We start from the raw sequence: 72,089 nt of genomic DNA, 5'->3' as shown, positions 1-72,089 counted from the left end.
CGGGGATCAGTCCCTGCCTCAGCCCCCTGTCTGGCCTCCCCTGTTGCCAGCTTTACCGGTGCCTTCAAAAGCTCAGGCTAAAGCCACACCTTCAATTATGTACAGCGATTAGCTCCAGGGAGGCTGTTTCCGGCCCTATAAACCAAACAGGGGCTACTTTAGTTAGCCTCTCAAAGCGCATTCAAATAGCCTCCCCCTTTTCCCTCTGCCCACCTGCCGTGGTAACAATCCACTTCCATGCATGCACTGCCTCTAATTACCCTTTGGATGTCACCCACTTGATGAACTTGAGCGTCCTCAGTCAGTGACTCAGAGTTAATCTACAGCTCCTAAAACCCTTCTCGTTTTTTATTTTGGCAGGCCTCGAGAATCTTCTCTTCATCTTCAAAATGGCACCAACATTGGCCGCGGCGGAGCATGCATGAAGCTCCACGAACAAAGTCAAGACTTTTCACAGATACCAGTGGTGGATCTGACCTGGAATTTGCCTGAGGAGCTCCCTATCCCTTTTCTAGATGAAAATTATGGCTTCTACTTTAGTGTGCTCAAAACCGCAAACAAAGTGTGCTTCTAGAGAAACTCTGCAGCTTCCCGCTACCACTACCCTTTACCTACTGGTCACTTTTCACGCAGCCTATTGCCAACTCTGTCCTTGCCCAGTTCCCCTTCTGCACCTCCTCAACAGGATTTCCCATAAGATTCTCTGTGGCCTCAATCACATTCTTGTATTGTGAAGGCATCAGGCTTGCTAAATGTAAGCCTAACAGAGCTCTCTAAAAGGGGACTCTGCGCTCAGTGTGCAGGCTCGTCAAAGGAGCTGAAGGCACTTTATGACCAAGCAAATACTTACACCTCGGACCTATTGTTGGGAAAAATGCCTGTGGGTGAGGCCTTGCTTCCTTCCGGCCCTCTCCCTGGAAGTCATTCCTAAACTAGTGCCTTCAACTCATTGTCAAACTGAAGGGCCCCCACCTTCACCAAGTTTGTCTTGCCTTGTACCGGGGGCAGCTTCATTAGTGCCGGACCAAATAGCTAGAGGATGCTGCCTCCAGCGCCTGTGTGACGCAGCAACCAGCTTCTTTGAAAACTTCCCTGTTTGTGCAATCTTCCCCCGTAGAGGCTGAGGTCCTCTGTGTAGCAGAAAAGATAATGGCAGAGGGTAGGTGCGACCAACTCTCTAGCTCACAAATGCCAGAGGAAAAATCCAAATCAGTTGGAGCTTTCCCAATCTTTGATCTGCCAGGGCCAAAGATCGAAGCCAAACTGCAATGAATTGGATCCAAGACAAAAGGAAAGAAAACAACCCAAAATACGTCTTCTGAACTGCCCAAGAAGCCAGCAAACAAAAAAGGAACTTCTAAAAACGCAGGGAGAAGTTCTAAACAATTTTTGTGAAAAAAATCTAATTTCATGGCTCTGTACCAACCTCAAATAATCGGCCTGCACCAATCAAACTCTACAAAGGGAAAAGAGATTAAATCAGTGTGTTTTCAATTACCTGCTTCTGTCAACCCAGTGAATGAGTCTATGCCAGGTTCAGGTCAAGAGAGTGCCCCTGATGTGGTTTGTGTGTCTCTTTCTCTGGAAGCCCCTGCTGGCTGGGCCTGGCACTGAGGCTCTGGTGATCCAGTTGCAGGCTATGGGAGTGCTCACCCCAGGTCATTCAACCGAGAGAAGTGGTGGTGCCCAGGCCTCTCGAGCTGGTCCTTCTTCCCTTCAGGCTGCCTCCTTAGTTCTAACAACTCTGTCCACCCACCCCCTGGCACAGGAGTTTGAGGCAATGCCTTCCACTTGTTCAACTAGATTGCCTCACAGGGCAGGCCACAAGGAAGCAGAAGGTTTTATTACAATAGATGACAGGCACAGTCAAAGCCTTGTGAATGTGCAGCCTGCTGCATTACTTCCTAAAGAGTTGCCCTTACCTCTGTCACTGGTCGTTGAATGGCCCCTGGGGGACAGTGTCTAGCTAACCTTAAACATATCCCGAGTAATGAAGCTGTTGACTAGAATACCATCCTTAGAGCACTTACCATCAGCAGACATCGTCCAAGTGGAGTTTTGGAACAACATCAGACGGGACAAGGTCATTTAGCACTTTGGATCCCGCTTGATATTAAACCCGGTTTTGTTGGCTTCTGAAGAGCTGAATGCTTGGGGTTTCTCGGTTGCTGCTTCTGTTTCTTCAAAAAGTGTTTTGAATCACGAGGCTCACAAAAACTCTCCCTTCAGTACGTCCTCAGACTGTAATTTCTCACTGATTTTGTCTGTAAAATGCTCAACTAGTGGGAATGAGGGTTGATTGGTAACTAATCACCTAGGTGCTGACATTGATTTATGTGGAGGGTCTGAGTGGGCTTGGGTAGCTGCTTGTTTAAATGAACGTAAACAATAGCTGACCTCTTACACAGACAGGGCTCTCGGCACGACATAACATGCGTATCATGGAATTCTAGGGGCTTTGTTCATTTGTTTACACCAGCAGGCTCACTAAATATCGTAAAAGACATGTTCTGTTTGCAAGAAATGTGTCTTAGAATGCCTCCCTCGGGTGACATCTATGAGTGTTTGCTAAATCCTGCCTACAGGGGTGAGAAGGGGAGGCCGGCCTCGTCTGCTCTTTGATATCCGGAATGACGAGAAGATCTCAGCATCCGACTATGAAACACGAAACGCCTTTGTACAGGCTGTCGAGTTGGAGTGGGATAGTGTGATCGACCCGGATAATGGGCTTTAATGCTGTCGGCCCAGGCAGCTGCAATAAACAGAAAGTGTTGTTACTTTTCTTTAACACCTGTCCTGGAATATTACAAACTGAAGGTCATTCCCCCCTGCTATATGGCCGGGGAAATCAGGGGCTTCCAGTAGCGATGTGCTGGGTGGTGCTTGAGGGCATCTTTTGAGGAAAGGCCTGATTTTCCCAAATGGTGTCCCTGTGGTGGTGATTGACTATGAATTAGGCCTGCCCTCTAATAAGTATCATCTCCTGTCAAAAAATCTTGCAGTAATGAAAAATATCTTGTGAGCTGAGCAGGGTTCTATTTGGTGGGAATTGAGGTTGCTCCTAGACTCCAAAACCTGGTCCTGTTTCAATAAATGGGAACAGAAATGTTGCCACTTTCCTCTAAGATTTGGTATCTCAATGGACATGTTCCTGTATTACCCTTTGAAAACTAAGATAAAATTAAAAGAAAGAGATTGATCCTGACGATTGGAACAGTAAGATCATACAAGCGATTTAAGGACCTGCTTATTGATGTCAGACCTGTGGAGACGCCACTGATCTATATATCCACATCCCAGAGCCCATCATGGCATCGAACGGCTATGAGGCTGAGACTCAATTTATTACCAACTAAAGAAATTGAGGGTGCTAAAGCTGGGTTTTTGTGGGAGTCAAGGTCTTGTCGCTACTGCCTGGAGCAGGTTCAGGTTGAGTCACTGCAGCGTTTGCTGTTAATTGTGGGGCTCCAGATGACAGGTGTCATCACTACTTTGATCACTTGGTGGAAAAATTGTCTATCAGAGGAGTAGGTATGGTTTGGCAGCGAGTTCTCAAAGTACAAATCACTGGTTGATTGCAGCAACTATTTCTAACTGTTTCTGGTACTAATGTAACTAGATGTGTTTTAAATTGATTGTGCTTTTTTTATTTAAAGAGGTTATGTATGATTTTGGGTAAATGTAAATGGATTGGAATGTTTTTATTTGAATTGATTCAGTACGTGTTTTAAGTGTATTCATAAGAAATGGGGAAAACATGAATTGCTATGTTATTAAGATGATGTGTTTTTAAGGAAGGTTGTTAAAGGTTATTTTATAACCATATAACAATAATTAAAAAAATGTTGTTCAAGATGCAACTTCTCAACTTGATTGTGCTATAACATCAAACCACTCACCACTCCTGCTGTTGACGTTGACTGGCTTACATAATTCAACCACCTGCAATTGCATAGACCCTGTTAGGCATGATTGCACCCTCTACATCGAGGATCACAAGCATAGGCCAAAAATAGAAGGATGTGAAATGGTGCAACATTATGAGCCATACGTTTTTGTACAGCTGCATAGAACGGCCTATCCACCCAGCCCAGAGGATCTATTGATCAAGCTTCAAAATAACTTAAACCGCAAACTAGGCTTTCCATGCTTTTCTGCCATTGACCACGCACCCAAGCCCCCTCTTTCATGGGGAAATGTGTCGGATAAATTGAGTGATCGGTATCCCTCTTTGGTGCACAAGCAAATATGTTGGGAAACTGAGTGGATGAGACATGTATTTTGCATCTTTTTGCTGGTGTCCACGTTGACGTATTGAAACACAGGTATAAATCAAACGGGATAGCTTGTCATAGATAAAACAGTTCACTTTAGAGGATAGTCTGTGCCAAAAGCTCTTGTTTAGATTAAAACATATTGGGCCTCATTACGACCCTGGCGGAGAACCATGGTGCAATTTGCACAATGGTCCATGGCGCAAAGCTGCCAACTCCGCCATGGGGGTTGGCGGACTTACCGCCCCATTCCGACCTTGGCGGGGCGGTAAGTCCCCAATCCCCATTTACCCTTCCCCATTCTTGCCCCATGGGGTATAATGGGAGTGGGGAAGGCGTTAATTACACCACCGTAAATACGGTGGCGTAATTAACGACAAGTCCCGTAGCGCCATGGATTTTTCCGCCTGCAAAAAGCAGGCGTAAAAATCACCATGGCGCTACGGGAACTCGTAGTCGGGCGGAAAGGTACGCCATGGGTTACGCCGGCGTAAACCCCTTTCCGCCAGGGTCGTAATGAGGGCCATTGCCTTGTGAAATCGAACCTATGCCAAAACAGGAACCACACACCAGCCAGCAGCGGGATAGGCCTAGATAGGCCTACACACCAAAAACGCTTCAGCCCTTTTAGAATTTTGTCAAGAGTGATAAGCAGTGATTTTCACACAATTAAACAACTTAATTTTCTGTTAAATGTAATATATTGGGGGCGGAAAAGACAGTGGACATCTTAGAAATGCGTTTTAACATGGTACCTATTGCTGTTAGTAGAAAAGTATGTAAATATTAATAACTAAACAATATTCACTAATATTATTTTTAACTACTTAATATCAAATCATACAATATGATAATGGGATTATTTCCCTAATCTATACGCCATTCATTGCATATTTCATGACAACTGTCTCGATTAGTTTCATATTTGCAATTGCTTATCTAATACTAATTCATGCTAGTAAAATTCTTTAGTTGTATATATTTGGGGGCAATTCAAAATTCCATTTCTCATTACATGAGTGTTAAAATTCTCTACAAGAAAATTACAAAGTCAAAAAGCAATAAAAACAAATCCCATCGAACATTTTTGTTTTATACATTATTGTTTTGGTTTATAAAAACCCTTACAAATATATCTTTAACAATTTTACAAACAACAATTTTTTGATGATATTACAAACAAGTGATTTCCTTTACAGTACTAAAAAAGCATATCTTATTACTCAAACATTTGATTAATCTTAGACATACAAATCTGAAAAGGCTGTTATCTTATTATTGCAACACAAAACTAATCTATTACCTAAAATAACTTACAGCCATTTAAATAAAAAAATAAGAGTTGCTAGCTTCAAAGACACAGATTTGCCATGCATAATATTCAGCCACAGCAAAACCAAGAACACCTTTTCTGCGTTCGGAATATAGCCAATACAATATTTCATTCTTTGGGTCAATAAGGCTGGACAATAGGGGGCGTGGCCAGCGCGCGGACGATGCGGACGTGAGCCGAGTGAGCTCCCGCAAGCGCCAAAATAATCCTGCATTTTCATCCTGATTCCTGGGGATTTCGTGTGAAATAAACACTGCGACCGAGCCCATAAAGCTGCGGGCTCGGATTGACGGAGGTGGTGTCACCTGCCTGCCCAGACGATGGAGATAAATCCACATTTTTGCTGAGGCCCGGCAGCGGAGCTACGCGACCAAGATGGCCGCCGGTGTCTGGGGACGGACTTCCTCCGCCTGATCGAGAGGCCCGAGACGACCTGACAGGCGGGGCACCGGACAGAACGTGAGGCGGACGCCCAGGACCTCTCTTCCTCCACCGCCGAACCTGAGATTATTCACCGGCTGAACCCCGCTGACACCCGGAAGACGCCCGAACGGATCCGATCCGCGAGAGAAGTGCGGGGGAAAATGGCGGCCCTCCTGAGGTCCCGGTGGTGTGCGACTCCTGCCTCCTGACTCATATCCACTTTGGGACACAACGCCGCGACTGCAACCGTGTTAGAAGTAAGTGATCGAGCCCTGCCCACTGAAGACTGTACCGTACCAGCGAAGGGGGGATCGCCACCCGCTTGGGTGAACAGCTAGAAGCGCCGGAGGTCAACGCGTATTGTGGAGGCCCACTAAAGGGCGCTGGGCCTCAAAGTACTCTCGTCATATAAGCCCCAGGCCCTGGTGGAGGAGGCTTTTGGAACTCATACCCCCTCACTTGACTCGCTGCACGGCCACCATCCCATATACCGGGGGGTACGACCACTCCAATGGCGTACATACAATAATTCCAGCCCCGTCATAGAAGACACCCCACTACTCCCGAGAACATGGGGAAGGACAGGCAGAAGAAACCATCTACACAGAGCAGCATGGACCAGTTTGCCGTCGCTACCACCGTGGCCCCGGCGGACCCTGCAACACGACCAAACTCCCCCACGGGAGATGAATCCCTCTCCTTATGGGACGTAATGGCGGCCATCGCCAACTCTCGCTCCTCCATGGAGACCAAAATAGACAGCATGGTGGCGGATGTCTCCTTCCTACGCCACGATCTGCAGAAGCTGACTTCCAGAACAGGAGTCATGGAACACCGCATCTCCGAAGCGGAGGACAGCATCGGCGGGATCAACTGTCAGCTGTCCCAAGCCTTAAACCGCCTGAAAGCCTTGGAGGCGAGAGTGGATGATGGAGAGGGAAGGTCCCGCCGCAACAACGTTCGCATCCTGGGCCTGCCGGAGGGGGAAGAGGGACAATGCACGGAATTGTTCCTGGAGCAGTGGCTCGTGGACATCTTCGAACCCCAATCCTTCTCAAAATTCTTTTCGGTGGAGAGGGCTCATAGAATACCTTCGGGCAAACCGCTCCCGGCCGCTCCGCCCCAGACTATCATCGCTCGCTTGCTCAACTACCGCGACAGGGATGCCCTTCTGCAATTGTCACGCTCGCAGGGGACGATCACCCATAACGGCTCCCGAATCAACTTCTTCCCGGACTATACCCGAGAAGTGCAGAGGGCACGACAATCCTTTGAACCACTCAAGAAACAACTTGCTCAGATGAACGTGAAATACGGCCTGCTCTTCCCGGCCCAACTTAAGATCTATCATAAAGGCACTATTGTCCACTTCACCGACCCACAAGACGCCTGGAAGTGGGCAGAGGCTCACATAGAGAGCGATTGGACTGCAAGACCAAGGAGACCGAGAGGACGACCCCGAGCCGGCCCCAGGCGGGCCTCCCCGAGGAGACACCCAGAACAGGGGGGATAGGAGATCCCGGAGCCACCGGCACAACAAGAAGAGGAACGAACTAACTATAGTCCCCTACGAGGACCTTAGAACACTGCTGGGACACACAAGGGTGTACCGACCGCGCCTCAGATACCGACGCGCAATCTACCCACCATGGAAGAGGTCGACGATGGGCGCAAGGTGGGAACTCTGGGGAAAGGTCTGAACTCTCCCCTGGTTAGACCTCTCTTTCCCCCCCCCTTCTCTTTTTTCTTGCTGGTTTCGACCCTATCTGCGGGTCTGGTTTTTGAGCTGACACCTTAAGTTGAAGGATCAGCATGTTTGGGCGACAGGTACTTCGTGTTGGGGTGGAGTATGGGGTGGGGGTGTGTTGGGAAAGTTTTTAAATTTTTTTGTTGGTTACTTCAGGACTGCCACTTGCTCATGGGCCGAACTACTCACTGTCCCCTGTTAGGGGCGACTTGCACTGTTCCACGAGGCAACCCTGCTTCCTTAGTACAGGAGAAGAATACACCGCCATCTCTTATGAATCGCTATACCCTGAATATCCCCATCATACGTAGTAAATACCCTCTACACAAACTCACACATCCCTCATGCAGCACACTAAGTCCTTGAAACTCCTTACTTGGAATGTGAATGGGATGGGGTCAGGAATTAAACGGCGCCTTATCATGCAATTTCTAAATAGACATTCCCCTGATGTGGCCCTCCTTACGGAAACCCACTTGGCTGGGGTAAACTGTGCCTTTTTCCAAAGAACTAACTATCGCCTTGCCTTTCATGCGGGATACACAATGGGCTCCAGGGGCACCCTTATTCTGATACATAAACGTATACCATTTATTCAGCATACCGTAGAACAAGATCCCAGGGGCCGATACGTGTTCATCCTGGGAGCGATCTGGGGTCAAAAGGTGGCAATTGTCTCGATCTATTCTCCACCGGGACTGGGACAGGAATTACTGGATGACCTCACCACCCTTATAGGTAAACATCACCCTGACATATAGATCCTAGGGGGGGATTTCAATGACACCATGAATAAAAACACTGACCGCTCCCACCTCCGAAATCGTAACCCAGATACCCCTACCAAATTAGCCAACTTTACATCTGCCCTTGGGTTCCGGGATGTATGGAGGGAGCTACACCCCGATGTTAGGGAATACTCATTCCACTCTGGTGCCCATGGTTCTATGTCCAGACTGGATTATTTTCTTCTATCGCACACTGACCTTTATAGGGCAATGTCCGCAGAACTGCTCCCTCGGGGCATCTCGGACCATTCACCGCTTTCGATAGAAATATGTATGCAGGGCGCCCTCCCCCCCAGAACGTGGAGACTTAATAGCTATTACCTGGGGTTTCCGGAGCTGATAGATCTCCGAGAGGAAATATCCGCCGAATACTTCGACATTAATGAAGATTCGGTAGATAACCCCGTGACAGTATGAGAGGCATACAAAGCTGTGCTTAGGGGCGAAATCCTCTCCTGGACGACACATAAAAGGAACACCCGGCTCCAAAAGATACTATGGCCGAGAAGGAAGTGAGCGACAGGGAGGCTAAACATATTTCCGACCCCACGCCTGACACCCAATCGTTCCCTCCAACGCACCCAAGAGCGTCTTCGGAACAGAGCGATGGATGACGCTAAGCAGGCCCACTGGCAGGCTAAAGCGAGAATATACGAACTAGGGGACAAAGCGGGAAAAATGCTCGCCTGGCTGCAGAAGAGAGATGAAGGACAACGCCATGTCCGGGAAATAGTCACACCACACGGCGACAGCTATCACTCTGACGCTGAGATTGCTGAGGCCTTCTCGATGTTCTACGCAGACTTGTACCGAGCCCCAGCCTCTCCACTAGACCCATCCCTCTTAGCTGAGCTATCGTTGCCGACGCTCTCCATGCAGCAGAGGGAGCATCTGGACTCCGCCGTATCAGAGGCCGAGATTTCAGAGGCACTATCTCCGCTCCAGTCGGGGAAAACACCGGGCCCGAACGGATTCCCCGTTGAAACCTGGCAAAAGCTAGGAGCAGACAAAATGGCGGCCCCCTGCACAGAATGTTTCTTGCCGCCCGGGAACAAGGGACTCTCCCACCACACTTATGTAAAGCGACCATCGTGGTCATACCCAAACCTGACAAACCTCCGCACAAATGTGCTTCCTACAGACCTATATCATTGATTAATGGAGAGGCCAAGATCCTCGCAAAACTCCTGGCGAACCGGTTACAACTGGTTACATCCACCCTGATTCACCCGGACCAATGCGGATTTCTGCCCCACAAATCGACCCAGATGAATCTACGCCGTCTCCATTTGGCAATGGAGAGATCTCCGATTATAATCGGACCTTTGGCCCTGCTGGCAATCGATTTTGAAAAAGCATTCGATTCGATGGGATAGCCTTTGGGAGATTATGCGCCGCATGGGATTCGGGGAAGTCTTTATAGGATGGGTACAATTACTCTATACTAACATCCAAGCGGAGGCAAGGGTAAATGGATGGTCCTCTCGATCCCCTTGGGCCGAGGTACGCGGCAAGGATGCCCGCTCTCCCCCCTTTTGTTTGCCCTTGCAATCGAACCACTCGCTATTTGGCTTCGCTAAAACACAGCCTGGACGGGGTTTAGTTGGCCAGAGGGCTATGAGGACTGTACATCTCTTTACGCAGACGACCTCCTTATATACCTGGGAGACCCGCCTCGATCCTGTCCCATCGTAACACAGTTGCTCATCCGCTTTGGTAAATTTTGCAGACTCAGAATCAATTGGGATACATCAGTTTTCTTCCCTGTGAAGGGTGGAGAGCAGGCCATCCCCCAGGAGTGCCCGTACCGAGTTGAACGACAAGGCTTTCGATACCTGGGAATCTGGATATCCGGGGACCTGACAAGCTATGTAGAACACAATCTCCGACCGATCACAGACCGGTTCATTATCGATGTCCAACACTGGAAACTTCTCCCCCTGACCCTTATGGGTAGAGTGGCACTCTTTAAAATGAAGACCCTTCCCAGATACCTCTATGTCCTTCAAAATGCCCCACACAGAATTCCAGACTCAGAGTTTTACCTAGCAGAGAAACTTCTTAGGGACCTTATATGGGGGGGAGGTCAACCACGAATAGCGTTAACCACCCTTCAGAGATCGATCTGGGAGGGGAGAGTGGGAGTCCCCCGTCTCCAAACCTACTATTGGGCATCACAATTGGCTGTGGTTAACGATCTGCTTCACGGGAATAGGGACCTACCTAACATACGTGCTGAGATGGCCACTATACAGAATGCAGACCCGCTGACCATCCTTTATCAACCCCTCCCGAGAACCCCCCACCCACAACTACAACGCACCTCACTATGATCTGGAGACAGGCACACCGGTTCGTTGGGTGGGATAATAAAGTTACCATCGCACAACCTCTCTGGCAAAATAATAATCTAGCTGCGTCCCGTGAACTAGAGCCATGGCCCAACTGGATGAAAGCAGGGGTCACGCGCGTGGGGGATATGCTCACAAATGGGAAACTGGCCTCATTTGAAGATCTACAGTCACACTTCCAGATCCCAAATACGGAACGGTATCACTACATACAACTAGCCCACGCTTTAAGAACCCACTTAACAGCTGACACAAGGCTACCGGACTACACCTATATATACAACTATAGAGCGCAACATCCTACCAGCGTATATCCCCACCAAATGCACTTCCATCTTATATAACGCCATATCCTCCTTTGCTACCCCCGAACTGAATGAGCTCAAGGTGAAATGGGAAGCGGATGTGGGAGAAATAGATCCGGAGGACTGGATACAAGTCCTCATGCACCCTCGAGAAATTGCTATCTTCTCTAAGCTCCGACTGGTGCAGTTGAAGATACTGCACCTGGTATACTACCCTAGGACGCGACTATACGTCTGGAAAAGGGCCCCTAACCCAAACTGTCTCCACTGCGGGGAGGAGGAGGGAACCTTCTTTCACATCTTGTGGGCATGTCCCCGGATACAAGCCTTTTGGAATGCATGCTTTGGGGAGCTCTCCAGGGTCCTGGGTCGGCCATACCACTGGACCCAAAAGCCCTACTCCTGGGAATACCTAATGAAATCGAAGCTAACAAGTGGGAGAGATTGCTCTTACACATGGCAGCAGGGCTGATCAAGCGAAATATAGCACAGAAATGGGGAGCCCCTGACCCCCCCGACAATGGAGCAATGGAAACTGGATATGGACGTGTGCGCCATGATGGAGCATAGGATCTATTTGGCAAGGGGTTGTCCCAACAAAGCCTCGAAAATTTGGGATAGGTGGGAAGAAGAAGCGATCTAAGACTCCCTCCTGCATGCTGGGGAGCGTGCAATGGGTATTATGTACTACACGCCGATTTATGTACTAAGAAAGACTCTTGACCACAGCTGATATGTGTTCTGCCTTTGTTGATTGAGACTGACCATGATAGTCCTTATGTTGATTTGTTTTTGTGATTGTTGTAATACTATGATAATAATAAAATACTTTATTAAAAAAAAAATAAGGCTGGACAATAGAGAAATAAATGTGGTAACGTTTCGATTACCGTCATATTTAAGCAATGTCTGCATGAAATGTCTCCATTTCTCAATTTTAGACACACGCCAAGTATTTCATTTGTAGGTAAGACATTCAACCTAAAACACATAAAGTTATTTCTTACTTTTTTACATGGTAATCTTATTAAGTAGGATTCCAGCTTCCCCGTCGCTTTTTGAGTAGATACCACCATTGCATAAAGTTGATGCCCTAGTATTTCTTTTATTGTTCCTGCCCAATCTTGGCCTTTAATAATTTGTTTGACCTTATTTGGATTATTTGTTAATGTCTCAATAAAAGAGCCCATAATAAAAATGCTACTGATAACTTCCTCATACATTTCTTGAATAAAATGTCCCTTTTTCAGCCAATTTCTCAATATCTTACCCAACATTTTGTAACAATTACAGTCTGTGTTTAACATACATTTCCTCAACAGATTTAGTCTTTTCTGTAATGTTATACTTTTGATGGATTAAAATCCCAAATTCTAACATATTACCACAAGTAGGACACATTTTGGTATACAATAAAATACAGCACGCCATATTATAGCTTCAAAATATTTCAGTTTCGGGAATACACACATGGGGAAAAAACTCTAAGCTAAACAGTCTTGGAATAACTTTAATTTTGTAAAATTTAAGAGTTAGGAGAATAGAACATTTTCAATACTTCCTATAAACGACTTTCATTTGTGATACAATTTTCAAGCACTTCTCTTTGATGTAATTTCTGGAGAAAACAAATGTGTATATCTTGCCAGGTTAGGGAGACCCAAGTATAACATATTTGTTTTCTCCCTCAATTCGCTCTTATCAAGCCACCAAGAAAAACAAATTTTGGTCTTCATACGTCGTTCAGGTGCCTTTACAAATGTTATTATTCCTATTTTTTCTGGATTTATAACAAGTGTTTGAGCACTCATTGTCATGGCCATTACCTTTATGTCCTACAGGGTCCAGATGGACCCAGTCCTGGCGCCTTTAGCACCAGGCTCATTTGAAAGTGTGCTCTGCACACAGTGTGCCTAAGGCACGTGAATCCAGGCTGGGCGTAGCCCTACAAAAGCATTGGAAGCACATGCATAAGTCTGAGGGAGTGGTAAGGTGAGGCCACAAGGCGGGGTTTAAGGGGAGTGGCTGGGGCCAGGCTATATAAGCCTGCGCCACCCGCATTCTGGCACTTCACGTTAGTCTGCAGTGTGCAGCGTAATGCTTACCGCCGTCTACAGCTTCTTACCTGTTTCCAGCTCTGCACGCTTCTCTTCAGTCTCTGGAATTCCATCTTCAGGGCGCACCTACCTGAGTCCAGCCACGCCATCGCTCGAAGCACAGCTAACGTGATCTCCACTCTGCAGCTACTGCGCGCATCTTACCTGAGTTCAGCCATGCCATTGCTCCAAGCGCAGTTTACCTAATTCCAACTCTGCAGCTACAGCACGCATCTTACCTGAGTTCAGCCACGCCATCGCTCGAAGTGCAGCTTACCTGATTCCAACTCTGCAGCTTTCACATGCATCTTACCTGACCTGTCTCTGCAAATCTGACACCTGCAGCGCCTCGCATCCTTACCTGCTCCGAACGCCCAACAGCACGGGAGACATCCTCCGGCTCAGCATCCTCACAGATCCATCCATTGGGCAGCCGACAGGCCCTCAGATAACCGCTCGCATTCAAGCACCGCCAGGCTGAACCTGCAAGGGAGACAGAACGCACAAGGTTAGCAACTGCATAAACTTTAAACGCTTGGCCAAGCAATACGCTAACCTTGCGCACCATCCGGAAATCCCCTCTGGCACCGCTAGAACTTGCTTCCATCATCGTGACTCTGCGTGGCCATCTTCACATCTAAAGGGGAGAGAAAGGACATTACAGCATTACGAACAATAATCATTGAGGAACAGTCAATACAAAAGGACACGGACAATAATCACTGCTACAAAAACTTACCTTCAAGGTGGATTGGTCACAGCCGGACTGGGCCACCATGCACACGGAACAGTGACGCAACTTGGTCCAGCAATGGCGCCCCTGCTGAGGGAAAGCAGGACGGAGAGCTCATCCTTACAAAACAACAGGTGAGATCATATGGGAAAACGCATGCTCATCTCACTCTGGAACGGAGGGTTCGAGGGGGATCGCAATTCAACCGCAGCATTTTCATTGCCTCTTACCTTGGTATTGCCAGCAACCAAATCAGTCCACACTATCGCAGCTGGGGGTGAACCTTGAACCAGAGGAGTCCAGTCCAGGGAGGGCTCCAACCGTGCCTCAATGCCCCCGCAGAGACCAGGTGAGCGTAACACTCATATACCAATTTTAGGGGGAATGAACTGAGATTTGTTTAATGATGTGCCAACATCCGCCGCATAAAGATTCAATAGGATAGGAGCTAACATACATCCTTGGTTTAAACCGTTTGTAGTACAGATGTGTTTAGATAGTGAGCCTGCAGAGTTCAATCTGATCTGGATGTGTGTGTTTTTATGAAGATTTACCTGAATATTCAGTAGGCCCTTATCAATTCCATAAGAATCCAACTTAGTCCACAGAATTTGGCGATCAACCAAGTTGAACGCAATAAATATATCCATTCAGGCCACGTAGAGATGCTGTCTTTGGTCTGCCCAAGCTTGTCTTTCAAGGGTACATATTAAGAGACCCCCACAATCTGTACCAATGCCCTTTCTAAAACCAATATTTCTGAGGTCCAAGATGTCCTTTTCTCTACAATATACCTCAAGATGTTCTCTGACTATTGTAGCAAATACTTTTGAGTACACATTCATGATCGCTATGGGCCTATAGTTTAATGGAGATAAATGCAAGCCTTTCTTAAAAATGGATATTAGATGGTAAATGTCCCAACTTGAAGGAGTCTTCTTACTACTTAGTATGTCTCTGAACAGAAAGTATTTGATTTTGGCCCCTGGAGTATAATTCGGTTTCAGACAGTATTAGATTAATTAGTTAATTCGGACCTCCAGCTCTGGATGGACCAGAGTTCTTAGTCAGTCTTTTAATATGATCCACCGAAAAATCCATTACCCATTTACAATGTAGGAATTCATCCCATTCCTCTATTTTGTATCTTTCTTATACAGGTTCATGAAATAATTTTCCCAGATCTGTTCAGATATGGGGTTAGTATGGATTAGAACCTGTTTTATTTATGTTTGTTTAATTAACGCCCAAAACCTGCTAGAGTTTGTGTCTTTGAGAGAGTCAAGTACACTTTCGCCATCTCTCTGGTACAAAGTAGCTCGGTAGAATTTCATCTTATTTCTTAATTGTTGTTTTCGTTAAGTATGCTTTCGTTATTTATAGAAGAAGAAATCTTTCTGTCCTGTGGGCTGGGGCTCGCATAGATTAGATTCTCTAGGCTGTTTTCCCTTACGAAAGAAACTAGGTCAATCCTAGTCGCAAGAAGTTGGCTGCCTCATTTAATAACATATCTCGTACTAGTACAGATGGAATTACTAGTCTGACAAAGTCATAGCGCTATGGATGGATAAAATCAACCACTTTGATGTCCCTTGATGTGATTAAGCGACGGGATGGTATTTCGCACAAGAAGTCCAAAATTCAGGTCCTACACAATGACTCTGGGCCTCCCTTCTTAAACATATAATTAAGCACTAGACTTGGATCTTCTGGGATGGCTGGTTCTCTTAGTTGCGTTTGATATCAATCTACTTCTTTAGGTAAAGTTCCATTCCCATAAAGTGTGATCGGACATCCCCTTGGGTTATTTACACTCACATCCCTCGCTTCCATTTGATTTACAGGGTGGCCCTTTAGACCTCTCTCTCCTGAATCGTCTACATTAGTGGATGTAGCCAGACCAAAGATATGTTTGCTACTCTCACCCCCTTGGGCATCCTTAGATGTATTTCTTTCGTCTCCATTGTTCCTCAGTGTGTATTCCAAAGGGTTAACTTTTTTCTATTGAGATTATCTTGTTACCCCATGAATGTTTATGGTATAGAGAAGTTGTAACCTGAATTTCATCCTTACTCCTAACTAAACTGGAGTCTCCCATCAAACTCTATTCCTCCAACCATGAGGGGTAGGCAAAACAAGAGGAAGGGCAAACAGATAATGCCATACAATGTGTAAACATGGAAGCATAGACGTTAATTGGACAGCGCACACATGAGGAGATGAAGAAAGTAGCCAATATACAACAACACTTTCTTCACCAATTGAGATAGAAAAAGGTAAAAGTAAAATAAAATAATATGATGGGTCTTATTCTTGTTCTTGTATGTTTTCCTTTTGTATATTTATGAGTAGGCCTGGAATAAATGAGGACTCTCACTAAAAGGTTGGAAAATGGATAACTACCCATGCCTCCATTTCTCCCAGACGTTGTTCTGTATTTCCTCCTCTTTTTACTTTTAACTCACAGTGTGCCAAAGTATTTCAGGGAAACCATATGACTATCATGTAATTCTGCATTGTGTGCTGCCAATGTGTACTTATGGTAGTTTTTCTTCAAGTCCTGTATCAGGGATGTAATTTCACCAAAATGCCAGGGGTAGCAGAAGTGATGTCACATGGCCCTTAACCTCCAATTACATAACAGGAAGTGGTGTCATTTGACCCCACCCCCAAGTGACATTACAGGAAGTGATGGAACATGACAGTCAGATGTGTCTAACACCCGTGTTTGCAGGCGCTCTCATTTCAGCAGATATAAGTACCGGGGCACAGAGGGAGGTGAGATTTATCCACGGTCACACATTTGAGAATCTATTTTTCCAGATTCGACTTGGAGCCTATATGTAAAACTTATATAATGCAGTACTTGTAACAGGGTAACCTAAATCTCTAGCGCAGGTTACAGCTAGTGTATGAAACATCCATAGATCAATGGACACAGAAGTACTTGTTATCTGTGGCATTGATGTGTTAAACAAGCCAAAAAAGCACAGACCTAGGGAGGCGTGAGCTGTCTGTTTAGCAAGGATGAAAATGCTGCCACTACGATAGAAGAAACCTGTTGTGCGGTTGTAACCTGAGGCCAGCTATCTCTGTGTTCATTTATCTTTAAGTTATCTTACAAACAATCACATGTTGTCACCCACATCCCAGAGCCAAATATAACAGCTTACTGTCCTAGGCTTTGATACATGGCTCTTCTTCATTCTTTTTAACAGGGTGAATTGTGGGAAAAGGGGGGACTGCACTGTCATAAAGAATGGAGCTGAATGCATCTAGGAATTTCAGTGCACTATGTGCGAGGAGCATTATTCAATGACCCCCCAGGACTGGCCTGTAAATAAAGCTTCCACAAAGCCCTTTCAAGAAGGAGTTTGATTGAGGAGGGGTGGGTCACTTTTGAGACTCTTTGTCCAACACTTATTTTCTTAAACAGTGTTGCACCAGAGCAGTGTCCTGGTCGAGTTGCAGCCCCTCTCAACCATTCACATCACACTTGAATGCGTTCAAGGTAAGCAGAGCTCCTTAACAAAGTACAGGGCACCCCACACCCCGGTCCAGCCTGGACCACCATGGGCACTCAATGGCCATTAAGATTATGCCGCTGCAGGGGAATGCACTACTCAAGTGAAAGTAATAAATTCATTTTTTTGTATCAAAGCTTAAATGCTTCACCTAGCATAGAAAGAAGGGGGCGGTGCATGGTCTCAAAATATAGTGGTGGCTGGTGAGTTATTTTATTGGAGAGTGTAAATATTTGCCACAAATATGCAATTGCGACTCAGCATAGTGAGGGGGCCAGAACTAATGAAAATAGATTTGGGGAGAGGCTGAGGGGGATTCTTACCCCTCCCATGAGAACATTTTTTGAATAGTGGTTTAAAATGGTACATTACACAGCACACCTTCTATGAAAATCTGGGTGGAAGGTCAATAGGTTTTTATGGTGTAGGGTAATTCATGGAAACATGTACAATAGATGCAAGTCACATTTCCCAATGCATTGTCACGCCCGCCCCTTTCAATATATGCCAGTATAAAAACATTTTTATGTAGGCTGTGCCCAAACATTTCCATGCTGGCTCCGCCAAAAGATGCAAGTATTCCCATATAAAAACATACTCATGTTCGCTTTTAGATATTTTATAGTATCATTACTGGCACTAGGCACAAACATGGCTCTGCCAATATATGCCATTACCCTTTTGTAAAAAATACTCCCGTTGGTTTGGTAATTAAAAGTGACTTGTCACAATAAGAAAACATGTCCAAACTGGTTCCAATATAAGCCAGCCTAGATCCATAAAAACATTTATCATCCTTGCTTCATCATAGATGCTCAGTAAATACAAAGTCAGGCTACAGTAATGAAATGAAATGATATGAAGTGATTTTTTATTTATATCACGCTCATACACAAGTGTTTCAGAGCGCGACCAGGCAAAGGGAGGGAACAGGGGAGAAACAAAAACAATGATCTTACTAGGCCCAGTGACATTAAGAGCATGCAAGTTCATGGGAAAGGGAAAAGGGGGAAAGAGCATGGCGGGGGGGGAGTTGAACGTGCGGAGTAGAGGAAAGAACAGAATTAATAATAAGTACAAAAAAAGGTCAGTCTAGCGAGGTAATACTACTTATCATGCTATGCTTGCTTTATCAAAGATGCTAAGTAATACATGTTATGCCACAGTAAGCAATGGCTAGATTGGCTGTGCCAAATGCCAGTCTAGCCAGGTAATGATACACATGAGCTTGGCTTTGCCCGTGAATACAATTAAAACATGATATGAGGAATCAATGTCCGGGGCTCCGGGGCGCCAGTGGACCAGGGATGAGTATCGGTTTCTAAACCATCAATCAGCACTACACCTCTTGTACACCAGAAGAGATCCGAACAGATTGGAAACACAGGTCAATTATAAACCTCTTTGTCCAATTTTGGTAACATGGACATAACTGCAGGCCTATCTCTGCAAGGTTGTACATCATTGGTTAGTTGCAACACAGTGAAAATACAATTATTACCCACTGATAAAAGGGACTGTCCAGTCAAGGTTGTATAAACATATCTACTTTATTATTATTCCATCAGACAATTCTAGCACACTACAAAATACAACCCATCCTGTAAAGGAATGCAGAGGACAGACAGTTTCTAGAAGGAAAAGGGATGAACTCTACTGACATGAGGGAAGTTAGTAAAATAATTAATCAGAATTGTTCAAGGATACTTAGTTTCAGCACACAGGGAGCAATGGGTCATCCAATTTCACTAGGGGCCTTCGGGGAAGGATGAGGGGGATAGTACCTTGTGCTTGTAGAAGTCCTTGCTGCTTGACAGCATTGAGTTTCAGGGTGCTTTGCAGCTTCTACAACAGAGTTGAAGGTGGGAGAAAGCTACGGGCATCAGGCAGATTGGCAAGAGAGTCTAGATGGACAGCTGCAGGCTGGGCTACATTGTGGCTCAGGGTCAAGAATCATTGTCTCTGTGCTGGTTAGCGGATCTGGAACGCTCTTAGAGGCACCTCCGATGGCTTTAGTGACTGCAGCCTGACAACAGTCTGTGGTGCAGCCAGTCGCGGTTCGAGGGTTCGACTGCCTCGAACATGTCCTTAAAAGATGAACTCAGGTTGATGCTTGCCATGGCACTCTTCCTAGCTTCTTCGCTGGGCTTGTGTTGTCCTTTAAGGCTGATGACCCAAAGCTGAGGAGAGTGTTTGCAGGCAGTGGCCTTGTCCTTTCTTCAGAGACTCTCTGGCACTTCCCATCTAGGAAGCTTGCTGGCAGAACCCCGCACGGCACGCTGAGTGCTGGCTGGGTACCAGTTCTGGAGCTGCTGGATGGGTCATCTGAACTTGTTATCTCCCTCTGTTCTCTGGGAAATGTTTAGGGGAGGGATCCTGCTTCCCTCTTGGAAATCCTGGCCTTCCTTCACTGGCGTAAGCTGTAAGACAGACTGCATCTTCAACCTGGGTCCAAATGAGTCCTTCTTACTCATTTCAAAGTCATCAGATGATCTGCAAAAAGTGGGTCTCAACTCTCTTTTATAGCCAAATGGGTTTCAGTGATTGGTGCAGGCTAAGCCTACCCTAATTATCCAATCCTGTGTCCCCACCAACAATCTTCTGTTATGCGTGAGGTCATAACCAGAGTGCTTTGCAACAGGAAAGGTAAAGGGGTGACAAAATGTACTACTAAGTCCCACCCATCTTTAATCCATCTGTTGTGGATTAAAGTGTCTCTCTGTGGTTCCTGATTAAAAGTGGCAGGTCTCCCTTGAAGCGGCGGTCAGACGAGTTTTATGGTTGCCACCAAACCACATACTTGTACCTTCCTGAATGGGGTCCCTCTGAGGGGATGACCACTGTAAACAGTTGTGCCAGACATGGCATTTCACTGCCCTTGCTACTAAGAGGCAGGAGTTGACTTCTGGTTGACACAGAGGCATATCAAAAGTTTGTTGGGTATCCTGTCCTTGGTCAGTCCTGCGACCAGGCCTCTCGCAAGCCTGCTTCAATTAACTTCTTATCAGTATGCGCTGCCACCAGCAGTGCGAAAAAAGGATAGGGCAGATCCATGGATCCTTTGCTAGTTAATGAGGCTAGCAATAGCAGGAAGAAGGTTTTGCCTTCTCCATTCTTGCAATGCTTTGATGTACCTGTGGCTGTCACATTTCAGCTGAACATGACAGGGGGACTGCCCCTGTAGGCTGTGTCCACCCAGCGTATACTTGACTATGTGTTTATTGTGCGGTGAGCAGAGGACAATGTACGAGGCATAGCCCCACATATTTTCCAGAGGTTGATCTCACATTATTCAATTTCATTACAATTTCTTTTTTAAAAAGCCCCATTGAGTGCCCACTCCAGGTGCAGATACACACACACACACACTCACACACTCACACACTCACACACTCACACACTCACACATTCATATCCATTCACTCACCCATATACCTTCTCTTGCGAACACTTACACTGGCACCCACCAACAACATGTACACAGACACACACACACTCACATTTGTACTCACCCACCCATCATTCACTCACCCATAAACCTCTCATGTCCACCTGTACTGCATTCTCCACACAGCAATGCACCCACCCAGAACATTCAAACACGCACTGTCACATTCCTACTCATTCACTGACCACTCACTGACTCATACACCTTCTCTCGCGTCTAATCACACATCATTTTCCACACAGACGCGTACCCATCCAGATCATTGAAACACATTATCACATTCATACTCATTCATCTACCAGTCACTCACTCATACACCTTCTCTAACATCCACTTACTCTGCATTCTCTACACAGGCACACACACCCACCCACCCAGGCTATTCAAACACACACTACCACATTTCTTCTCATTCACCCACCAGTCACTCACTCATAAACCTTCTCTTACATTCACCCTCACTGCATTATCTGCATAGGCACACACAGACCCACCTAGACAATTCAAACACGCACACTATCGCATGTATCTTATTCACCCACCAATCACTAACCCATAGCACATACACAAATCTGTTACACACTTCACACATGCAACATACACATCACATTAAAAAAGTAAGCCTTCTTACATTTTGTTCCTACTTTGGTCCGTCACTTCAGGCCACCCTCAGCTCCTCAGCAGAGGGTGCGGGGGCCCTGCTACTCCAGGAGCTTCAGTTTTCAATAATACATATTCATATATATATATATATATATTTATATATATATTACACATCCGTAGTAGTGGCCGTGTAGTTGTGATTAAGTTGCTCAAACCATAGAAAGAGCACTTTTTGGGCAGCTTGTAACTTTGCCCCTCTTTGAGAAATCCTCAAGAAACTTTGGGAAATATTTATAGGGTCCAGTCCAACCGATACTCTGCAGTTTGGTGAGGTTTTGTATAGGGGGGGGCAAAGTTATAGGGGGTCCCAAAATGTGTTTTTTTCCCATAGACACGATGGAAAGAAAATGTTGCTCACGCCTACAGCCCAAACTGATGGACAGATTTTCACAAAATGTGCTCGTGGAGCGGCGGCTTGGTCCCGAAAGCATGCTTTTGTAAATGTGGTGTAAATCCGTCCAAAAGATTGTTTAAAAATGGCTAAAAAGTAGAAGACACAAAAATGTGTGATATCTGGGTTCGATCCGCGGACTTACTTACCTGTTAGGTCCTCGGACGGGCCTCGGATTGGATGGTAAAAAGCGCGATGTGCGTCATATTTGTAGGAAATGCCTAGCATGTTAAATTCACGGACTACGGCCATTGTCCGTGAACATCACGGTAAAACAATATTAAAAAACTCAACATTGCACTTGTCAAACTATTGAAACATTCTCTGGGGAGGTGGGAGGTGATGAGGATGCGATGGGATATGCCCATTAAAATCCAAAAAACTGCTGGTTTTTCATCCCCAATGTCTGCAAACAGTTTGGGGACAGCCCTGTAATGTTTGTGAACATCTCAGATGTTCTGAGGCGTTCATAAATATTTTTGCATTACAGGATTGGGGAACAGCAGTTTTTGGATGGCATATAACTTTTGTGGCATTCAATGAAACTGTATGAAATGTTGTGATATTATTCTAGGCGTGACCTTGAATGGTTCTACAATGCTTGGTGTTGTTTTGCCAAGAGCGAACAAAATTAGGGGGTTCCGAAAATATTTGAAAGACATAAATTTGGTGCCGTTTCAAAACAGATTTAAGACTCAGATTTTAATGTTTTTGCAAAGTTTGGTGGGATTTTGTGGAGAGGGGGCAAAATTAGAGGGGGGATTTAATATTTTTAGATCACTTATAACTTTGTTGCCATTTGACGAATGTGCACAAGAGATTCTGGAAAGATTATAGAACCAACCTTACATTTTTCTGCAAAGTCTGATGGTTTTTGTCAACTGTGAACTAAGGTATATGACTATTTTATGTACATATATTTTACCACTTTTAAAAAAATAAAACATGGATGGATTTGCAGGAAAGTTGCGCAAGGAGCATTGGCAAGGACTTGAAAGCATGGTTTTGCAAATGTGTCTGTCTTATTTTTTGAAAAGTGTCATCATGTAGGTACAAAGAATAGTGATATACCATTGGTGACTGTGGCATAGCCGGTGGCCATGGGCAGGACCAGATTGTCAGAGTCATGGCCTGTGGCCATGGGTAGTGAGCAGATTGTCAGAGTCATGGCTGAAGGCACAACTCAGATAATCTGTCTACTGGCCATGACAACGAGAGACAGGCAATGGGGTTAAGTGGGCATGGCCACCAGCGACCAGCTATGTGGTGAAGTTTTTGAAAATCAGGATAGGTTTGAATAGGAAAATAAATTCTGCCTGTGGCTAAATTTCTTTCCATTGCTACAGCCCGAAGTGCTGCACAGGATTGCATCAACTGGTCGCCGTGACTATCGATGCATATACTCTGAGACAATACTAATCAGCAGATAGTTGCCAATCACGGTGAACCAGGTGCCCAGGTGGTCACCAGGCCACTCCTTGAAATCATTGCCCACCCATATTTGGGACCATAGTGGGACAAGATATTGTAATTGGATGCTGGACTCCTTTCCACAACCTCGCGGCAATGACTGGCCCACAATCCATATGCCGTAAGAAAGACTCTAGAGACTCTTTCTTAAGTCGAATTATATGTCGGTTGAGTTATGACGATAAATATAGCATCAAGAATGGTTTTGGGGACTGCTTCATCATGACAACAGTTACTTATTGAATAACCGAGTGTTGAGGTGAACAGGGCTCACTCTCCTATCCGCAATCTAACTCTTGAAGAAGGAAGGGAACCTTCATAAAAGAACCCGATCACTAGCAGCAGGGTAATCTGTTCAATAAAGCGCAATGATCTACTCATTTTAGCGCCCTGCAATTACTTGATAATTGTGTACTCTGATTTCATTATTGGGGCATGCAGCCTGAACAAACCCTAGGTTTGAATGGGAAGAAATATTTTGCTTGCGACTGCAGCCTGAAGTGCTGTACTGAATGACAACAAACCTGCGCGAGGAGCATGAGCAAGAACCTGAAAACATGGTTTTGCAAATCTGTTTTGTGTTTTATTTTTCCAAAGTGTCCAAATGTAAGCACAAAAATAGTGATTTATGTTTAGTGCATGGGCAAGGGGCCTGGCCCTCTGCAAGGACAAATGCCTACTCTTATTTACTTTTTGGGGAATGCAGCTTGGCTGAAGCTCTAGGTTGAAATGGGAAAAGAAATTCTGATTGTGGCTGCAGTCTGGGGTGCTGGACAGCTGTCTTGTTTTTTATTTTAAGTGTAGACACGCAAGTACAAAAAATGGTGATATAACTTTTCTGCCGAGGACAGTGGCACAAACAAAAGTGATGTAAGTTTGGTGCATGGACAAGGGCCTGGCCCTCAGCAAGGACGAATGTCTACTTTTATTTACTTATTGGGGCATGCGGCATGCAGCATTGCTGAAAGTTGCAGGTTGCTGAATGACTGAGTTGCACTCAGTGGATTTCACTTTGGTAGCTTTAGCCTTTGGTACATTTCCAACAGTGGCAAAGAACTGCCACACGCATGATTCTCTCTGATTGTTAGAGGTAGGCACTTCTTCTACTTCATCTTCCTGGTTTTCTTGATTGTCTTTTGAAGTATTGCACTTCTTTCATTGTATAGGTCCTCAGTTGGTGGTGGTGGAGGCTCTTGGGGAGGACGGATGGCAAAAGCGGATGCCCTTTTTAAGATGAATAGCAGTTTTGCTAATATCCTTCCAAGTATGCGCTGTGTGCTAGAGTGTTAATGGATAATGAGTAAGAATAGGTGTAGGAGCTGTACAGGGGTACATTTTGAGCTTCAAATTTCCTAGATCATCAGAAAATGCAGTACCGAACTGTTTGCGAATCACAGAGCCATTTGTGTAGGGCGAATGGCTTTGCGAACACGTCATCATGCTGCACGCGAGCATGTGGTCATGTGACACTGTCTGAAAAGTTGCAAAAAGTGTATAGAAGTGTTAAAAATGATGCTAGAAGGTGTGGGGCGGTTGGCAGAGTTTTAAGGTGAAACTTTCTAAATTGGAGCAAAATATTTTGATATTGGGGTAAATATGATGTAAGTAAGTTGTAGCAAATTTAGGTGCACTGGTAAAAACCCATGAAATACACTGAAAAAACAATGTTAAAGGGACATTATGGTTAAGTTGCACTAATAAAAACCCATGAAATTCAATGAAAAACATTGTTAAAGGGACGCTATGGTCAAGTTACACAAATAAAAACCCATGAAATGCAATGAAAAAACGTTGTTTAAGGGATGTTATGATTAAGTTTCACTAATAAAAAGCTATGAAATTAAATTTGAAAACGTTTTTAATGGGACGTTATGGTAAAACTGAAAAACCCCAGAAATTCGCCAGTTATGGTAAGCTAAGCAACTGTAACTCAAACCACCACTGGGCACTGCTAAGACAAACACCCAGTACATGAAAGATGACATCACAAATGTGTTAGTCTTTATTTGCCCATTTGAAGGTTGATTTGCAGTGTGTGTGTGTGATAGTTGTAGTGACCATTGTTATCAGATGATGTTTATTATTATTTTCTTTTGCTGTTATTGTACTTTTAAGTATTTTGAAGTATGCAGTACTTGTAGGTGTTTGGAGTGTTTTTTGAGGTAGTTCAATTGGTGGTGTTGTATGTAGGAGGTTTTGCCTTTGGGCTATTACCTAACTTGGTGGTGTTTTAGTATTGTGGTATTTTTGCGGTAAATTGGCATTACCTCATTTTGGTGGTAATTTAGTGGTGATCATACCTTTCATAACACTGCCCTATGTGATAAGACAAACCTTTCCCGTTTATAACTATGTCCTGTACTTTGGGCTGACTGTAAGCATGTACCCAGGCTTAGCACATTTAGAAGAGAACACAGTTTGTCAAGAAAATCACATATATATTATGCCAATGACTAATCTACATCAGCGGCCTATACCCTTGAAGGACCCCAATCAGCCCCACCATGCATGGCTGAATGTATTCATACAACACACCTGCTTTCTAGCTTGTATATATATATTTTTTCTATTTTACCTCTGGCAGTAAATAATTTATCACAGTGGGGTAGGCACTAAAGCACCTTCTATGTATCTCCCCTTAGTTAGATAATCAGCATTGGAGACGTAATAAAATTCATACACCAAGTCAGCTTTCATCTACTTTATGACTCTGTTAAACATCATGTCATTTACAATAAAACCATAATTCAATTGACCACAATGCATTTACCAATTCTTACACACGTATGAACACTCCCATGGTTACTTAAGAGTAGAAATATAAACAGGCATTGCAGTACATGGAAAATATTTGTAACATGGCATTCTGTCCTTTTGTCATTTAGCAGGTGTAAAAGAAAACATTGAACATTTTGTTTTTAAATATCCTCCTGTGCAAACTCATAAGAACCATATTCAACCGTCCACACTCCTCATGTTTTAACTTCACTTACAATGAGTTACGAGAACTCTGCGCTTTGTCTGGAACACTCCCTTTCTGCCATAGATTATCTCTGAATTGTTTCAACTCCTATGCTGCCCATTTGCGCCCCCGAAGTCAGCTTTAGAATCGAGCCAGCTTCAATTGCAGGGCAGGCAGCCTTCTCTCTGAACTCCCATCAGCAGACTGCAGCGCCTGGAGAACAAAAAGCCTCCTCCTTTTCTCAGCACCCTTATTTATTTAATTTGCCTGTCAATCACCACAAAACTGCCTCCCTTTCTGATGTATCTGAACACCTCCTATGCTCCTTATCCCACTGACCAATCCTCTCACGAGAGCATGTATCTATCAACTTATTTCCTGCACAGACAAATGGGCTTCAGAATGCACAAAAAAGACAGTCATTCATTTCTCATTGTGATTTTTTTTTTTGTGTGAAAATGTCTCTTCCATGGAGAAACACTAAGACAGAATTTCCATCCGTGTTCACTGACCTTGCATTGCAATGTTAATCAGGAGAACTAATTAGTTACTGGGGTATTATTAATGGGTAAGTCAGTTAATGATATGGGTTATTTCTTTCAATGCAACTTTACACAGATAGGAATGCTCAGAATTTGTATAATGCACTTTGAATGCACTTTTTTTTTGCATTCTGCTTTGTCATGGAAAGCCTAATTCACTGTTATAATGAACCAATGTGGCATTTCACCTGCTTCATATAATTTCCTGTCCCATTTCTTCATTTACACTACCCATTTGACTGGCTGCTTTTAAAATGACTTTCATCTGCACACATTTTGCTGGCTGCTCTTAAAATTACACTGAATCAATGCCACATATCTCTACATATATTAAATATATGTAGGGATATATGGCATTGATTCAGTGTAATTTTGAAACAAAACCTCCTACATTACCTTTAAGTATTTTGAGGTATGCAGTGCTGTTAAGTGTTTGGAGTGTTTTTTGAGGTAGTTCAATTGGTGGTGTTGTACAAGTTCATTTATTGTAATGTGCTTATTTTAATATTTTCTTGTAGCTGCATCATCCCAGTGGCTTTGCACTGGATGTTGTACAGTTAATTCCCGTGAAAGGTCAACCTATATTCAAAAGATAGTGGTACTACTACAGATGGAAGGAGGAGATGTATGGAAATATTTCTTACTGACCTTTGCAGCATTCATCATGATTGTTCACATGGAGTGGAATGTCTCCCATTCCTTAACTGTGGCATCTCCCTTGACTACTTATTTGAGGCATCATCCACACAGGACTTTTATCACTCGCTAGCCGGTCAAGTGCCACAGCGAGTACAGCGCTCACTTTGACATCCGTGCAGAGCTTGCTAACGCAGGTTCAAATACCGGCAGGGCCAAACTCAGGGCCGCATTACGACCTTCATAGAACTGGTTAACCGGCTCTGCTAATGGAGGCGGACCCGTTAAATGCGTTATGCAAAATTATGAGGCCCCCTTGCGGGACCCGCTAAGGATGCCTGGTAAAACCAGGCGTCATTACCAGGGCCCGCGAGGGGAAGAGGGAGCTAACAAGGGGCCGGTCGTAATCGGCCCGTTGTTACCTCCCTCTCCCATTCCCATTGTGCCCTATGGGGGCTCAGATGGGAATGGGGAAGGTCCGGGCCCGGGTTCCTAGAGGGAGGAATTACCGGGCCCTCCGAACTCGGAATGGCCCGGTAATTCCCCATTCTGGGAACCCGGTAAAGGAGCACGGTTTGGCGGCAGCCATGGAGCTAATAAACTCGTAATGAGGCCCTCAGCCTTTCATCCTTCGAGGTCGATAAATGAGCACCACACACCATGGGAAATAATAAGCAGCGCTCAGATAACTGAGGGTTCGTAGCGCTATATAAATGCTAAATTATTATTATTATTAGTATTATTAATAATAATAATATTATTATTATCAATGAATCTGGTAATAGTTATGAGGCAGTGCACCTGGTAAAAGTGCACTTGGTTATGATACTGCTGTTGAAGTTTAGAAAAAAAAGGGGAGGAAATACATTGACACTTAAAAAAAAAAACTAAGTATGCCTGGTAATCTGGTGTGTGGCATCTTCCTTAACCACCCAGTATCAGCATTTTGTACGCATGACTTTCATCATGGTTAGATTGTGTCAGTAAGAGAGGAGTTTGTGTACTGGATACCACTGCTGATATAGAGGCTTCATTTGCAGTTGAAGTTTTTGATGCACTGGTGGATGGAGGTTACGAAGGTGGTGCTCATCAACTTCTATGCAAGGAATGGGACCCATGCATTTTTCTTTTGTGATGTTCATGTGCTTTGCAATAGTCATCATCAGCCTCATTCGAATGGATTTGCACTAGATGGGTAATCATAATAGATGGGGCCCAGGCTTTGAACTGGAACATCTGAAGGTCCACAGCATAGAGATTTATTGCAGAAGGTGCACTGTACCTAATGTGGCTTTTTTCTGGAGCAGTGTTCTTTCACTTTGAAGCGCCAACTGTCAGCTGTTTATTTATTCTTTTGTACTTCTTCCTTGGTGGTGAAGGATTGTGGACCCAAATGATAATGTTGTCACTACTCGAGTTCTCATGTCCAGACATGTTGGCATGTCTTAGTAGTGAAAAAAGACAATGCTGCAAAAAATTGAAAAGTTTAAAAACAAAAAGCAAAAGCAGTTTGGATCTGTTTGGCGACTTGTGCTCCAAGTTTAATTATGCTACCATATTTTCTCTTGTTCTGCAAGTTTACTTGACCTTCCCATCCTTTGTCAATTAGTATATTCTTCTTTGTTTAATTTCACCCAGTTTATATATCCCTGTTTGTTTTTTGTAGTGATATTTTGTTACAGTTTTTTTATATTGTTATTTACTTTTTTTAATCCAGGTTGGATTTCTTTTCCCAATGAACCAATGATTAGTATGTGGAAAGAGAACAACAGTGTACTATGCACTAATGTTGTATCTTTTATATATTGCATGTGATGCTCTGCATATACAATATGAGGTTAATAAAATGTGTGCATCAAATTGTGGTTATTAAAGTGTGTTTGTCATTGAACTGATTCTGTTTTCTTTTTTCAGATAGAAGATATTATATATATTTTTTTAAAGGTAGAGGTATAGCCGCAGCTACGATCAAGCCCACTGAGCTATTGGTATCTGGATACGTGGGTAACTGCAGCAACGACCCAGATGTGTCCTAGGCACCATTTCGAGGACATATACCCGCAGCTACAACTGTATTGTGTGTAAAGTACATTCTTCATGTACCCCCTTTTTACTGTATCTATTATTATTAATATTTTGCATTACATTTATGGAAAGAAAGGCATGCAATCACATAGCCGTGGTTATGAGATCTTGGGCGTAATTATTTTTTTTGCTACCACGCCTAAACATATTTTTGGGGGTAAAAAAAATCAATGTGCAACATTTTTTAAATATGTATTGAGTGTAGTGTTTGCAAACAGTGTAACTTTGTAATCAATAATAATGCATATAGGTGTACATACTTGAAAAGGGTAAATACATTTTCAAACACAGTTTGTTCAAAACAGGTTTATTTGGGAGGTGGTGTGGTTGTGTGTTTTCTTTCAGTTCTTGTTAGAATACCGGATAGATCTTGTTCTGTAGCCACATTTTCTGGATTTGTACTCTCCATGATTAGTTTTAAATGTTCAATGTCCTTTTCCATTGATTGAATTTCTTTTTGAATATTCATCATTATTTCCTTTAATTTATCAAAGGAATACATATTCAGATTTGTGGGTCCTTGCGGTGCTTCTGTTTTGAATCTTCTCGAGACTTGAATCACTTCTTCATATGTTTGAAATTTTTGAAATATGTTTAAAAAATTGAAAGTATAATACACTTTCAAAATATGTGTTTTGGTTGCATACACATTTGATCGTTTGATAATAGGTAGATACAATAAATATGTTTGGTGACTGAAAATTGTTACTTTAAATGTATTGTTAGTCTAATTTTACATAAATACATAGCACGTACTTACAAAATCCTGATGGTGGTATATTTTCTTCTGGAGCATTGTTTTGAGTATCTTCTTTTCTAATCTCTAACGCTGTAGGCTAATTCTCATCCAGCCATTCCATGTATTGTTCCATTGTTGTAGTGGTACAGACAATTAGTTCTTGTCAGTTCAGAGTTAGAATTTGGAATGGCCAAAGATTAATGAGGAGAGAAAGTGGAATGTTTGTTTTTGCTTTGTGATTGGTTGTTCATCGTTTGTGTGTTGGGTGGCTGCCAAAAGGATTTCAAGAAACACAGATTTGCAGAGTCAAGTGGCGGGTAAGTGGTCTGTTGTGGTCACTACCTACTTGCTATCAGGCACAGTGTATTTTTTTTGCTGTCCATTGGGAGGAGGAGCCAGCAGCAGTATGGAAACAGAGCCCATAAAGACTCAGTTGCAGTGTGGAGCGTGCACGGAGTCAAGTGGGGGCTAAGTGGTCTGTTGTGGTCACTACCTACTTGCTATCAGGCACAGAGTATTTTTTTGCTGTCCATTGGGAGGAGGAGCCAGCAGCAGCAGTGTGGAGACAGAGCCCATAAAGACTCAGTTGCAGCGCGGAGTCAAGTGGGGGCTAATTGGTCTGTTGTGGTCCATGGCGGGCCGGAAGGAAGGGAGAAATACTATCATCAGCCCTCCGTCGATGAAAACAGCAACGTGGGCAAATGAGTATTCCAAGAAAACAAAAGTTATCCAGCAAGTTTCAGCTGTAAACAACAAGCGGTAAGCAATTCATATTCAAACTCGTTGGTTCTGGCTGACACAGGGGGCAGACTGACATAGTAAAAACGGGAGACTGTCGCGGATAATCCCCTTTGATCCTAAGAAAATAACCTGTGTCCGGCCCTTTTAACTGCTATATCTTTGCCACTAACCGAGAGGGCCGGTTAGAGAAGCTATTTATCCAGTGAAGCAGCACTGATAAGAACTTTGCCTGCCCCCTCTAATTTTCATTAGTATTGAGGAAATAATAAGATAAAAATGAGCAAGACTTTTTAAAGGCACATTGGCAATAAAATATATGCATCCCCGGCTGCCTATAAGCTCGAACAAGATGTTCTCATGAAAATGAAACAACTTGGGACTCGAATGAAAAAAAAATCTTGGTGAGATATTGTAGGTTCTCTTTGTGCCCACTTATACAATTCTATTAGGTCAAAGTCATCCCAATTCTGCTCTATGGTCTAGAAGCAAGACTGTTTATTTGGGAGGGGAATTGGCAAAGATGTGAGGGTCTGCTGTGGAAGGCTATCCTTGGGCTGCCAATGAGTCTTCCCGTCGCAAACATCAGGTTTGAACTGGACCTAAAATCCCTGAAAGCCCAGGCTGGATGGAAATTGGTCTCCCTTTTCCGGTTGATATCATTGGCACAAGAAGGATCACTATATCCAGATATAAGAGCCCATCTTGGGAATAACAAATCAAAAATGTTAATGGATCTTGATTGTCAAGTAAAAGAATGGATGGATAAAGTGGACATTGATATCAAAACATTTATTGAGAATCCGGTAAAAGCAAAAAAACAATAGTAGAAGATGGACTGGATAAATACTATTGATGAAATAAGATCTGTGAAAAACCTGTACCAATTGCAAAAGAGTACACAAAATTAGGACACCTCAACAAATATTTGATAAAGTTCCCGGACTGGAGGATTAGAAAAAAATTCTTGAGATTGCGGCTGAATGTAGTACATACTGGGGAGGTCCTCGCAAAAAGAGGGTAAGGGGATTTGGCAATCCAACTATGTTAAATTTTCAAAAACCCAGAGGAACAAACTATTAAACATTTATAACTGGTATGTGAAGGAAGGTGGCCTGCAAGGCGTATCTGGTTTGGAAAATTCGGGATTGAAGCACCCCCTACATATCAGAAATGTTTTTGGATAGGATGATCTCCGGATATTCACCGGGTCGGACAATAGAAGTGATTCGGATGTTAGAAAGCTGCAATATTATTTTTTAAGATCTTAAGTGTTTAATTGGTTTGTAAATGGGGAAAAAGAGTGCTTCTGCTCACTTATTCTGGTTTAATAAATACTGAAGATGGATATGGAAACGAAGGATGAATAGTTACACCTGTTATAAGCTGAATGGGAAACATTTTAGGGGCCGATTCATGGAATTATTTGCGCCGAAAATAGGGATTTGTGCACCATTCTGCCCACAAATCCCAATTTGTTAAACAGGGATTTGCGGGCAGAATGGCGCACAAATCCCAGTTATACGGCGCAAATAATTCCATGAATCAGCCCCTTAATTTGTTAGTTTGCCTTTCCGATACTCCCTTTAAGTTTTTTTGAGGAAGATGGAAAAATGTGAATTGTATAATTATATGTATTTTAGCTCTGTCCTTCTCATTCGAATGCTAGTTGTATATATTCTGCTCTTTTCTTTCTTTTCCTTTCTCTAATTTACTTGGAAATATTAGAAAAAATGTAGACTATATTTAGCATGGCATTATCCTTTTTGTATTTTCTTTTAAGTCTTTTGTAAAAGATTTTGTAAACCAAATACAAATAAAACAATTTAAAAAAGAAACTCAGATGCTGTTGAATTGTACAGAGTCTTTGCGACAATGTATGTTTTTTGAGTGATGTTTATATATGCCAATACAATTGTACATGGGTGAGGAGCACCCTTAGGAAACAGTGCTGTTTTTGGGGTATAGTTATTGTTATATTTGATATTTGAAATATGGAGCCAATTTAACAAGGAGAGGAATCGCTTTGTTCAGAAGAATGTGGACATTATTTTGAGAATGTTGTTAATAGTGAGGTTGAGGACATAGGTGATGAGTTCTGAATGCATTGGTTTACAAGGTTTTTTTGGTTTTATAATATGATTTTAGATGGAGTGTTTGAAAAGAGAGGTAATGTTGCGATTGTGGAGAAATATTCTTGACAACATGCTCTGTTTTTTTTCTCTTTGGAAAAAGAAAATTAATCATCTACAGAAAGAACACCGACAAGTTTCTCAAAATGTTTTGAATCATCATAGAGGTGAAGAGCATTTGTCTGATTGAACATTTTGGCAATACGTTTGTAAAAGAACCTAAGGGCTTTTTTAAAAGCCACATAGAGACCCTTTTAAGTATATTGGAAAAGGAAAATACATTTGATGTTTTTTTTTTTAAATAGTCACACTTACGAAAGCATCCAATGAAATGTCAAGTCCTGTCAGGTGTGTTATAGCCATGAGCACGAACCACAGGTAGGTCATAGCCATGGGTATGAGCAAGCAAATGGTGGGTGTAGCTGTGGCTATCACCATCACGCTTTAGCCGCGGTTATAACCATTCCCATTTCTATGCATTGATCATGTTGTTCCATTGGTTGTACACCACACGATTTCACATGTGTTTCTGATACCATGTCCTCATATGTACCTTTGTGTTGTTTGAATCATTACAGCCAATATGACTTTTTGAATCTGTAAAAATGGTACTGGTAGCCATAACTACTGGTGGTTGACACAGTTCGCAGCTATGAAAGGGCCAATCGGACATTGTGATTTTTGGCTGTCTTTGATAGCTGCGGGTATGGATCATCACTATACCCGCGACTATAGCTTGTTGTATTTTGGTACAGTGATCATATTATATTATGGATGTTTTAGCTCAGATTTGTACATTTGTTTCTGTTTGAATTTTCTCACCTGAAGGCTAATGTGAATTGATTTTGAAATCTTTGTAACATGTGTTTTTGGGCACATTAGAACAATGTTTGTGTAGCCATGCCTATAGGTGAATTTCCGTCTTGTAACCGGGGATATAGCCACGGTTATGTTATTGGGAAAAATTAGGAAGAAAAAAATAGTTGTTTTACCATAGTGTGTAAATATTGTATAACTTATTCTTTGAAGGATTGTGTTGGGGTTTACTGATTGATATAGCTTGTAATTGAAATGTTTTTTTTTTTTATCAATTTACTTGTTTGCTTTCTACAGACCTCTTTTTGTGCTATTCATTTGTGAAAGCTATGAAAGTGACATTTGTGTGAACTTTTAACAGCATGATTCGAAAACTCAGCGTGCACATGTTCTATGTTTGGCTCTGGTGAAGATCTATTCATTATTTGGAGCAGCTGAAGGTGAGCGATAGTGTGTTTTTATTACGTGGCCATGTAGTTATGGTTAAGTTGCTGTTTCCATAGGAAGAGCACTTTTTGGGTGGCTTATAACTTCGCTCTCCCTGGACGGATCCTCACCAAACTTTACAAAGAAAGTATTTGGGTCACTCTGATTACTTTTGCAAAGTGTGGTGAGGATTCGTCCAGGGGGGGCAAAGTTATAGGGGGGGTCCCAAAACTTTTTTTTCCCATAGACTTAATGGGAAAAAAATTTTGCTCGAGCCTACAGCCCAAACCGCTGGACGGATTTCCACCAAATTTGGACCAGGAGCAGCGGCTTGGTCCCGGAAGCGTGCTTTTGCAAATTTGGTGAAAATCCGTCCAGTAGTTTTTTTTTAAAATGACCAAAAAGTAGGTAAAAAAAATAGTGATATCTGTGTTCGGTTCGCGGACACACTTCCCTGTTCGCTCCGCGGACAGTGTCCTGATTGGCCAATCGTCTTGCGTGATGTTCGCGGACATGCAATGTGTTCGCTGATTGGACGGCGTGGAGTGTGAAGCGCGTCAGATTTTTCGGTAGCACCCGCCATCTTGGATTCGCGGACGTCTGCGGACAGCGCGGTGAAACTTTGTTCAAAATGTGTATTTTGTAGAGTGTGTTGGTGTGTAGGAGTGTTTGGGGAGGGTGGGAGTGTATGGGATAGGATGAAAGTTGTGTTTTTTATGTGTTAGACGTTCTTTTTGTGTTCGATTTGTTTGCGGACATCACAGGTGTTCTGAAATGTTCTAAATAAACTGACTGGGGTGTTCTAAGGACTCAATATGTGTCCGTTTTGTTCGCAAGCAAAGTGAAACTGTTCTAAGAACACTCGCGGTGTCCGGTGAGTGTTCGTAGGGGATGTCCTGAGGACACTGTCCGTATTGTTCTCTGTCAAATTGAATGTGTTCTAAGAAAACCCGCGGTGTCCTGAAATGTTCGCAAATAAACAAAATGGGGGTGTTCTGAAGACGTTTTTGAGAACACTCCCGGTGTCCTGAAATGTTCGTAGGGGGTGTCCTGAGGACGCTGTCCGTATTGTTCTCTGTCAAGTTGAATGTGTTCTAAGAACACCCGCGGTGTCCTGAAATGTTCGCAAATAAACAAAATGGGGGTGTTCTGAAGACGTTTTTGAGAACACTCCCAGTGTCCTGAAATGTTCGTAGGGGGTGTCCTGAGGACCCTGCCGTATTGTTCTCTGTCAAGTTGAATGTGTTCTAAGAACACCCACGGTGTCCTGAAATGTTCGCAAATAAACAAAATGGGGGTGTTCTGAAGACGCTGTCCGTATTGTTCTCTGTCAAGTTGAATATGTCCTAAGAACACTCGTGGTGTCCTGAAATGTTCACAAATAAACAAGATGGTGGTGTTCTGAAGACGCTTCTAAGAACACTCCTGGTGTCCTGGAATGTTCGTAGGGGGTGTCCTGAGGACGCTGTCCGTATTGTTCTCTGTCAAGTTGAATGTGTCCTAAGAACACTCGCGGTGTCCTGAAATGTTCGCAAATAAACAAGATGTTGGTGTTCTGAAGACGCTTCTAAGAACACTCCTGGTGTCCTAGAATGTTCGTAGGGGGTGTCCTGAGGACGCTGTCCGTATTGTTCTCTGTCAATTTGAATGTGTTCTAAGAACACCCGCGGTGTCCTGAAATGTTCGCAAATAAACAAAATGGGGTGTTCTGAAGACGCTGTCCGTATTGTTCTCTGTCAAGTTGAATGTGTTCTAAGAACACCCGCGGTGTCCTGAAATGTTCGCAAATAAACAAAATGGGGGTGTTCTGAAGACGCTTCTAAGAACACTCGCGGTGTCCGGGGAGTGTTCGTAGGGGGTGTCCTGAGGACGCTGTCCGTATTGTTCTCTGTCAAGTTGAATGTGTCCTAAGAACACTCGCGGTGTCCTGAAATGTTCGCAAATAAACAAAATGGGGGTGTTCTGAAGACGCTTCTAAGAACACTTGCGGTGTCCGGGGAGTGTTCGTAGGGGGTGTCCTGAGGACGCTGTCCGTATTGTTCTCTGTCAAGTTGAATGTGTCCTAAGAACACTCGTGGTGTCCTGAAATGTTTGCAAATAAACAAGATGGTGGTGTTCTGAAGACGCTTCAAAGAACACTTGCGGTGTCCGGGGAGTGTTCGTAGGGGGTGTCCTGAGGACGCTGTCCGTATTGTTCTCTGTCAAGTTGAATGTGTCCTAAGAACACTCGCGGTGTCCTGAAATGTTCGCAAATAAACAAGATGGTGGTGTTCTGAAGAAGCTTCTAAGAACACTCCCGGTGTCCTGGAATGTTCGTAGGGGGTGTCCTGAAGACGCTGTCTGTATTGTTCTCTGTCAAGTTGAATGTGTCCTAAGAATACTTGTGGTGTCCTGAAATGTTTGCAAATAAACAAGATGGTGGTGTTCTGAAGACGCTTCAAAGAACACTCGCGGTGTCCGGGGAGTGTTCGTAGAGGGTTTCCTGAGGACGCTGTCTGTATTGTTCTCTGTCAAGTTGAATGTGTTCTAAGAACACCCGCGGTGTCCTGAAATGTTCGCAAATAAACAAGATGGTGGTGTTCTGAAGAAGCTTCTAAGAACACTCCCGGTGTCCTGGAATGTTCGTAGGGGGTGTCCTTAGGACGCTGTCCGTATTGTTCGTTGTTAAGTTGAAAGTGTTCTAATAACTATCGCGTTGTTCTGAAATGTTCGTAGGGGGTGTCCTGAAAACGGTGTCCGTATTGTTCGCTGGCAAGTTCAAAGTGTTCTAAGAACGCTCACATTGTTCGCGGACATTAAAAGTTTCCCATAGATCATAGTTGAAATGTTTGACTCTATGGATGTGATATGCTACGGTGGTTGTTGCCAGGGCATAGAGTCTTGGGTGCATGGCCATTTGGCCATGCACCCAAGACTCTATGCCCTGGCAACAACCACCGCAGCATATCACATTCATATTTGCTTATAACTTTGGCTGAAAAACAAATGTATAAGGAACAAAGGTATTAGATACTATGGATGTGATATGCTGCTATGGTTGTCCTTATTATTGTATACTTACTGTTTGGTCTAGTAATGGGAGTCCATGTTTTTCTTCTTCGTTTCTGTGATAAAAGAAAATAGCATGTTAGTATTAGTATTTTGTAATGACTTACATTGTATAAGCAATATACTTTTATTTTTTTTCGACCCTCATATTTAGTAGAGTACAAATCAGAGTACTGTGTAATTTGCTGAGTTTTTGTATTTGTTGCTAAAATCATTGGGTCTGTGGGAGAAAAAAAAAATCCATGTTGGATTAAAAAAAAACCCTTTTTCTGTTATGCTACAGTTTATTTGTTTGGTTGTTTTCAATGTTCACTTTTTGTTTCTGGCTAATGCTTTATACTTTGCTTTGTTGTTTTTTTTTGGAGCAGTAATAGATTCTTCATTTGTTTTGATATTATAAAATTTTGGAGCAGTTAGATACCAATTGGCGTATTCTAACGGTCTATTTTTTTAATATATTTTAGTGGTTTTGATTTATCTATTTGGATATTGTTAAATTTTGGGACAGTTAGACACCAATTGGCGTATTCTAACTGTGTATTTTTTGGCCTAATTTAGTGGTATTCATTTATCTGATTAGTTGTTGTAGAATCTTTGAGCTGTTAGATAGCTTTTGGAGTATTCTAACAGTATATATTATTTTAACACAAATTTATAATTTTGGGACAGTTAAATACCAATTGGCGTATTCTAACTGTGTATTTTTTGGTCTAATTTAGTGGTATTCATTTATCTGATTAGTTGTTGTAGAATCTTTGAGCAGTTAGATAGCTTTTGGAGTATTCTAACAGTTTATATTTTTTTAACACAAATTTACTTAAAGGTTTAAATACAGTTTATTTATCAAATTTTGGTTTTATGAACATCAAATAAGCGTTTGTAAGATTTGCTGGTAATCTCTGCTTTAGAGTAATGATACTATCATTACATTCAAACCATCCACATTTCTTTTTTATATATGCCGTGTAGTGCCCTGAATTGGTTGTGGCTCCTGCGTGGTAGATTATACCTATTGTTGTGAAGGTTTTCTTACCAAGTGATATTTGACTATGTGTGAATCCAGTCAGCTTGCAGTTGTTTTTGGTACCATCTGCATTGTAACGTAGAAGCATTAGTATTACGTATTTACTATGTGTTTGTATTACTAACGTGGAGCGATTATCTGAATTGCAGTTAGAGCATAATCTACCATGGTTTGCATTTTGTACAAGTTGCTGAAATGGAATGGATTCACAATTTGGTATTGATATATATATGAAGCGTTCATTGGGAATTTCTTCTTGTGTCACATTGTTGCACAGAGTGCATGTATGTTTCCACATGTATGAAATCTGGAAGATTTCATTTATAGGTATGTTTTTGTTTTCCAGTACTAATAGTAAGTACATTAGAAATTCTTGTGGATCTTCCTGTGAGTTTATAGTGAATTTCACCATTCCAGCACAGTAGTCCAATTGTCGTCTTATTCCAAAAACACTAAATGCGTTGTCAGGATTGTTTGCTGCATTTCTGTGAAGTACTAACATTTGCAAACACAAAGGGTCTATACTGTGTAAGTAAATGTTGTTAACAATTGGTGGTAATTGAAATAGAATATTCATTGCTACATTTGCATAGCAACTCACACCAACTATATTTGAGAATTTAAATGGTCCAGGTAGTTCTGTATCTAACTGCTTTTTTTGGAGTTTGTCTTCCTTCTTTAAAGAAGTACCTGGTTTACTTTCTCTAATTGATTCTTTTTTGTTTGTGGTACTTGATGAAGTATTAGTTTCCTTTACTCTCTTTGGAGGATTTACAGTGACGTCCTGTTGCATTTCTGTTTGATTTAGTTTTCTTTTACAACGTTTTAGTTTTTGTGGAACAGAATATGTGTTTAGATGGGGAGTGTATAGTGAGCGAAGTCTATTATATCCTAAAATGCAAGGAATATCAGCGTTTACTCTACTTGCATCAAAGTTGATTAGAAATAGACCGTCAAGTGTACGTAAGCGTGATAGTGCTATGTAGCTCATGCCTTCTTTAAAGACTGTGTTACCAATATCTATCATTGCTTTGTCTACGGTAAGACCTTGTGATTTATGAATCGTGACTGCGTATGCAAGAGTTAGAGACAATTGTTCCCTGCGTACACACATATCTTTGAAGAGAAGGAATCTAGCTGTTGAGCGTCCTATCCGTTTTACTTCTGAAAGTTTGTCAAAGAGTATATTGACAAACTGAATTTTGCACACTCGTACCCGTGTCGTGATTGAGCAGACCTTTGGCCTGTTGAAGGCGCGGTTCCGCTGCCTAAGCAGGTCTGGTGGGGCACTCCTATATAGGCCTGAGAAGGTGGCAAAGATCACCATGGCCTGTGTCATGCTGCACAACATGTGCGTCCGAAGGAATGTACCACTGCCACCTGACATTGACATGCATGGCCCAGGTGAGGATGAAGGGGATGGAGACGGAGGCGAAGGAGCCCCCCTGCCAGTACGTGATGTACGGGACGGCCATGCTGTATGCCAAGCACTAATTGACAAATACTTTTAAGACACAGGGACCATGAATGACTTTTGTCAGTCAGACACTGGGCCAATGTGAAAATGCACAAAGGGAATGTTGTAATTTTGAGACTGAACACCGTAACACATTAAATGGATGCACACCAAAAATGACAATGTCCATCCATGGATTGTTCTCCAGAAAACTTGTGTATTATATGAAAGTGCAAAACTGTGCCCACTCCCCCCTCCCACGATCCCCCAACAAACTCCCTCACCCACCCCACAGACCCCAGTGAACAGCCCAACAAACTCCCTCACCCACCCCACAGACCCCAGTGAACAGCCCAACAAACTCCCTCACCCACCCCACAGACCCCAGTGAACAGCCCAACAAACTCCCTCACCCACCCCACAGACCCCAGTGAACAGCCCAACAAACTCCCTCACCCACCCCACAGACCCCAGTGAACAGCCCAACAAACTCCCTCACCCACCCCACAGACCTCAGTGAACAGCCCAACAAACTCCCTCACCCACCCCACAGACCCCAGTGAACAGCCCAACAAACTCCCTCACCCACCCCACAGACCCCAGATGTCCCCATGTGTGCAACAAACAGTGTTGCCTTCAACAATCCTACTCCTCACATTTCTTCCATTTTTCAAAAAGTCACTTTTTGGCGACTTTCAGGTCTGGGGGTGCCATGGCCATGCACCGTGCACTCCTGCGCGTTAAGCACACGGGGCTTGATTGGACAGAGGTGGAAGGTGTTGACGTGGTCGAGGTGTCAATTGTCAATCCTCTGTCAGACCCATGGTGTGGCTGCTGCACTTGCCTGATGTTGGCTAGTAGGGCCTCAGTCAGTGACCCCATGCACTGCCTGAATGCAGACGTGGACACCTCCACGGCTGCTGTATTTACGGCAATGGCCGTGGCTATGGCCTTCATGGCCTCACTACCGGCAAGGACCTGTTGCCGCATTATCTGCAGCATCTCGTCTTGACGGGCCTCCACCCTTGCCAGACGGACCTCAAACGGGGTTTCTGTCGCAGGTGTACCGGTGGAGGGCTGGGTGGTGGAGGGCTGGGTGGTGGAGGGCTGGGTGGCGGAGGGCTGGGTGGTGGCAGGCACCTGCGTGGGGCCCTCATCCTGGGCACTGTCGTCCTCAAATATGCCGATGTCCGAGTCCCCTAGGTCGGAGTCATGGAGACATGGGTCATCCAGGCTCTCTGTCTCCGCAGGGGGAAGGGGGGGCCAATGGGTGTTGGGCTGGGCGATCCCGAAAATTCTTCGCCCTCTTCAACCACCTCTGTGGACAGGACGTCCGTGGTGGCCGGCGGTACAGCTGGCACTGTCGCAGCAGGTGCCCCCTGCAGAGATGATGCCTTGCGTGGCACACTGGGAGTGGTCAGAGGAAATTTTTTGGAGGAGGGGGTTGCAGTGTCCCTGGTCCCCTTGCTTGCACTGGATGTGCCTGGCCCCCTGTCCTGGGTTCCACCTTCCTCATCGGTGCCTGGGGGATAGAAGAGATGCAGGTCATCAGTGAGATTGCCAAATGGCAGCTGTGATTTGTGGCAGTGTTATATCTTGATACATTCAGGCATGATTTCATTTCTGTTGTGTGGCATTTGGTGTACTGAGGGGACATGTTGGCAATGATTGCATGGCTGGTGGCAATGGATTGTCTAGGTGTGGGGGGGACATGGGCATGGATGGGTTTACAGATTTCACGCAGCATGCGTGTGGTGCAGGGGGTGGCAATCAATATTCTGTTGGTGAGCTGATGTTGCCTTGGGTATGGGAATTGCCTTGCTTATTCTGACTCCCACCTCACTTGTGTCACATCATGTTTTGTTATAGGTGGATGTGATGGTTCACTCACCTTCCTCTGTTGTAGTAGCTGCCCCGTACTCCTGCTCTCCAATCCCCTCGATGGATTCTGGATCGATGAATCCACTTGCAATCTCCTCCCATGTGGTGAGCTTAACAGGGGAGTGTGTGCCACCGCCTGTCTCCATTGCGGCCCTCCGGTTCTCCGCAAGGATCTTCCGCACACGGAGGCGGAGGTCGTCCCAGCGCTTTCTGCAATCCCGGACACTCCTTGGGGTAACCCCCACTGCTGTTACCCTCTGCGCAACCTCCTGCCACACCTGTTTTTTAAGCGTTTGGGCCGCATGCTTCAGGTCCGTGCTTCGGATAATGTCAGCATGCTGTTGTGTGTCCGCTAGCATTGTCAATTCTGCATCTGAGAAGCGCTGCTTCCTCTTCCTTTGTTTGCTTTTTCCGGTGGCCTTTGACATCCTGGTTCTGTTTTGGCACTCAACAACACGGGTGTAGTGGTAGTAATGGAGGATGGCAATGGATTGTGTTTTTAAAGATGGCCGGCGGCCCATTTCCCGTTCCTGCGCGAAGACGTAATTTCCGGGTCTGTTTTTTGCGAACACAGAAATACCATGGTTGTATTACCGTGCCGGTATTTATGGGTTAGTGTGAGGCGGTAGCGCAATGGGCGGGCCCTGCGATGTCGGTATAGGGGGCTTGGAGGCCCTTTACCGGCATGGCGGTGTTGCCACTACCGGCATGGGGGAACGCGCGTGCTCGCGCACTCGTAATGACCCGCTATTAGCGGGTTCATACGTGCACGAACCCGCTCATTCCGGCATGCCGGTAATGAACACGGTTTTACTGGCATACTCGTAATGAGGCCCATGGTGTTTTCTACTTCTATCATAGCTAATTCTGCCTCATTTGTTATTAGTGGTTCTCCCATTGGTTCTTGGCTTCCTGTTACAGAAGGTTGACTACTGTCAGGAGTATCCTTATCTAGTTGGGCTTGGAGTTCTTCTTCATGTTGCTGTTCATTGTGCAACATTGTTTTGTACTGTGTAAAGTTTACATCAGTTATAGTGCTTTCATTTGCTTTGAAAGCATCCTCATATGAGTCATAGTTATCTAGTAATTGTTCTTCTTTTCTCTATGGTTTGAAGAGTTGTAGCAGGGACATGTAATATACTTCTTTATGTTGAGGAGTCTTCAATGACAATTTGATATGATTGATTAAATGTGGTTTAGTGAGTTTAACTAAGCTGCCTTCACAGTCTGTCACTCTATATTTACCTTTTTTTTCATCAGGTTTCATATTATTTTTGTATGTGTAGTTTTGGGCTATTTGGTATAGACACATGTTTTCCAAAGTATTACTTCTGTTTGGGTAGTATGTGTCCAATAAATTGTTTTTTAAAATGTCTTGGCTCTTGGTATCATGTTTGGCTATTGTTTCTATATCTTCATATGATTTTTTCTAGATTTAGCTGGACCAAGACTTAGCCATACTATATTTTCAGATTTACCCTACAATGAAGTACCAGTTAAACGATCAGCTGCTTCATAAGATCCACATTCTCTATGGGTGAGCATTTTTATGCCCAAGCTGTATAATTTCTGAGATACTGTTTTATCTGATGACAGGTCATTCCAGAGGTCTTGGAGCTCTGTCTTTTCTGCTTTAGTTAAGTATGCTGTGACATATCGTGCAACTGCAGTAGAATTGTCTGCAATGTACTGCACATCTATGTTTGCATTCCATAAGTGGGCAATGATTGCATTATAATCATTCATATATTTTTCTTCTTCTTTTCTTTTTATGTAATATGTATTTTTAGGTGACTTACCTTTAACACTATGTCTAACTGAAGACATGAGGTTGTTTACTTGACCTGTATTTGTAACTGGTCTAGGGAAACCAAATCGGCATTTGGTGTAGTATTTGCCTTTGTTTTTGTATTTGCGACGACAATATTTTCCACATTTGTGTCTTTGAAATTGTAAAATTTGTGCATGAAAATCACTATTTGTGGCTTCTGATGGAATTTCACAAGTGACATATTTTTCAATAAACTGTAAAACAGTGGCATCACTGTCTTGACCAAATTTAGGAGCATCTTTAATCCATAAAAGCATGTGGATATGTGGTGCTCCTCTGGCTTGGTATTCTTTTCTCCAAAAGAAGTGTTGCACTTCTCCAAGGGGAGGAACAGTTTTATTACAAATAAAATGTAGCATAGCAATGAAGCGATGGTGAAAATATCTTGAAACATTACCAGGATCCAAAGAACAAAGTTCTCCAGGTGTTAGAATATCTATGTTTGTTTTGTTTTTATTTGATATGCGTTGGAAATCATGTAAATCTTCCCATGCATATTCTGCACAACTTGTAACAAAATGTAACAAACCAAGTTGGTGGGCCAAGGTTTTTGATCATACAACGTACATCTCCATGACGTCGAAACCAGTACTCTTTAGTACAACGCATATTTGCTAATAGATTTGTAATATTTGATTGTAAAACCTCATCCTTTTGTTGCACTTTCTCTAATAATTGTGTAGCTGTCATATTTTGAAAGTGTGATCCCAATTTTAATATGTGTGCAACTCCATAACATAAAGTTGCTAGTTCACTTTCAAAGAGTAGGTGGAATATGTATTCCACATTTTGTCTAAATCTGGGATCTTCAGAATACATCCGTAATGAGTGGTATTCTGAAGCTGATATTTGAATAGGTCTATCATCATACCTTCCTCCTTTGCCAGTAGGAAAGAGTAGAGGAAAAGCACGTGCTTCTATACTTTTTTCCCATATACTGATTGGCGATCCTTTTGTTTGACGCATTTGGTAAGTTTCCAGTACATCTTGTACGGTGTCATTACAGTGCAAAGGATGAATTGTATAATGGTCTAAAGTATTTGATATTGTAGCAGGATCTAGTAGCTCAAATTGACCAGCTTCTTGTGTTTCTTGAATTATTTCAGTTGTATCTTTCAAGTTTTCTTCAATATTAATTTCTTTGTAATATTCATTATTCTCTTTAAGATATTGGAAGGCTTGTCTAACTTTATATAAATCTACCAGCTGTTGCCATATTTTTTTGTCTTTTGTAGGTACTCCATTTACTAATATAATTAAAGATTGCTGCATTGGACGTTGCACTCCTAGAGTATGCACATTTTCTTTTAGATTTAATGGTAAATAAACTACTTTTCCACTAATGCCTTTTAACCATTCAGAGGGAGGTAATTTTGATGTTTTTGGTTGAAGGCGTATTATTGCTTGAAATGGGTGTACTGTTTGAATTATGATGCTCTCATATACATTAAGTTGTTGTAGAGGTTTTGGTACTGGGTATAATTCCAAATTATTTGTGATAGAACGTGAAGGAGTTTGGTTGTTGTCAAGTTTTGTAGTGCAATAACTGCAAAGTATTAAGGGCTCAGTTATTTCATATTTGTTTTCTGCTACAAGGTAGAGAGCTAATTCAAACCATTTAGAATCTTCATTGTCTTCTATTTTGCATGATAGGTCCACAGTTGTTGTGTTACTTTTATAAAACATTCTACGGCAACATACACATACATGGTTTGGTACTTCAGCTGATGTACTTTTAAATTTTAGTATTTCTTTTTTGTATGTGTTTAGCAAAAGGTTGCCATGTGTAGAATTGTTGCTTAATTGGTTTAAAGATATTTCATTTTGTAAATGGCTTTCACTTCCAAAATATTTTTTTCTGGATATAGTGAATTTCTTCAAGTAGGTCTTTTGCTGTACCATGTAGAAGGATGTTATTTAACTTTGCTAGTGCTAAAGCAGGACTTTTAGCATAGTACAGTTTATAGACTAGATTTCTTATTGTTGAATGATGTGTTGATATCCTTTTGATATCATGGAAAGTGGTTTTACAAGTAGGTTCTGTAATGCAGGCCAATGAATGTCCTTGTAGTCCTGTGTACCTGCGCACTGGACAGGTATCTATATTTTGCAGTAATTTAATTTTGATTTTGTCTTTGCTAGTTACATATTTATTGAGGAATTGGCGTAAAGATTTGAAACATTGTTTGGGAATGTTACACATTGACGTGCATGGCCATTTGTACACTAGACGTTCTGATTCAGTTGAATGGAGGGATAATTCTAAGTTTTCAGGGCATATTTTTGTAAGGAGTACTTCTTGTTGCATTATGGTATTATTCACTTTTTCATGACCTCAACCACTGCTATTTATGGCAATTGTATTTGTTTGCTTTTGTTTGTACGCTTCTTCATTAAAATATGGTTCTGTGCTCGTAGTGTGATTCCATTCACGTCCGCAGATACTTAAGAAGTTCTTTCTGTTGACATTTCGCTTATTGAGAAGTCTTTTTTGTAGTTTAGTTATTACTTTTGTTAGTGGTTTCATTTTGTTTAACAGTAAAATAAATACATTTCTTTTGAGAAGAATTGCACTGTCCATCAATGCTTCTAAGATTAATTTCCTACGATAGGTTTTAAGCTTTGAACCTGATTTCTCTCCTGTTTTTATAAGATTTTGAAGGACTTTGTGACGGTATATTTTGGCTAAAATACTTTTCTTGGTATGCTTACTTTGCACCATATTAAAATTTGAAGAAGTAGTTTTATCTGTACTGATAGCTGATTTTCTGTTAATTGTTTTTTTGGTTTGTTTTACATTTTGATAGAGGAAGCGAAGTTGTTGTTTTTGAAACTTCTTGTGTTTCACTAAATGATTGTATTAGCTGTTTTGTTTCAACTTTTTTTTACAAATTCTGCTAGAGATGGATGCTTATGTTGGACACCTTTATTTTCATTTGCTCTACTTTTGCGTTGCTTTCTACGGACTTGACTTTTGGTAGGCATTATTTAGGGTCTGTTGAAAAAATAAAGAAGATATGGGTTGGGGTGTTCTGGAATGTATGTGTGCTGTGTGCATGAGTGTTTTGGTAAGATGATAAAGATGTATGTAATGGTGTGTGATTGTGCATTGGGAACTAAAACTAGTAGGGATAGGTATTCTTGAATTTATGTGTTACTAAACTGGGGTTCAGATGACAAAAAAAAGTAAGCTAGTGGTGTGGAAAAGTACAAATAGTAAATCTAATGTATACAATTAAAACAGTTGTTTGTTCTATAATATGAAAATTGTAGTGGTTCAGTTGGGTAATTTGTGTGTCCAAAAATAGAAATGTGTGGGCCATTCTGGCTGTAAATCGCTGTTTAAGACATGGAAACTTTTGGACAAAATGGTACAAAATCTCTATTTTTAGAAACCAAAATAGCTCGTATTAATGTTATAGTATATTTGATTAATAATACAAATATTATGGTGATATTTTACTTACTTTTTTTTAAAATTAACAGGTAACTTCTTAGTTTTTCTTTCTTCTTCTAATTCGGCTGCTTCTTTTCGGAAAATGGTCTTCACTGCAATTGTAAAAGCTTCAAATTAGTAACTTTGTTTGAATATAGCACTGTTTTTAATTTAGATATTGATTTTTTTAATTGAAATCCTCAGTGCCTTCTGTAAAACCATTAAACTAATTTATTTACATAAAATACATTGCATCAGTTCAGTACATATGATATGTTTTTAATGAACAAATTGTATTGAATGACTAACTGTAGCAAAAAAAAATATCTTTACTATGTCTTGTGAAATTTATAATATATTAGTGAATACCACTATTTCTGTAAGTAAACTGTTCTCCGTAATAGCGCCTCAATGTCATGTCTAATTTAAAGCAATTAAGTAAATAAATAAATAAAAACAAAAAATATGAAATTGTATAAGTATTTTTATAAAGGTTTAAACATAGATTGTGTTTGCATGCAATTTTGTTTGAATATATGTAGTCTATATATTTCATTTAAAAAATGTTAGTTTAACATGATTTGAGTGTGTGTGTATAAAGAAAGTAAATAGTATAAAGGTTTATAAGTGATAGTTGATTTTAGGAAATTGAAAAAAGTACAGTAAATTCATTTTACAGATTTTACAAGGTAAAAGTCTGTTTGAAAATGTGTTCATCTACTATACAGAAAATATGCATACATGAAGTTTGTGTTCATGCATATGGATATGCATGGAGCTGCAAGTAGAAATCTTGATGACTTGTACAGTATTTCTGGTAGATGGTGCTTGCCAATGATATGACACTTGTACTCAGAGAGATTCAGAGTACATTTGCAGTGCTGATCTATGATGATGCAGTTAGATGTAGAGGTCTTGAATGTGATTGGTGCATGGTCATGGGATTTTTGAGGTACATCCAATGAGGGAATGGCAGAGAGAGTGTAGTGGAAATGGTAGAAGGGCTGTTCATGTTACGATATGTCCGCGGACATGGCGGTAGTTCGCGGACATTGGGAGTTACATCCGGGGATTTTTGGGTTCAGAAGTCATGCAAATGAGAATAAGCACTGAAAGGGATTGGTCAGGAAAGTTTGGTGGGTGTGTTGTGCCAGGAGAGATTTTCTCCGATACTCTTTTTGCTGAGAAAACAAAAGATAGATATGGCTGTGTGTTTCAGAAAACAGATTGTTTGGATTTTAGGAGATTCGTGGATACATTGGTTGAAGGTGCATGCAGAAAGCTGTGGAGTAGCTGTAGATCTTGGATTCCCACATGTGGAACTACATTGGCATGGAGTACGTGGAATGAAGTGGTTGGACTTGCTACCTCTCTGTGCTACTTTGGAGACAGAGCAACATCCAGACATAATTGTAATTCATTGTGGAGGGAACAGTTTAGGACATGTGACTGGAATTTTTTTGCAATTTGCTATGAAAGAAGGACTTAGGAAGGTTATCGACATGTTTCATAATTCTCAAGTGATATTTTCACGGATTGCGCAGAGACAAATGTGGCTTCGTTCTTCTTCATTTGGTCCACACATGGAAAAAGCAAGGCGCAATGTTAATAAGGCTGTTTGTGCCTTTCTAAGAGATTTTGGCATGTCTTCTTTTCACAATGAAAATATTATGTTTTGTAGTACATACATTTTTCGCAGAGATGGAGTCCATCTTACTTATGCTGGCAATCAGATTTGTCTGAGAAATGTACAAAATGCATTGTGAACTTTTTTGGAATTACAACAACGATTTTGAAGTAGAAGTTAAGCATTTACAATTTTTGACTTACAAACACCACCCAAGGGCTCTTTTCAGAGCCACCACTTCTTTCCAGAGAAAATGACAATGTTTGTGATGGAGTAGCACCCCCATTTTTTTAATGTTTGCAAACTGTCCGCGGACTTCTAAAAAATACAAAGAGCCCTGCTTCATTTATTTTCACTTCTATTTTTTAACTGGGAAAGGCGGCTCTGAAAAGAGCCTTATTTTTTTTTGATTTTTGTAATTTTTTATTTTCTTTGGTTTTTCAGACACGACACACTAGGAGAGGAGGGTAAAGGAGGGTAAAGGAGGGGTCACCAACCACAGGGATAAGAAAGGGCAAGCTGAGAGAGGAAGATGTAGAGTGGATTTTATTTGGGTAGTGAGCAGGTCTTCTCGTGCTCTGAGACGATAGTCTCAAAAGCACTCCGAAGTCGCTCCCCCCTGCAGAGTACTGTGTCACAGTACATACATACAACTGTGACCCTCGAAAGGTAAGGGTCATCAGCATTCTGTATGGCCTGTGAGGCAGCTTGAGGAAGACGCTGTCCCACAGAGGTGGTCCTTGTGGTGACAGGATCAGAAACAGAGGATGAAGTAGAGGAAATCAACCTGCTACGTTCTTCGCAAGGTACAACCCTGCGAATAGCCCCAGAGTGAAATGACCTCAGGTGTCGCTTCATAGTAGTGGTCCCAAAGCTGTACTTACCGTGCTTCCCGCGACTGAGTATCATTTTGCACTCATTGCAGGTAACACGGTTCGCACGAGCCTTAGGAACATTACCATGAATGGTAAATAACCGCCACACCCAAGACTCACGCCTAGTGCGGGTAGTAGGGTTTTCCTCTACCTCATTCTCATCATCCTCTTCTTCCTCCTCCGCATCCTCACTCCTGTTCCCCTCTTCAGGCCCTTGGGGAGGTGGTGGTGGTGGAGTGGGTGGGGGTGGTGCTGAAGCAGGTGCAGCACCAAGTGGCAGTTCAGCAGCCAAGGATGCCATCTCGATGATGGTGTAGTCTGCAGGTGGCAGCAAAAATCACTGTGTTCTGAAGAATAGCCAGAAACACAATGGGAATAAGCTCTTGGGCGTGGTCTTTTATAGGGGTGCTTGTGCGTGGTTCGCGGACATGCGCACTGTCCGCGGACAGATCGAACACAAAAAAAGGATCGGAAAGTTTCAAAATGTATATAGACACTCAAGATTGCTATGTGGGACTTGTGCCATGGTGAGATTTTATTGAAAAATATTATGGATTAACTGAAAATGTACTTTTAAATTGTTCGGGGACACGAACAGTGTCCGCATTTCAGGACACACGATGAGCGTGGGCGCGGTCATATGATCCGTTCGCGAACTAGTCTACGAAGGAAGCGCCTGTCCGCAGGACACCAAGTGCATGGAGATTGGTTAGCGCATGCGCATTGATGGCCTACGGACACTGTTCGGGTTCTGAAGTAATTAAAAGTGCGTCACACGTGAAACGAACATTTCAGGACACCGCGTGTGTTCTTAGAACAGTTTAAACTTGGTAGCGAACAGTAAGGACAGATATAGTGTTCTTCAGGACACGTGTAATTTAGTTTATGTACATACATTTCAGGACACCAATTGTGTTCTTAGAACAGTTTCAATTGGGTAGCGAACACTACGAACAGGTAGAGTGTTCTTCAGGACACCTCCATTTTCGTTTACGTACGAACATTTCAGGACACCAATAGCGTTCTTAGAACAGTTTGAACTTGCTAGCGAACAGTACCAGACAGGTATAGTGTTCTTTAGGACACTTTAATTTTTGTTTGTTTACGAACAATTCAGGACACCTCGTGTGTTCTTAGTACAGTTTCATGTTGCTAGCGAACACTACGAACAGTTGTACTGTTGTTCAGGACACATCATTTTCGTTTATTTACGAACATTTCAGGACACCAATTGTGTTCTTAGGACAGTTTTAAGTTGATAGCGAACATTACGGACAGATATAGTGTTCTTTAGAACACTTTAATTTTTGTTTCTTTATGAACATTTCAGGACACCACGTGTGTTCTTAGAACAGTTTCAACTTGCTAGCGAACAGTACGAACCGGTGTGGTGTTCTTCAGGACACCTCCATTTTCGTTTATGTACGAACATTTCAGAACACTCGCACTGTCCGCGGACACTTTTATTGTTTTTAAACAAAAAAAAACTGAAACTATTCACAATACAATATAAAAATTAAACTTTATTTAACATATATTAATAATTTATGACAGAGAAGGTGAGGCAGAAACAGAAACAAAAACAGGAGAATTTGGGGTTTCAACATGATTGGTATTAGGTGAAGAAGGGATGGAAATCTCATCAAAACGTTTTGGATTATGGAGAGGGTTTGGGGATAATTGACTGGGATATGGTGAGGAGGGACAAGTACATGTGGGGCAATGGTACGAGGTCTTTGGTTTGAAATGATTTTCTACAAAAGTTTTTAAATTATTAAAATTAGCCAACAATACATCCATTTTGTCTTCTATATTGTGAAGACTGTTATCCATAACAGGGTTTTCTGAAGTTTTTTTCTATTTTGGTATGCTCTGTACAAAAAAATAATATATATGTTAAATGTATATAAAAAAATAATAAATAAATGGTTTATATTATGAAGTGTTTACCATTAGTTTCACTATCTTGTGACATTTCTTCATGTGGGAAATTGTCCTCTAGCCACTCCAGAGTACTAGACATTTCTGTGAGAAAAAAAAAATAATAATATATTTTTTAATCTAATACAGAAAGTTTATAAATATATAAATGAAGTACACTTACTATTTCTGGTAAGATAAGTCCTATGTATTCAGTGGGTCTGGTCTTGTTCTCAGTTCTGTTGTGTCTGTGAGGTAATTATGTTGGAAGCCAATTTATCTTCTTGTGGTATATTCAGAACATATTGTATTTAAATGAATGGTTAGTGTGTTACATATATGGGTTACATTTCTTATTTATTACTATATATAATGTGTTTGTGTGCTGCTTTTTGAATTTGTTAAATGTTCCTATATTATGATATAACAATCAAACATACCCCACCACCCCCCCACAGTTTTTAGGTAGTGGTACTGTTCTACGAACATGTCCGCGAACATTAAATAAATTCGCGGACATCAAGTTCATAAGAAGAGATCTAGTCAGTTCCATATGACATGTATATAAAGTCAAAGTCATTATTGTTAAGTTGTGCTACTAAAAAACTATGAAATTCAGTGAAAACACTTTGTTAAAGGGACATTATGGTTAAGTTGCGCTACTAAAAACGTATGAAATTCAGACATATCATATGTATATGTTTCATATGATGTGTCTGTACTCTAAGGGAATTACTGTAAGAACCTACTAGAAGGATATGTCTACAAATAAAATAAAATTCTTAGTTTCTGACTGTTACTGAAGAAAACCATGTGGCCTAGATATGTCAGCAAAAGAAAAAATAGTGAGCCAGACATGTGATGTCATCAGTGATGTCATCAATGACATTTGTGATGTCATCTTTGATGTCCTGGGTGTTAGTCTTATCAGTGCACGGTGGTGGCGCGAGTTATGGTAGCTTAGCTTACCATAACTGGCGAATTTCAAGGGTTTTTCGGTTTTACTTGGAACCATAATGTCCCTTTAACAAAGTTTTTTCACTGAATATATTTTATGTACAGTTTGACTTATTGTATTTGTAAGATAACTGAAGTGTGTTTAGGTTTCGGTTTCTCATTTGGTCAAGTTTATAAGTATTGTTTGCAAAGTAGGGTTTTCTGTATTTTACTTCAGTGCTTTTAGGAGAGTGAAAAAGCTCTTTGACATGGTATGCTATGCTTAAGTTTGTGAGAAAATATATTTGCAAATAAAGGTTGTTTCTCAGTGACATTGGAAGATATGATATGAATAAGGGTGCATAAGAAACCCTAGTGTGAAAAAAGCAGTATAACTCTACCTTTGACAACTATTGTGGCCCGTGCGTGCGGTTTGTGGTTGGATATTAAGCTGTTTTTCTGTGACCCTATATTGGTGATTTTCTACTTTGTTAGAATTGTGGAAGTGTCAAATTATGAAGTGAAGAAGGTGAAGTTATAGTGGCTAGGTGGGTAGGGTTTCATAGCATCTGGAAGTTTTTTTATACTGCAGGATGTTAACTGTTATGTAATTGTTGGTAGTAATTTAGAAATACTAATGAACAATCATATTTGGTATTTTTCCAATTTGCTTGCAAACGGTGTGCTTTGGAAGTATAGGAATCTGCAATGCCAAATATAGCACATTAACCCACCAAAATAACCTTCACCACTAAGGAGGCGGGCATGGGGGTGCATAGTGGGTTGGGGGAAACAGTAATATGGATGAGGTTTGCGAACATGGTTTTCTGGGTCTGCTGTGGTCACATGGCCATTGAGGTTTAGTGCAGTGGGGATGGGCAGTGAAGGGAGGATATACATGTTTATATGCATTGTTGATTAGTAGTAGTGGTGATTAGTTTGTAGGTGACATGTAGGATAGTGGGTCTGGCTATTGGCCCAATGATAATTGAATAGATAGAAAAAGTTGAGACATTTGACTTTACATGTTATTGGATGAGGATGACTAAGAAGGACTGATTAAGTGGGTGTTAGGGGGATGAAGGTTGAGACAGAACACAGTTATGTGAGTAGCAGTAGACCGAATGTCGTCTCTCAGGATTTGATCTACAGTCCTTAAGCAGAGGGTTGTTAGATGTGAAAACTGCATCTGGGTGGAGTAACTCGGTGCTAAAGCATTATTTTTCAGTTTGTTTATCTTGATATCTTTGTCATGAATGGTTTATGTATATATTGCTTGTATTATGTGTATGCTTTATTAAGAATTGTTATGTTACGTAAGAAATGGGTAGTGTGGTGTATAAGATTAGCTCACATTTCATTTTGGCTTATCATTGAAAAATGTATGGTCCCAAGCATAGATATATTAGAAGTTGGCAAAGTTAATGGCCAGTTGCACCTCTGTTTCCTTTCAGAGCACGTGGTAGTCATGCCCACCTCCTTAGTGGTGAAGGTTATTTTGGTGGGTTAATGTGCTATATTTGGCATTGCAAGTAAACCAAATGGCAGATTTTTCAGTATCTGTTGTGTCAGTTCATCTACATCCTGTTTTTTTCTAAATCCTGTTTTCTCTTTTATGGCATGTATTGGGTTTCCACATATCACACTTGTTTTTTTCTGGATGTGGTGTGTATGTCTAATTATTATGGTATGTAAGAAATGGGGAATGTTGTGTATAAGATGTCAAATTAATCGAGGTGCATAGTGGGTTGGGGGAAACAGTACTATTGATGAGATTTGTTAAGAGGTTTTTCTGGGGCTGGTTAGGGCATATGGCCATTGAAACCTTACTAGAGTCGGGATGGACAGTGAAGGGAGGACATGCATGCTGATATCATTTTGCTGATTAGTAGTAGTAGTAGTAGTAGTAATTAGTTTGTAGGGGAAAGGCACAATACTGCATTAGACTATTGTGTTATTATGCTGAAATGGGTGGAATCAGGAGACAGTTAATTATGCATGCTTTCTGTTGAGGAAGACTAAGGAAAAGTAATTATTTGGCTGTTGCTGGGTGAAGCCAGGGTGTGGTAGGGGTTAGTTATGTGAACACTAATATCCTTAATGCCATGTACTTGGAGTTGTCATTTAGCTGTTAAATAGAGGTTTGTGAGGCGTTTTATGGTGCTATTAGGGGACTTAGCCATTCCAACTTTAGTGATACTAGGGATGGGTAGTGGAAGGAGGGTTGACATGCTGATATGTTTTGTAGAGTAGTAGTAGTAATTTTATTTTATAGGTTCATTTTTTAATTGTGGTGGCCGATTTTGAACACTTGTTTTATGTTTGCTGTAATCTGAAAAGGGAACAAGTGTCTTTTTGATTTAAATCATGGTGGTATGCTTGCTTTTCTGGTGTTAGGTGTACTCACTTTAGTATAAATCTTGTGAGGAATAAATAAAAGAAAATCATATGCACCCAGGAAAATTCCCAGTGTGCGAATAACTATTACACTTGGGCCGACAGACAGACACAGACTTTTCTGTTCTGCAGCTTTAAGTGAGAGTCTTGTTTCGCTTGGCCTTGCAAATCATGGGTTGGCGGACTGTCAAAAGTCCACCTCTTTCTCTTAGCCTGGGCTTGAAATGTATGTATTATATTGAAAATATAAAGAAACACAATTTGTTAACTTAATCATTTTAATTTAGTTTTTTTATACAGCTTTTTTTGTAAGATGCCATCATGAAAACAACATCAACGAGCTATTAGAAAGGGTTGTCTGCAGGCAAGTAGAGTTAAACAGTATAATTTTTTTTAAAGTAGTATTTTTAAAACTGTAGAAACAAATCCTGCAGATAATGCAACAATTTCTAATGTTCAAGTTTAAATAAGAGATATGCCAACACAAAGTTTTGCTGGAAATTATAATGTTTTTATTGAAAGTAAAAAAAAAGAAAAATTGTTTCAAATGTGTTACTGGCTGGTAAAAAAAGAATGATTTTTAGAAAAAAAGGTAGCGAATGTGCTATGAATTTGAAACAGAGGAATAAGGATATATATTGGAAAATGTATCACTCCCCAGTTTGTACCAATCTTTGGAGAAGCATGAAACCACAATCAAGATATGTGGTAAAATGTTTTTTGTAAAAGAAGTAATCATTAAGAAAGCTTTTGATATGAAAAGAAATTGTTCAATTTCATATTAAATACACTTAAGAAATTGCTTAAGGTAACTAGACCATTCTATAAAAATATATAAACAGTTCATGTCCTTACACGTGACAACTTTTGTGACATATTTGGTGGATAGTGGAAGCACACTTGTCATACTGAAAGATTTTTTAATGAGGAGAGTTATATTCAAGGAAATAATGTTCCCACTAGCCATTGATGAGAGTGGGCGTAGCTATGAAGTACATGGATATAATGCTTTTCTAGTGAGACTTGAAAAGGCAAGTCTAATTAACCACATTAAGCTGTCTTTCCAAAGTGCAGAGAAAAAGGAATTATTTTATTTTTGTATTTTACAGTTGTTCTTTAAATGGCGTGTAGAGAGTGATTTACTTGGAAGGTTTAAATATTTTGAACAATCATTTCTTGCTAAAAAGAAATGCTTATTTGCATAACCACAATTTTAGCAGTATTTGGACTTACTGCAGAAAGATCTATGTCAAGAAGAACATTTGGCAACTGAATTGGCAAAAATGACTCCTGAGGGAAGTCAAGATTCTGCAGCATGAAGTCAAAATGTTCTTGGTGAGCCAATTATTAAAACTGACGTTGAGCTTGCTATGGAGGAAGTAGAAATTGCAATGCAACAAAGTAAAATTTTGATGACAATGTTGGTAAACAATAGAGAGCAAAAAGAAGTTTGTAATAAAGTTAAAGCTAGGCTCTTACATGGTTTACTGCATGGTAAGCATGAATGCTCTTTTGTGCAATACAAACCTGTATTATTGTATGCTAGTGGACAAGCAGGAACAGGTACATTTTTTTTAATTAATGCAATAACAGCTACAATCCAAAATGTAACAGATTCCTCTTTGTCACATATTGTAACTGCTCCAACATTTTTAGCAGCATTTAATGTAGCAGGTGTTACTTTACATCGCCTGTTAATGTTAACAGTGGAACACGACAACAAACTAGAATATCGGAAACTTGTATCAAGTACAGCACAAGAAGTAGGAAAATTTAAAATTAAATACCTTGATTGTAGATGAAGTAAGTATAGTGTCGAACCTGATGCAGATTGCATTCACTTGTGAATGCAAGAGGTTTTGAAGACCGACTACAACATTTTGTTTGGAGGTAAACATGTACTTGTTTTTGGAGACTTATTACAATTAACTCCTGTGAAAGGTCAACCCATTTTTAGAATGCTGCATTCTAAGGATGCTCAAAAATGTATAGGAGGTATTGGTCATTTTAATCATTGGAATTGTTTTGAATTCCAGGAACGTACCATTAATATGAGGCAATTTGGAGGTCTAGGGTATGCAGAAATGCTTAATAAGATTTGTATAGATGGTCTTGAGGAAAATGTGAAAGTAGTCTTAAAGTGAAGACTGATTTCTAACATGTTTAAAGTAGATTGCAGTCCGTCTGATGTTATGTTGACTCTTAAGGGAAATAAAAAGAATGTTGTTGCTTTGATGTGCACTCTTGCAGAGTGTAACAAGTTTAACTCTACAATGCTATTGTCAGTGAATCAAAGTATTTTGGAGATACAACAATGTGATGTTTTAGATGGTTATGCTTTGCCTTTAGATTTGGATAAGAGAACAAAAGCTTGATTATCTCAACTAGAAAATTCAATTTCTAAAACAGCCGGTCTGGAAGCAGTTTTAAAACTGTGCATAAATGCATGAGTAATGTTGAAGAGGAATTTGAATGTAGAAATTGGTCTAATCAATGGAGCGATGGGAAGAGTGATTGCTTTTGCAGACAGTACAATCATGTTGAAGTTAAGTATGATTGTGTAGAAGGAATTTGCTTGATTTCTCGGAGCTCTGCATGTTTCATGCTTTTGAAGGATGCCTTTGTGAAACAAGCACAGTTTCCATTGTGCTCTGCATATGCAATAACTTTTCATAAATCACAAGGGTGACTTTAGAAGCAGTGGTCAAACAAAAAAATGTAAGTAATAATATAAACATGCAAAATTAAAATGTGAAATTGGAAAATAGGCTAATAAGTGGGTTATGTAGGGCATGGTTTGTTACTAGGATTTATTTTAGTACTAAATAAATGTAGATGTAGTATTGTGAAGATTATATAATTTAGAAGAGAAAATAGCATTCTGCAATATTCTACTTCTGTTTTATTGAATAAAACACAGTATATTTTAATATGTACAAGTGTCCCTATGCATGTGACGTTATATAAGTGGTTCCATGAACATTATTTTGAGTATTACGGAGTGTAGAAGCTGATGACTGTTTGCATATGAAACAAGTAAACAATAGGTTGTAGATAAAAATGCAATGGAAATACAAGATCTAAATAACTGACTGAAAGGTAACTTTGCTAATTGTATAAATATGTTGTATGTGCAGTGTTGTATTTTTAGAAACATCAGACAATCTATTCAGTCATTAAACTGTGCAAATGCGTTCATTTTGTATGGTATGTGTAAGATAGTTGTGATTAGCTTCTAAGGTATGCAGGTGGCCAGAAAAAGGACACACATCAAATTATGAAAGTAGTTATGAAATTGCAATGTAGATATCAATTTTTATAATTTAGAATACATTTGATATAGAAGAAATAGGTTTTCAACACTATGTAGCAGTATCACTGGTAACAGAAGTATAGGTAATAATGTGTAGTTTTATGTTTTGTATGATGTGTATGATATGAAATGTCACAATGAACTTTGCATGTGTGTAGTTGGCCAAACAAAGGACGCATACAGATGTTATAAGAAGTATAGAAATTACATTTGTTATGCTATTAGTGCCATTTTTGATAAGTGTTAATATGTTTATTCACATTTTTTATTTTCTACATATTATTTATAATATAGGTATGACTATAGTTTAAAAAGATCAATAATCAAAATAATGTTACAGTGTTGGCATGTCTTCATTTATTTCTTTGTAAAACTGAACACAAAGTTATGTTATATGTCTTGGTGTCCTGGTGAAGGTTACATAAAGTAATATGCTCATTAGTCATCATGTAGCATAAAGTAATCTTTGTATAGTATTGTAACATCTGTGCATTGTGGTGAAATGCATTTATTGGTGTAAGAACTATGGATGTTGTAAGCGATCAGTGATGTGATTTGTAATGTCATCAGTGTTCTCATAGAACATGTAATTAGTGATGTCGTCAGTGATGTGATCTGTGATGTCATCATTGTGGTCATAGGCTGCGCAACATGGGGCACGAAGTTAAGGTAGCTTTAGCTGAATTCCAGAGGTTTTGTTGCATTAAGTTCTCACCTTAACATCACTGCAAATAATGTTTTTCTCCTTGAATGTTTATATATATATATATATATATATATATATATATATATATATTATATTTATATATATATTACACGGCCCGCGGTAGCAGCCGTGTAGTTATGGTTAAATTGCTCCCCGTGGACGAATCCTCACCAAATTTGCAGAAAAAGTATATGGGCCACTCTGAAAGATTGGTGAGGTTTTGTCCAGGGGGGCCAAAGTTATGGGGGTCCCCATTTTTTTTTATCCATATACTGAATGGACAACAATTCTGCGCATGCGTGCAGGTCAAACCGTTGGATGGATTTTCATGAAATTTGTGACAGAGGTGGCGGCTTCATCCCAAAAGTATGCTTTTGTACATTTTGTGATAAACAATCCACTACTTTTTTAAAAATTAGGTGAAATGTACCTCCCAAAAAATGTGTGATATCTGGCTCCGCGGTCCCATTTGCCTGTTTGCTCCATGGTCACAACTCTCAATGGGCTGGAGTGTGGTGTGCTGTCGGCGGACATTGGACATGCCCGGTGGTTGGCTGGAGGGAAGTGTGATGTGCGTAATCATTTTTGGTAATGCCACCATGTTGTATCCGAGGACAGTGCAGCGCCGAAAGGGGCTGCAATACATGCTTTGCTGCATCTGGTGGTGGGAAGAGGGGATAGAAAGGGTGGTGGAGTGGGAAGTGAATCATCTGATATATTTCATTAGGTGGAAGAAGATGGTGGTGTGGCAGCGGTATCAGTGCGTACTGTGGCAATCCGTGGGTGAGTCCTTAGGTGAATACCTTGTGTGGTGAATGCGGGTAGCCTTTGTTACAGATGCATAGGTGCCGAGGCAACCTCTTTCTGTTGTTACTACTGGCAGGCTTCATTGCAGGTGGCGAGTGCATAGCACATCACATGAACATTTTTACATAGGGTGTACTATGCTTTGATGTGTGTGGTAAGATACTAGTGCTTTGGAGCATGGTGGCAGCCTTTGGATGGATGGCTGCAGGCCTTGCACCAAAAAGTATGTCCATTGGTAGCAAGTTTGTTTCAAATTGTTGCCTTGGGTGCGTGGTTTGGCAGCATTGTAAACATTGTTGGTTGGTACTGGCAGGCTCAATTGCAGATGGTGAGTGCATAGCACATGACATGAGCATGTTTACATAGGGTGTAGTATGCTTTGTTGTGTGTGCTAAGCTCCTAGTGCCTTGGATGCATGGCTGCAGGCATTGCACCGGAAAGTATGTCCATTTTTTGCAAATACGTTTAACATTGTTGCATTGGGTGTGTGGTTTGTCAGCACTGTACACATTGTTGGTTGCAGGAGTGTGGTGATTGATAGCACGATCGCCAGTTTTGGGTGCATGGCTGGAGATGGTGGAGTGAACAGTCCTGCGGTGTGTCCACTGGGCAAAGTGTTGAAATACTGTGTGTATAGAAATGTATAGTGTTCCAATGGATGGTGTATGTGGTTGGGTTGTCACCATTGTGAAGATTACTCAGTAGTGAACTGTTTCATGATGTAGTGGTTCTTTGTAGTCAATAGAGTGTTGAGGCCACGGGCAATGTTGTGAAGATTTTGCGGTTTGTTTGGAAGTAGTAAAATGCTTTGTGAATGGAAGTTGGTAAGGGTGCCAGAGGCTGTGTCATGTTTGTGGGTTCTGATACTTGGTTACATGTTGACATGCATGGCTGCATTATGTTGTGCGGGTTGGGTAGGACTGCCGGGGGCTGTGTTATGCTTCTGAGTTGTGGTACCTGGTCACATGCTGGCATGCATAGCTGCATTACAGTGCAGTGGGTGTGGCCAAGGCCTAGGCTCTTGGATGCATAGGCTGTAGGCCATGCCCGCAAGAGGGTAGGCCTTGGCCAAACCCACCACAACCTAATGCAGTCATGCATGCAACAATGTTATACTGGTGTATGTATGCCACAAGTATGTTTATGGAGTCATTTTATTTCACCATCACTCCCTTGGGTAACTTGTTATAATGATAAATTGCTGTTTTGTACACCGTTAAAACTGTGCATCCCTGCGAGGGTGGCCACCTTTACAGAATGGTTGTGAAGGACATTTTAGACTTGCTGGAGCAGTAGAAGTGAGCTGTTAAGCGTACACTTCTATATGGTGTAGGTTACAGTACTTTTTCCACAGCAGGGAACAACATGCCACTTCTTGCATTTTCTGTGGTTAGCCCCTGAAGAGACCCTTAGTTTAGGCAGTGTAGTAAGCAATTGTGACATGAAAGGAGTTGCTCTGCATCACACTTTTAAAATATGCAAAATGTACACAGTCACCCACATATAGTTGCGATTACGTAGAACTTCCTTTTACCTACATGGAGAGAAGCTACTACCTTCCACATGATGTAATGAATGTACAGCTGCTACAGTATATCAAAGTACATTTATGGGCCCTATCTGCTATCTCTACGTGTAGAGTCTTACGACTGAACGGTGTTGGTTGGCTGACTGTGTGAGCGCGATGGCTGCACATACATGGGTGGTATGGCCATCTAACGCACTGTAGTGCCTTTCGGCAAAGACATTTCACGCCCTCTTGTTCATGAAAGGAAACACATTACTTTACAACTCCTTTACCAATTGTACTTGATTTCCAATGTCTGCTTTACAGTGAACTGAACTGATTTGGTTGCCTGAGTGGTAGATTATGGCCATTGGTGAGAAGGTTTTGATGGCAAGTGGTACCTGTCAGTGTTTGATGGTTGTAAGTGTGCATTTATTTATGTTGTCATCTGCATTACATGTTGAAAGCATTCTTATAACATATTGCCTATGTGATTGTATATGTTAGGTGGAACGAATACTAGAATTAAAAGGCCTACACAATATCGTATGGTTTTCATTTTGTGCCACTTGCTAAAATGCCATGGAATCTCAGTTAGGCATAGATATATAGAGAACATGTTCGTTCAGGATTTTTACTGGAATGACATGATTGTAGAGAGTGCATGTATGTTGCCACGTGTAGGATGTCTGAAAGATTTCATGTATGTTTTTGTTTCCCTATATTTGTACTAACTACATGAGAACTTTCTGTGTATCCCCTTCTCTGTTTAACGTGGCCTTGCCATTCTAGCACAGTAGTCCAATTCCTGTCTTAATCCTGAGATTCTACAACTGCTTGTAGGATTGTTTGCAGCACTTCTGTGCAGGAGTACCATATGTGAACACAAGTGGTGAGAGCCGTTTACAGAACTGTTTTAAAAAATTGCTGGCATGTGTAATACATCATTGATTGCTACATTTATATAGTAATGTACACCACCTGTATTGCAACATTTCAATGGACCAGGTAGGTTTGTGTTTGAGTACTGTTTCCTTAGTAGACCTTAAATGATGTGTTGCTAACAATTTCATATGGTGGTAGGTACTTTTGCAAGCTGGTTCAGAAATGCAGCTTACCAACTGTACTGGTACTCCTGTGTATTTCTGCACTGGACAGGAGCTAAGAGTTTGTAGTAGATTAATGTGTCCTTTCTCGTTGCCTTTCATATGGTAGTCGAGGAACTGCTGCAATGCTTGATAGAGGTGTGCCGCCCCTTTCACATTGATGTTTTCAAGGTGAAACGCCACTGCCTTTCAGAACAGAGGTGCTTACGGAAACTGTGAAAGAATACAGTAAGAAAATATGTTTCTTAATGGCATACTGAGTGCATTTGGAGTCTACAGTACTTAAAAGAGTCAGGGGATGTGTTGGCAGGAAGACTTAGTGAGTATGTGTAATGGGATGGCTTTGTATATGAATGGGAACTTGGAAGCATTAGTACTGTTGGTGAGGGGGCAAAAACGTCACTTTTTAGTGTGTTGTACAATGTGCAGTTTAGCATGCGTGTGCATTGCTGTACAAGTATTTACTTTGCAAATGGGTTACTTGTATGAAAAGTTTCGGAAAGTTGTTCAGCTTGGAAAGGAAAATGTTTTCATGTGTGAAATTTCATTACCTTTTCTGCATATATATGCTTTCCACATGAGTGGAGCAATTATTTCACTTGTTGGTTTCATTATCCACATTTACGATTGCTAGTGTTGTGGATGCACAGATAATTGTTTCTGCTTTTATACGTAATGTCATACTCTGTGCAGTGCGCCAGGTAAGTGGCAGGCACCATGTTCTAATGCATGAAAGTATGTAGTTGTTTTGTATCAGTAGGGTGCATTAGGTGCTCCTTTACTGCAACCATTTTACGAATGTTATACGAGATACATTAGTGCGGACATCACTTGTACAATTGCCAGAAGAAAAGAAGAGATTGGGCCTCAGTAATAAGGGCATGGCTACCCCCAAACCCGGTCCAGGTTCCCTGAATGGGGAAATACCGGTCCGTTCCGACCTTGGAGGGCCTGGTATTTCCCCATTCAGGGAACCTGGACCTGGTCCATCCCCATTCCCATTTGAGCCCCCACAGGGCTCAATGGGAATGGGGAGCATGCTAACAATGGGCCCATTAATAACAGCCCCGTTGTTAGCATGCTGGGCCGCTCGCGGGACCTGCCAAGGACCTCTGGTAAAACCAGGCATCCTGAGCGGGTCCCGCGAGTGGACCTAGTAATGGGGCGGTAAGGAGTTAATGGCTCTGGCACCTTTACCGGCGCCATTAACCCCTTACCGCCCTCCTCGTAATGAGGCCCCTTAACTATTTGGAAAATGCAATGGTTGATATGGGTAAATGAAACATTTGAAAGGCCATAAGTGGTATTTGATGGGAGAAATGAGCGTACGTTTCCTGAGTAGCTTAAAGATATTTATACCAGATGTGAAAAAGCACTGCATACAATATATTGATACCTGTCCTTTCTGCTGGTGGGTGGCGAAGTGTATTAATCTGGATGCATACATTTTGCATACTTTTACAAAAATGTCTACTGCAGGTGCTTTATGATTATACTAGACTTGTACTGTGTGTGGTTTACGGTCCATATGGCATGTTGCGAAGAAATTATATTGTTAGCTGCCGAGGTCTTGGATGTGAATGGTGGATGCGTGTGTAACTATTTAACAGTACCCCATGAGGGAGTGCTGGCAAAAGAGTAGTGGAAAGGGAAGAAGCACTGCCACTGCTTCACTCAGGCCTGGTCCTCACAGTAGTTGGGGAAGTGCACGTGCCACAGCCTGCACTTGTCAGCATGCTGGGTGTGCAAATGAGAATGTGGGGAGTATTCAATCAGGTGATGTGGGTGTGCCTCACTCGAAGGGGCGGTAACACTTTTTTCATTGCTCTGTGTAGTGAGGATGGCAGAGATCGCGAGATACACTGTGTTGCTTGTGGGTGATGCTTTTGTGCAAGATCTGCACAGGTATGCCCTGGAAAAGAAGCATTGCTGAATATTTCGATATGGAAAGAGTAGAGGCTTTGTCGTGGGGTATGAGTGTGTGCAGCTTTGTCGCTGTGGTTGCACTTTGCAGACTTGTGGCCACTGTTGCTACTGTTCACATTGTCATCGTGCACTATGGGGCATTGCATTTGAGTTACATGCCTTGTGCAAGTTTGCTGCTTCAACTCAAGAAGTTGCTCAAAGCAGTGAAGCAGATTATCCCCACTGCCAGTCATTTTTTCATGTATCCCACCAAGAAGAGTATGTGATTATCCAAATGTAATTTGTCTGCAGCCAGAGGTCTGAAGGTGTCTAATTAACAGAAGCATGTTTGAATTTTTGTGTGCAGCTTGGATGATCTACTGTGACAATGACATCCTTAATCCTAGAAATGTGTACTTTTTCCATGCTAATGGCATTTCTTTGACCACCATTGGAAATTGTTTTTTTTTTACAATCTACAGGAATCTTTGAAGAAGTTCCTGTAAGAATGTGAATGTAAGGAGGAAAAGAAAAGGAAAATCCCCAAAAAACAAAAAAAACTGTTTTCTTGCAAGTAACTATATTAAAAGAAGGCTCTTTTTCAGAGCCAACACTAAAGACAAAATCTGCTATCTAGGTTGAAACGTGATCCCCCACGCTCGTATACAGCACAATATGTCTGCAGATAGCACTGTATTTGCAGGAATGCACATGCCTCAGCCAGAGTTTTTCAGGATGGTAGGCATGGCAGTGGGGCTGTGGAGGCTAACGGATTGGTCAGTCCGGTCTCTGGGTGTGGTGGGCAGTGTTGGAAACTTGGCGACGTTCTCCCTGCATTTAGGGGAAATTACATCCCCCTAGCGACTTTGCACTGTAAAAGCAGCTACCGACAAATGTACATACTTTCTGCCATTGGTTTGGAAACTTACAGTTTTTTTGATTCGTTTGCAAACCCATACAAAAAAGTAGCTATATTTTTCGGTAGCCGTGTAGCTAGTAGTTGCACATTGTCCAAAAGATGGAAGAGTCATTGAAACTGTGGGACACTTTTTCATTGGTGCCTGAGACAATTTTATGGCCCAGTTCAAATGTGATGCTCACCTAGCAGTGGGTTCTGCAGATCAGAAGCAGCTAGGTGAGGTGCTTTGGCAGACCAGTGCATTGTGTAAGTACTGGAACTGTCAAATTTCGGGCGCTTTCAGGTTCCATTAGTGTTCAAACCTGTACAGCTATTTAGGGCTGAACTACTTTCTGGGTTGAAAGCGGGAAAGGCCCCAGCAGAGGAATTTTATATGTTTTTATTGATTTCCTCCACATGACATGACCCGCAGTAGCGGCCGTGTAATTATGGTTAAGTTGCTCATCTCGTAGGAAGACCATTTTTTGGGTGGCTTATAACTTTGCTCTCCCTGCACGAATTTGTATAAAACTTTGAAAAAAAACAATATGGCGCACTCTGAATTTTTTTGGGGGGTGGCGAAAGTTATAGGGCAGGGTCCCAACATTTTTTTTTCTCCATACACTGAATGGAGAAACACTTTGCGCAGGCTTTGAGGCCAAACTGCTAGACGGATTTTCACCAAATTTGCAGCAGGAGTGGTGATAATAAGTCCTATACTTCTTTTAAAAGCAGGTAAAATGTACTTGTCAAAAAATGTGTGATATCTGGCTCCGCTCCAAGGTCCCATTTCCATATGTGCTCTGCGGCCAAAAGTCTGATTGGGCTGGAGTCTGGCATGATGTTGGTGGACACTGACACGCCCGGTGGTTGGCTGGAGGGAAGTGTGATGTGTGTTATAAGTTTGGGTAACACCGGCATGCTGTAGCTGAGGATAATGTGGCGCTGAAAGGTGCTGCAAAACATGCGTTCTGGGATATGGTGGTGGGAAGAGGGGATGGAAAGGGAGGAGGAGTGTATCCGTGTATACTGCAGCAATTTGCGGGGACCTCCTCATGCAACTAGAATACGGACGGTTCTCAGTCACACTGCACCCAAGAGTGCGGTATGGGCATGTATTGCAAGTAAATGAAAAGAGATGTAGTTATAAGTCTGCTGGATTTATTTGCAAAGTAGCCTGACACGTATTTCGAGTCTGAACTGACTCTTCATCCGAGGCTGTCAATGGAGGATGGGACCTAAAAATGAATTGGATGGAGGCCAATGCCAGAACAACACTCTCACGGCTTCACGATTGCGGTCAATTCTGTAAAAAACAGAAAAATATACGTTATTAGCCCTGGCAATTCCTGACGCTTAGGAATTTTCGTGTTTTTTACAGAATCGTCCATATTCTATTTGTATTTACAGCAGTGGGTTGTATTTGGCAGTACTCCCACACCTCTCAGGCACCTGCAGCCTTTGTGCCTTGCTAATATTTATGTTTACAAGCGCTATAGTTTTGTGACTTTTTCTGCCAAACCTGTGTTTTTCCTCATTCAACTATCTTATATGGTGACTGCGGGCAGACTTCATTACAGCACCATAGGTTCTGAGGCGACCTGTTTGTGTGGTGAGTGCTGGCAGGCTCAATTGAAGATAAGGAATGGATTGCACATGAGATGATCATTTTGGCACAGGGTGTACTAGGCTTGTGTGTGGTAAGCCCCTAGCACCTGCAATATATGGCTGGGCATGTGATAGTGCATTTCCGATATTGTGGCCACTGCGCATATTACTGATTACTGTATTGTACTATGATGTATTGGTTCTGTGTACTTAATAGACTGCCGGGAACAGGGACAATGTTCTGAAGAATTTGTGGTTTGGTTTGCAGTAGAAAAATACTATGTGAGGGAAAGTGCGTAGAGGTGCTGGAGGCTGTGTTATGGTTGTGGATTTTGCTAACTACCTACCTGTTTCGATGCATGGAAGTATTATGGTAAGGGGGTTGTGTAGCAGTGCCGGTGGCTGTGTTATGTTTGTGGGTTGTGGTACCTGGCCACATGTTCACATGCATGGCTGCATAACGGTGCTGTGGGTATGGCCAATGCATAGGCACTTTGGTGCATGGCCAAAGGCTGTAGGCTGTATCAGCGCTGGTGGCAGGATAACGATTGTGGGTGCTGGTGCCTGGCCACATGTTGACATACATGACTGCATAATGTTGCGGTGGGCGTGACCAAGGCATAAACTCTTGGGTGCATAGCCAAAGGCTGTAGGCCGTAGGCCATGCACCCGAAGAGCCTATGCCTTGGCCACACCCACCACAACGTTATGTAGTTATGCATGGCAACCCTCGGATACTGCTATATGGATTTTCTTTTCAAATTGCCTAGAAGGTCTACATTTGGCGCAAATCATGCCTTCCAATGAAGCCTATTTTACAATTAGCTCTACCCTTGTTGATAGAGAAGTATGGCAGGGTTGCATTTCCTACCACCATGTGGTTACAAAAGCAATGTCCGACGTAAAGTACTCCAATTACGTAGACATTCCTTGTGCACTAATTGCTAGTAGGTTTCACCTTGTTGCCTTGCATGTGTGGTGTGTCACAATTGTACATATTGCTGGTTGAATGGTGTTGTGATTTTTGTTCCATCCTACAGTTTTGCGTCCATGGCTGGAAATGATGGAGTCCACAGTCTTGCAGTGTGTCGACTGCGTGATGTGCTGGAATATTGTGTTTATAAAAGTGCATAGAGTTCCAGTGCATGTTTTATGTGTTTTAGTTGTGGCTATGGTGCAGATTAGAGTACTGCACAGTACTATGCTGTATTGGGTGTGTGTACGTAATAGACTGCGCAGGGGCAAAGGTCTGTAGATGTTGTGGTTTGGTTGGCAGTACAAAAATATTATGTGAGTGGAAGTGGGTAGAGGTGCCCAGGGCTGTGCTATGTTTGTGCATTTTCCTACCTACCTACATGTTTGTATGCATGGCTGTATTATGGTGTGGGTGTTGGGTAGGAGTGCCGTGGCTGCATTACGTTTGTGGGTTCTGGTACCTGGCCACATGTTCGCATGCATGGCTGCATACCAGTGTGGTGCGTGTGCCCAAGGCATAGTCTCTTGCGTGCATGGGCAAAGGCCGTAGGCGATGCACCGAAGACGGCAGGCCTTGGCCACTCCCTCTGCAATGTTATGCAGCTATGCATGCCAACAATGTGACACTGGTATATGGATTTTGTTTTTGAATTGTATAAAGCCTGTGCATTTGGCGCAATTCATGCTTAGCAGTGAAGCCTATTTTACACTGAGCTTTTCCCCTGTTGATAGAGAGGTATGACAGGTTTTCATTTCCTGCCACCATGCAGTAATAAGGACAAAATTAAGGCAGCAACGTGTTACCATTTGATCATGCATTTCCAATGCTAAGTACTCAACTTACGTAGAACTTCTCCTTACGTACATGGAAATATGTTGGTACATTGTACATGGTGCACTGAATGTACAGCTGACACAATTTATACATGTACATTTATGGACCTTATCTACTATTTATACGTGCAGTGATTTATGAATCAACAGCGTATGTTGGCAGATTCTGTGTGCAATGGGTGTGCATACATGGGTGTCAGGGGCATTTTATGGACTTTAGTTCATTTGGGGAAGGAGATTTTTTGGCCTGTGCATCATGAAAGGAAACAAATTCTTTTAGAACTGTTTCAAAGATTGTACGTGCTTTCTAATGTTTAAATTGTAGGGACCTGACCTGGTTGTGTCACCTGTGTGATACATTATGGCTATTGGTGTAAATGTGTTGTTGCCACATGACACGTCTACGTGTGTGAAGGTAGTAAGGTTTCAGTTACTTTTTTTCCCATCCGCATTGTACATTGAAAGCATTCATGTTATGTATTGCCTATTGTATTGTATATGTAAGGTGGAATGATTATTGGAATTTGAAGGCCTATACAATATGCTATGATTTGCATTTTGCACCACCTGTTCAAATGGAATGGAATCACAGTTGGGTATAGATACAGAGAGAAAGCGTTCGTTAGGGACTTCTTCCGGAATGATTGCAGAGAGTACATGTATGTTTCCACATGTAGGAAATCGGAAAGATTTCATTTCTGGGTATGTTTTTGCTTTCCAATAAATTCAGTAAGTACATTACCACTTCCTGTGGATTTATTTGTCTATGTAACATGCATTTTCTATTGCAGCACAGTACTCCAATTCCTGCCTTATTTCTGAGCCCCTGTAACTGTTTGCAGGATTGTGTGCACCATTTTTGTCCAGCCCTATTATTTGTAAACACAACATGCGTTAAACATTTAATGCCATTTACAATACAACATTGCTAGGTGCCTATGTGGATGAATCTGGATGCACAATCCTTGGATAGTTTTACAGAACTGTGTACTGGGATCGCCCGAGACTTGCACTCTGAATGTGTAACACCATATATGGAGTGTTGTACAGAACTGATAGTGTTACATGGCAAGGTCTTCAATGTGATTGGTGGATGTGTGTGTGACTATTTAACAGTAACCAATAAGGGAGTGCTGCAAAGAAGCTTTTGGAAAGGGCAGAAGGACTGTTCCTGCTTTACTGGGACCCGACCCTCGCAGTACTTGGGGAAGCGCACGTGCCACATTGTGCGCTTCTCAGCATGCTGACCAATGGGAATGGGACTGTGGGGATTATCCAATCAGGTACTGAGGGTGTGGTTCACAGGAAGGTGCAGTAATACTGTTTTTTATTACTCTACGTAGTGACTGGGGTTGACATGGGCAGACGCACTGTGTTGGTTTTGGGTGATGCCTTTGTGCTAGATCTACAAAGGTATGCCCAGGAAAGAGACTTTGATGGTGATTTCAGTTTGGAAGGAGTGGAGGCATTGTGGTGCGCTGTCGATGTCTGCAGTTTCGGCGTTGTGCTTGCACTTTGCAGAGAAGTAGCCAGTTTTGCTACTGTTCATGTTGTCATATGGCGGCATGCATATGGGTTACATGGCTTGTTCACGTTTATTCCATCAACTGAAGAGGTTGATGAATGCAGAGAAGAGGCTTTTTCCCACTGCCCAGCTGCTATTCTTATCCATACCACCAAGAAGAGTATGGGACTATCCTAATGTACGTATACTCAGCCAGAGGTGGGAGGTGTCTCATCAGAAGAAAGCCATTACCCTAGACAAACCAAAAAAGGTGTTTCTCTCCAAGCACCTACAAAAATAAATAAGGCTCTTTTCAGAGCCACCACTAAAGACTAAATCCCCTACCCTGGTTGCAATTCATTTCCCCATGCCAACACAAAGCACATAAGCCACATCTGGGGCTTTTGAGGATAGTGGGCATGGAAATGGGACTGTGTAGGCTAAGAATAATGATTCTGGGTGTGGTGTCTACGCTGAGAAGTGTTGTACAGAACTGATATACTACATGGAGAGGTCTTCAATGTGATTGATGGATGTGTGTGTGACTATTTAACTGTACCCAATCAGGTCATGCTGAAAAAAAGAAAGTGGAAAGGGAAGAAGGATTGTTCTCATTTATTGGGGCGCGTGCCTCGCGGTACTTGGTGAAGTAGACGTGCCACATACTGCCATTTTCAGCATGCTGGCCATGGGAATGGGACTGTGGGGATTATCGGTACTGAGGGTGTGGTTCACAGGAAGGGGCGTTAATATTTTTTTGCATTACTGTGCATAGTGAGCCGGGCTCACATGGTTGCCATTAGTTGCAAAGGTAATGTAGCATAGCAGAATTGGTCCAAAATCAATTACAGCTCAAAGCAATATGTCCCACTACTCTGTTCTGAAAAGCTAGAAACAGAATGCAGGGCTGCTGTGGGTGTGGCCTTTTGAAGGGCTGCTGTGGAGACCATGCAACCGGAAAAGAGGCCTACATCGTTCAAACAAATACATACATGTGCAATGGCACATTGTGGGGTGTTTGTATGCGTGTACTTAACATTGTGTAGATTGCAGCACACTGTACTTTTACGCTGTCCGAGGGTACGGATCGTGTCTGTGAAATAAGGGCCCAACGTGGGTGCGGTCGCAGGGTGACGTCGCAAAGGTTCTCGATTGGGATGGCTGTCTGCAGTACGTGTTTTGGGAGGAATACGTTGTGTGCATGTGCATAGGTGTCCTAAGCACACCATTGGGATCTCTGGACTGATTAATCGTGTGCCATACCTGCACCAACCATTTCGGGACAAGCTCAGTGTTTGTAGGGTACAGCAGCTGGGGTGTTTATGTGTACAGCTATCTGTAGGACGTGGGTAAGCGCCTTGACCTACTTAAAGTTCATCACCCATTTCTTTGCATATGCTGAACAGGGGCGGTGTTACCTGGAGACAGAGCAAGATATATGCATGCACGTACATGAGCAACAGACAAACGTCCACTCACACAACTAATTATAGGTGTGTCACAAGATGCGGACATGCAGTTCATACTGGCATTGTACGGATGCCTCCATTGTGATTGCGGACATGCCGGGCAGGTGCGTTATCCGTAGGACACCTCCCTTTTGCTTAGTTGCGGTCATTTCCACCAGTACTGTGTGCCGCTGAGTCATAACAAGCTTTTAAAAACAAAGGAAAAACTACATATAAACTCAGCAACAATTTACATATCAACATTTATTTCCACACATTCATAAATGCTATTAGGTAAGGGAAGGGGTAGCAGAAGTGTATAAATATGGTGAGGAATTGGGGATTTGTACAAGTTGGTCGTGAGGGGAGGAAGGGATTGAAGTATCATCGTAACGTCTCTGATCACATAGAATTTGAGGAGAGGG

This window comes from Ambystoma mexicanum, chromosome 6q (assembly GCF_040938575.1).
Source record: "Ambystoma mexicanum isolate Mex_15411 chromosome 6q, UKY_AmexF1_1, whole genome shotgun sequence".
Lineage (NCBI taxonomy): Eukaryota > Metazoa > Chordata > Amphibia > Caudata > Ambystomatidae > Ambystoma > Ambystoma mexicanum.
This window is presented reverse-complemented; position numbering follows the sequence as displayed.